Source organism: Pholcus phalangioides, unplaced genomic scaffold, assembly GCF_987345545.1.
Source record: "Pholcus phalangioides strain wild (caught in Gottingen) unplaced genomic scaffold, Ppha-v1.0 ptg000031l_1, whole genome shotgun sequence".
NCBI lineage: Eukaryota > Metazoa > Arthropoda > Arachnida > Araneae > Pholcidae > Pholcus > Pholcus phalangioides.
The window spans coordinates 1,731-73,819 of NW_028301621.1; the positions used below are offsets into that span (position 1 = coordinate 1,731).

The 72,089-nt window shown below is 39.5% G+C and overlaps 1 long non-coding RNA gene across 10 annotated transcripts; it reads right to left on the minus strand.

The window, feature by feature from the left end:
• Window positions 1-24,180: 24,180 nt before the first annotated feature.
• On the minus strand, window positions 24,181-49,390 carry LOC149066955 (uncharacterized). Of its 10 annotated transcripts, XR_016195387.1 has the most exons (19): window positions 48,966-49,390; window positions 38,727-38,790; window positions 38,414-38,480; window positions 38,122-38,188; window positions 37,806-37,872; window positions 37,493-37,556; window positions 37,180-37,246; window positions 36,864-36,930; window positions 36,549-36,615; window positions 36,233-36,299; window positions 35,917-35,983; window positions 35,603-35,669; window positions 35,287-35,353; window positions 34,971-35,037; window positions 34,679-34,745; window positions 34,365-34,431; window positions 34,049-34,115; window positions 33,733-33,799; window positions 24,181-25,564 (listed from the first exon to the last, which is right to left on the minus strand). It is a non-coding gene; the product is annotated as an uncharacterized LOC149066955 (long non-coding RNA). The 10 variants fall into 10 exon arrangements; XR_016195388.1 differs by lacking the exon at window positions 38,122-38,188 and having other exon boundaries at window positions 48,966-49,371; XR_016195389.1 differs by lacking the exon at window positions 37,806-37,872 and having other exon boundaries at window positions 48,966-49,371.
• Between the last annotated feature and the right edge of the window lie 22,699 nt (window positions 49,391-72,089).

Below are 72,089 nucleotides of genomic sequence, written 5' to 3' on the forward strand. Positions count from 1 at the left end.
TCCCGCTAGAGGGCGATGGTATAGAGAAAACGGCTTCAGGACGCCGTTTAATCGATGGTAAATCGATTCCGACCGATGCATCGGTAGTAGTTCGCCTTCCCGCCGATAGGTGGCGCTGCGAACGCTAACGGGACACCTCCTAGTCCCGGCAGAGGCGCTGCTAGTACGGGGAAATGGCTTGGAGACGACGTTAGGCGATGGGGAATGCGTTCGTTACGGGTGTGTGGTGGTTTCTGTTTGCTTTCTGAACGCCATAGAACAAGACCGGTTGCTCCATTGTCCAGGGGAACTAAGGTCCAGTCTTTATAGGCTGTTTTTTCGTTGGAGACCAAGGTCAGTTGCTCCATATGATCCGCCATTAGTGCGCGGAGCAACTAAGACCCAGTCTTTATAGGGTTGGCGAGAGCAGCTCCCCTCAGCCTGGGTTAAGCCTCCTATCATCAGGAGGTGCTTACAAACCCGAATGACGGTCGAGGACGCTCCTATTTATACCTTCCGGAGACCCGATTCCAAAAATTTCCTGGAAAATATTGGAATTTCCCGCTAAATTTTTGGTATTTTCCACGAATTCTTCGTTTCAGACAGCGCATGCGCGATAGCCCGATCTACCGTGGCAACGGCAGTTGTCTCGGACAGCTCAAAGTCCCGCTAGAGGGCGATGGTATAGAGAAAACGGCTTCAGGACGCCGTTTAATCGATGGTAAATCGATTCCGACCGATGCATCGGTAGTAGTTCGCCTTCCCGCCGATAGGTGGCGCTGCGAACGCTAACGGGACACCTCCTAGTCCCGGCAGAGGGCGCTGCTAGTACGGGGAAATGGCTTGGAGACGACGTTAGGCGATGGGGAATGCGTTCGTTACGGGTGTGTGGTGGTTTCTGTTTGCTTTCTGACGCCATAGAACAAGACCGGTTGCTCCATTGTCCAGGGGAACTAAGGTCCAGTCTTTATAGGCTGTTTTTTCGTTGGAGACCAAGGTCAGTTGCTCCATATGATCCGCCATTAGTGCGCGGAGCAACTAAGACCCAGTCTTTATAGGGTTGGCGAGAGCAGCTCCCCTCAGCCTGGGTTAAGCCTCCTATCATCAGGAGGTGCTTACAAACCCGAATGACGGTCGAGGACGCTCCTATTTATACCTTCCGGAGACCCGATTCCAAAAATTTCCTGGAAAATATTGGAATTTCCCGCTAAATTTTTGGTATTTTCCACGAATTCTTCGTTTCAGACAGCGCATGCGCGATAGCCCGATCTACCGTGGCAACGGCAGTTGTCTCGGACAGCTCAAAGTCCCGCTAGAGGGCGATGGTATAGAGAAAACGGCTTCAGGACGCCGTTTAATCGATGGTAAATCGATTCCGACCGATGCATCGGTAGTAGTTCGCCTTCCCGCCGATAGGTGGCGCTGCGAACGCTAACGGGACACCTCCTAGTCCCGGCAGAGGGCGCTGCTAGTACGGGGAAATGGCTTGGAGACGACGTTAGGCGATGGGGAATGCGTTCGTTACGGGTGTGTGGTGGTTTCTGTTTGCTTTCTGACGCCATAGAACAAGACCGGTTGCTCCATTGTCCAGGGGAACTAAGGTCCAGTCTTTATAGGCTGTTTTTTCGTTGGAGACCAAGGTCAGTTGCTCCATATGATCCGCCATTAGTGCGCGGAGCAACTAAGACCCAGTCTTTATAGGGTTGGCGAGAGCAGCTCCCCTCAGCCTGGGTTAAGCCTCCTATCATCAGGAGGTGCTTACAAACCCGAATGACGGTCGAGGACGCTCCTATTTATACCTTCCGGAGACCCGATTCCAAAATTTCCTGGAAAATATTGGAATTTCCCGCTAATTTTTGGTATTTTCCACGAATTCTTCGTTTCAGACAGCGCATGCGCGATAGCCCGATCTACCGTGGCAACGGCAGTTGTCTCGGACAGCTCAAAGTCCCGCTAGAGGCGATGGTATAGAGAAAACGGCTTCAGGACGCCGTTTAATCGATGGTAAATCGATTCCGACCGATGCATCGGTAGTAGTTCGCCTTCCCGCCGATAGGTGGCGCTGCGAACGCTAACGGGACACCTCCTAGTCCCGGCAGAGGGCGCTGCTAGTACGGGGAAATGGCTTGGAGACGACGTTAGGCGATGGGGAATGCGTTCGTTACGGGTGTGTGGTGGTTTCTGTTTGCTTTCTGACGCCATAGAACAAGACCGGTTGCTCCATTGTCCAGGGGAACTAAGGTCCAGTCTTTATAGGCTGTTTTTTCGTTGGAGACCAAGGTCAGTTGCTCCATATGATCCGCCATTAGTGCGCGGAGCAACTAAGACCCAGTCTTTATAGGGTTGGCGAGAGCAGCTCCCCTCAGCCTGGGTTAAGCCTCCTATCATCAGGAGGTGCTTACAAACCCGAATGACGGTCGAGGACGCTCCTATTTATACCTTCCGGAGACCCGATTCCAAAAATTTCCTGGAAAATATTGGAATTTCCCGCTAAATTTTTGGTATTTTCCACGAATTCTTCGTTTCAGACAGCGCATGCGCGATAGCCCGATCTACCGTGGCAACGGCAGTTGTCTCGGACAGCTCAAAGTCCCGCTAGAGGGCGATGGTATAGAGAAAACGGCTTCAGGACGCCGTTTAATCGATGGTAAATCGATTCCGACCGATGCATCGGTAGTAGTTCGCCTTCCCGCCGATAGGTGGCGCTGCGAACGCTAACGGGACACCTCCTAGTCCCGGCAGAGGCGCTGCTAGTACGGGGAAATGGCTTGGAGACGACGTTAGGCGATGGGGAATGCGTTCGTTACGGGTGTGTGGTGGTTTCTGTTTGCTTTCTGACGCCATAGAACAAGGACCGGTTGCTCCATTGTCCAGGGGAACTAAGGTCCAGTCTTTATAGGCTGTTTTTTCGTTGGAGACCAAGGTCAGTTGCTCCATATGATCCGCCATTAGTGCGCGGAGCAACTAAGACCCAGTCTTTATAGGGTTGGCGAGAGCAGCTCCCCTCAGCCTGGGTTAAGCCTCCTATCATCAGGAGGTGCTTACAAACCCGAATGACGGTCGAGGACGCTCCTATTTATACCTTCCGGAGACCCGATTCCAAAAATTTCCTGGAAAATATTGGAATTTCCCGCTAAATTTTTGGTATTTTCCACGAATTCTTCGTTTCAGACAGCGCATGCGCGATAGCCCGATCTACCGTGGCAACGGCAGTTGTCTCGGACAGCTCAAGTCCCGCTAGAGGGCGATGGTATAGAGAAAAACGGCTTCAGGACGCCGTTTAATCGATGGTAAATCGATTCCGACCGATGCATCGGTAGTAGTTCGCCTTCCCGCCGATAGGTGGCGCTGCGAACGCTAACGGGACACCTCCTAGTCCCGGCAGAGGGCGCTGCTAGTACGGGGAAATGGCTTGGAGACGACGTTAGGCGATGGGGAATGCGTTCGTTACGGGTGTGTGGTGGTTTCTGTTTGCTTTCTGACGCCATAGAACAAGACCGGTTGCTCCATTGTCCAGGGGAACTAAGGTCCAGTCTTTATAGGCTGTTTTTTCGTTGGAGACCAAGGTCAGTTGCTCCATATGATCCGCCATTAGTGCGCGGAGCAACTAAGACCCAGTCTTTATAGGGTTGGCGAGAGCAGCTCCCCTCAGCCTGGGTTAAGCCTCCTATCATCAGGAGGTGCTTACAAACCCGAATGACGGTCGAGGACGCTCCTATTTATACCTTCCGGAGACCCGATTCCAAAAATTTCCTGGAAAATATTGGAATTTCCCGCTAAATTTTTGGTATTTTCCACGAATTCTTCGTTTCAGACAGCGCATGCGCGATAGCCCGATCTACCGTGGCAACGGCAGTTGTCTCGGACAGCTCAAAGTCCCGCTAGAGGGCGATGGTATAGAGAAAACGGCTTCAGGACGCCGTTTAATCGATGGTAAATCGATTCCGACCGATGCATCGGTAGTAGTTCGCCTTCCCGCCGATAGGTGGCGCTGCGAACGCTAACGGGACACCTCCTAGTCCCGGCAGAGGGCGCTGCTAGTACGGGGAAATGGCTTGGAGACGACGTTAGGCGATGGGGAATGCGTTCGTTACGGGTGTGTGGTGGTTTCTGTTTGCTTTCTGACGCCATAGAACAAGACCGGTTGCTCCATTGTCCAGGGGAACTAAGGTCCAGTCTTTATAGGCTGTTTTTTCGTTGGAGACCAAGGTCAGTTGCTCCATATGATCCGCCATTAGTGCGCGGAGCAACTAAGACCCAGTCTTTATAGGGTTGGCGAGAGCAGCTCCCCTCAGCCTGGGTTAAGCCTCCTATCATCAGGAGGTGCTTACAAACCCGAATGACGGTCGAGGACGCTCCTATTTATACCTTCCGGAGACCCGATTCCAAAAATTTCCTGGAAAATATTGGAATTTCCCGCTAAATTTTTGGTATTTTCCACGAATTCTTCGTTTCAGACAGCGCATGCGCGATAGCCCGATCTACCGTGGCAACGGCAGTTGTCTCGGACAGCTCAAAGTCCCGCTAGAGGGCGATGGTATAGAGAAAACGGCTTCAGGACGCCGTTTAATCGATGGTAAATCGATTCCGACCGATGCATCGGTAGTAGTTCGCCTTCCCGCCGATAGGTGGCGCTGCGAACGCTAACGGGACACCTCCTAGTCCCGGCAGAGGGCGCTGCTAGTACGGGGAAATGGCTTGGAGACGACGTTAGGCGATGGGGAATGCGTTCGTTACGGGTGTGTGGTGGTTTCTGTTTGCTTTCTGACGCCATAGAACAAGACCGGTTGCTCCATTGTCCAGGGGAACTAAGGTCCAGTCTTTATAGGCTGTTTTTTCGTTGGAGACCAAGGTCAGTTGCTCCATATGATCCGCCATTAGTGCGCGGAGCAACTAAGACCCAGTCTTTATAGGGTTGGCGAGAGCAGCTCCCCTCAGCCTGGGTTAAGCCTCCTATCATCAGGAGGTGCTTACAAACCCGAATGACGGTCGAGGACGCTCCTATTTATACCTTCCGGAGACCCGATTCCAAAAATTTCCTGGAAAATATTGGAATTTCCCGCTAAATTTTTGGTATTTTCCACGAATTCTTCGTTTCAGACAGCGCATGCGCGATAGCCCGATCTACCGTGGCAACGGCAGTTGTCTCGGACAGCTCAAAGTCCCGCTAGAGGGCGATGGTATAGAGAAAACGGCTTCAGGACGCCGTTTAATCGATGGTAAATCGATTCCGACCGATGCATCGGTAGTAGTTCGCCTTCCCGCCGATAGGTGGCGCTGCGAACGCTAACGGGACACCTCCTAGTCCCGGCAGAGGGCGCTGCTAGTACGGGGAAATGGCTTGGAGACGACGTTAGGCGATGGGGAATGCGTTCGTTACGGGTGTGTGGTGGTTTCTGTTTGCTTTCTGACGCCATAGAACAAGACCGGTTGCTCCATTGTCCAGGGGAACTAAGGTCCAGTCTTTATAGGCTGTTTTTTCGTTGGAGACCAAGGTCAGTTGCTCCATATGATCCGCCATTAGTGCGCGGAGCAACTAAGACCCAGTCTTTATAGGGTTGGCGAGAGCAGCTCCCCTCAGCCTGGGTTAAGCCTCCTATCATCAGGAGGTGCTTACAAACCCGAATGACGGTCGAGGACGCTCCTATTTATACCTTCCGGAGACCCGATTCCAAAAATTTCCTGGAAAATATTGGAATTTCCCGCTAAATTTTTGGTATTTTCCACGAATTCTTCGTTTCAGACAGCGCATGCGCGATAGCCCGATCTACCGTGGCAACGGCAGTTGTCTCGGACAGCTCAAAGTCCCGCTAGAGGGCGATGGTATAGAGAAAACGGCTTCAGGACGCCGTTTAATCGATGGTAAATCGATTCCGACCGATGCATCGGTAGTAGTTCGCCTTCCCGCCGATAGGTGGCGCTGCGAACGCTAACGGGACACCTCCTAGTCCCGGCAGAGGGCGCTGCTAGTACGGGGAAATGGCTTGGAGACGACGTTAGGCGATGGGGAATGCGTTCGTTACGGGTGTGTGGTGGTTTCTGTTTGCTTTCTGACGCCATAGAACAAGACCGGTTGCTCCATTGTCCAGGGGAACTAAGGTCCAGTCTTTATAGGCTGTTTTTTCGTTGGAGACCAAGGTCAGTTGCTCCATATGATCCGCCATTAGTGCGCGGAGCAACTAAGACCCAGTCTTTATAGGGTTGGCGAGAGCAGCTCCCCTCAGCCTGGGTTAAGCCTCCTATCATCAGGAGGTGCTTACAAACCCGAATGACGGTCGAGGACGCTCCTATTTATACCTTCCGGAGACCCGATTCCAAAAATTTCCTGGAAAATATTGGAATTTCCCGCTAAATTTTTGGTATTTTCCACGAATTCTTCGTTTCAGACAGCGCATGCGCGATAGCCCGATCTACCGTGGCAACGGCAGTTGTCTCGGACAGCTCAAAGTCCCGCTAGAGGGCGATGGTATAGAGAAAACGGCTTCAGGACGCCGTTTAATCGATGGTAAATCGATTCCGACCGATGCATCGGTAGTAGTTCGCCTTCCCGCCGATAGGTGGCGCTGCGAACGCTAACGGGACACCTCCTAGTCCCGGCAGAGGGCGCTGCTAGTACGGGGAAATGGCTTGGAGACGACGTTAGGCGATGGGGAATGCGTTCGTTACGGGTGTGTGGTGGTTTCTGTTTGCTTTCTGACGCCATAGAACAAGACCGGTTGCTCCATTGTCCAGGGGAACTAAGGTCCAGTCTTTATAGGCTGTTTTTTCGTTGGAGACCAAGGTCAGTTGCTCCATATGATCCGCCATTAGTGCGCGGAGCAACTAAGACCCAGTCTTTATAGGGTTGGCGAGAGCAGCTCCCCTCAGCCTGGGTTAAGCCTCCTATCATCAGGAGGTGCTTACAAACCCGAATGACGGTCGAGGACGCTCCTATTTATACCTTCCGGAGACCCGATTCCAAAAATTTCCTGGAAAATATTGGAATTTCCCGCTAAATTTTTGGTATTTTCCACGAATTCTTCGTTTCAGACAGCGCATGCGCGATAGCCCGATCTACCGTGGCAACGGCAGTTGTCTCGGACAGCTCAAAGTCCCGCTAGAGGGCGATGGTATAGAGAAAACGGCTTCAGGACGCCGTTTAATCGATGGTAAATCGATTCCGACCGATGCATCGGTAGTAGTTCGCCTTCCCGCCGATAGGTGGCGCTGCGAACGCTAACGGGACACCTCCTAGTCCCGGCAGAGGGCGCTGCTAGTACGGGGAAATGGCTTGGAGACGACGTTAGGCGATGGGGAATGCGTTCGTTACGGGTGTGTGGTGGTTTCTGTTTGCTTTCTGACGCCATAGAACAAGACCGGTTGCTCCATTGTCCAGGGGAACTAAGGTCCAGTCTTTATAGGCTGTTTTTTCGTTGGAGACCAAGGTCAGTTGCTCCATATGATCCGCCATTAGTGCGCGGAGCAACTAAGACCCAGTCTTTATAGGGTTGGCGAGAGCAGCTCCCCTCAGCCTGGGTTAAGCCTCCTATCATCAGGAGGTGCTTACAAACCCGAATGACGGTCGAGGACGCTCCTATTTATACCTTCCGGAGACCCGATTCCAAAAATTTCCTGGAAAATATTGGAATTTCCCGCTAAATTTTTGGTATTTTCCACGAATTCTTCGTTTCAGACAGCGCATGCGCGATAGCCCGATCTACCGTGGCAACGGCAGTTGTCTCGGACAGCTCAAAGTCCCGCTAGAGGGCGATGGTATAGAGAAAACGGCTTCAGGACGCCGTTTAATCGATGGTAAATCGATTCCGACCGATGCATCGGTAGTAGTTCGCCTTCCCGCCGATAGGTGGCGCTGCGAACGCTAACGGGACACCTCCTAGTCCCGGCAGAGGGCGCTGCTAGTACGGGGAAATGGCTTGGAGACGACGTTAGGCGATGGGGAATGCGTTCGTTACGGGTGTGTGGTGGTTTCTGTTTGCTTTCTGACGCCATAGAACAAGACCGGTTGCTCCATTGTCCAGGGGAACTAAGGTCCAGTCTTTATAGGCTGTTTTTTCGTTGGAGACCAAGGTCAGTTGCTCCATATGATCCGCCATTAGTGCGCGGAGCAACTAAGACCCAGTCTTTATAGGGTTGGCGAGAGCAGCTCCCCTCAGCCTGGGTTAAGCCTCCTATCATCAGGAGGTGCTTACAAACCCGAATGACGGTCGAGGACGCTCCTATTTATACCTTCCGGAGACCCGATTCCAAAAATTTCCTGGAAAATATTGGAATTTCCCGCTAAATTTTTGGTATTTTCCACGAATTCTTCGTTTCAGACAGCGCATGCGCGATAGCCCGATCTACCGTGGCAACGGCAGTTGTCTCGGACAGCTCAAAGTCCCGCTAGAGGGCGATGGTATAGAGAAAACGGCTTCAGGACGCCGTTTAATCGATGGTAAATCGATTCCGACCGATGCATCGGTAGTAGTTCGCCTTCCCGCCGATAGGTGGCGCTGCGAACGCTAACGGGACACCTCCTAGTCCCGGCAGAGGGCGCTGCTAGTACGGGGAAATGGCTTGGAGACGACGTTAGGCGATGGGGAATGCGTTCGTTACGGGTGTGTGGTGGTTTCTGTTTGCTTTCTGACGCCATAGAACAAGACCGGTTGCTCCATTGTCCAGGGGAACTAAGGTCCAGTCTTTATAGGCTGTTTTTTCGTTGGAGACCAAGGTCAGTTGCTCCATATGATCCGCCATTAGTGCGCGGAGCAACTAAGACCCAGTCTTTATAGGGTTGGCGAGAGCAGCTCCCCTCAGCCTGGGTTAAGCCTCCTATCATCAGGAGGTGCTTACAAACCCGAATGACGGTCGAGGACGCTCCTATTTATACCTTCCGGAGACCCGATTCCAAAAATTTCCTGGAAAATATTGGAATTTCCCGCTAAATTTTTGGTATTTTCCACGAATTCTTCGTTTCAGACAGCGCATGCGCGATAGCCCGATCTACCGTGGCAACGGCAGTTGTCTCGGACAGCTCAAAGTCCCGCTAGAGGGCGATGGTATAGAGAAAACGGCTTCAGGACGCCGTTTAATCGATGGTAAATCGATTCCGACCGATGCATCGGTAGTAGTTCGCCTTCCCGCCGATAGGTGGCGCTGCGAACGCTAACGGGACACCTCCTAGTCCCGGCAGAGGGCGCTGCTAGTACGGGGAAATGGCTTGGAGACGACGTTAGGCGATGGGGAATGCGTTCGTTACGGGTGTGTGGTGGTTTCTGTTTGCTTTCTGACGCCATAGAACAAGACCGGTTGCTCCATTGTCCAGGGGAACTAAGGTCCAGTCTTTATAGGCTGTTTTTTCGTTGGAGACCAAGGTCAGTTGCTCCATATGATCCGCCATTAGTGCGCGGAGCAACTAAGACCCAGTCTTTATAGGGTTGGCGAGAGCAGCTCCCCTCAGCCTGGGTTAAGCCTCCTATCATCAGGAGGTGCTTACAAACCCGAATGACGGTCGAGGACGCTCCTATTTATACCTTCCGGAGACCCGATTCCAAAAATTTCCTGGAAAATATTGGAATTTCCCGCTAAATTTTTGGTATTTTCCACGAATTCTTCGTTTCAGACAGCGCATGCGCGATAGCCCGATCTACCGTGGCAACGGCAGTTGTCTCGGACAGCTCAAAGTCCCGCTAGAGGGCGATGGTATAGAGAAAACGGCTTCAGGACGCCGTTTAATCGATGGTAAATCGATTCCGACCGATGCATCGGTAGTAGTTCGCCTTCCCGCCGATAGGTGGCGCTGCGAACGCTAACGGGACACCTCCTAGTCCCGGCAGAGGGCGCTGCTAGTACGGGGAAATGGCTTGGAGACGACGTTAGGCGATGGGGAATGCGTTCGTTACGGGTGTGTGGTGGTTTCTGTTTGCTTTCTGACGCCATAGAACAAGACCGGTTGCTCCATTGTCCAGGGGAACTAAGGTCCAGTCTTTATAGGCTGTTTTTTCGTTGGAGACCAAGGTCAGTTGCTCCATATGATCCGCCATTAGTGCGCGGAGCAACTAAGACCCAGTCTTTATAGGGTTGGCGAGAGCAGCTCCCCTCAGCCTGGGTTAAGCCTCCTATCATCAGGAGGTGCTTACAAACCCGAATGACGGTCGAGGACGCTCCTATTTATACCTTCCGGAGACCCGATTCCAAAAATTTCCTGGAAAATATTGGAATTTCCCGCTAAATTTTTGGTATTTTCCACGAATTCTTCGTTTCAGACAGCGCATGCGCGATAGCCCGATCTACCGTGGCAACGGCAGTTGTCTCGGACAGCTCAAAGTCCCGCTAGAGGGCGATGGTATAGAGAAAACGGCTTCAGGACGCCGTTTAATCGATGGTAAATCGATTCCGACCGATGCATCGGTAGTAGTTCGCCTTCCCGCCGATAGGTGGCGCTGCGAACGCTAACGGGACACCTCCTAGTCCCGGCAGAGGGCGCTGCTAGTACGGGGAAATGGCTTGGAGACGACGTTAGGCGATGGGGAATGCGTTCGTTACGGGTGTGTGGTGGTTTCTGTTTGCTTTCTGACGCCATAGAACAAGACCGGTTGCTCCATTGTCCAGGGGAACTAAGGTCCAGTCTTTATAGGCTGTTTTTTCGTTGGAGACCAAGGTCAGTTGCTCCATATGATCCGCCATTAGTGCGCGGAGCAACTAAGACCCAGTCTTTATAGGGTTGGCGAGAGCAGCTCCCCTCAGCCTGGGTTAAGCCTCCTATCATCAGGAGGTGCTTACAAACCCGAATGACGGTCGAGGACGCTCCTATTTATACCTTCCGGAGACCCGATTCCAAAAATTTCCTGGAAAATATTGGAATTTCCCGCTAAATTTTTGGTATTTTCCACGAATTCTTCGTTTCAGACAGCGCATGCGCGATAGCCCGATCTACCGTGGCAACGGCAGTTGTCTCGGACAGCTCAAAGTCCCGCTAGAGGGCGATGGTATAGAGAAAACGGCTTCAGGACGCCGTTTAATCGATGGTAAATCGATTCCGACCGATGCATCGGTAGTAGTTCGCCTTCCCGCCGATAGGTGGCGCTGCGAACGCTAACGGGACACCTCCTAGTCCCGGCAGAGGGCGCTGCTAGTACGGGGAAATGGCTTGGAGACGACGTTAGGCGATGGGGAATGCGTTCGTTACGGGTGTGTGGTGGTTTCTGTTTGCTTTCTGACGCCATAGAACAAGACCGGTTGCTCCATTGTCCAGGGGAACTAAGGTCCAGTCTTTATAGGCTGTTTTTTCGTTGGAGACCAAGGTCAGTTGCTCCATATGATCCGCCATTAGTGCGCGGAGCAACTAAGACCCAGTCTTTATAGGGTTGGCGAGAGCAGCTCCCCTCAGCCTGGGTTAAGCCTCCTATCATCAGGAGGTGCTTACAAACCCGAATGACGGTCGAGGACGCTCCTATTTATACCTTCCGGAGACCCGATTCCAAAAATTTCCTGGAAAATATTGGAATTTCCCGCTAAATTTTTGGTATTTTCCACGAATTCTTCGTTTCAGACAGCGCATGCGCGATAGCCCGATCTACCGTGGCAACGGCAGTTGTCTCGGACAGCTCAAAGTCCCGCTAGAGGGCGATGGTATAGAGAAAACGGCTTCAGGACGCCGTTTAATCGATGGTAAATCGATTCCGACCGATGCATCGGTAGTAGTTCGCCTTCCCGCCGATAGGTGGCGCTGCGAACGCTAACGGGACACCTCCTAGTCCCGGCAGAGGGCGCTGCTAGTACGGGGAAATGGCTTGGAGACGACGTTAGGCGATGGGGAATGCGTTCGTTACGGGTGTGTGGTGGTTTCTGTTTGCTTTCTGACGCCATAGAACAAGACCGGTTGCTCCATTGTCCAGGGGAACTAAGGTCCAGTCTTTATAGGCTGTTTTTTCGTTGGAGACCAAGGTCAGTTGCTCCATATGATCCGCCATTAGTGCGCGGAGCAACTAAGACCCAGTCTTTATAGGGTTGGCGAGAGCAGCTCCCCTCAGCCTGGGTTAAGCCTCCTATCATCAGGAGGTGCTTACAAACCCGAATGACGGTCGAGGACGCTCCTATTTATACCTTCCGGAGACCCGATTCCAAAAATTTCCTGGAAAATATTGGAATTTCCCGCTAAATTTTTGGTATTTTCCACGAATTCTTCGTTTCAGACAGCGCATGCGCGATAGCCCGATCTACCGTGGCAACGGCAGTTGTCTCGGACAGCTCAAAGTCCCGCTAGAGGGCGATGGTATAGAGAAAACGGCTTCAGGACGCCGTTTAATCGATGGTAAATCGATTCCGACCGATGCATCGGTAGTAGTTCGCCTTCCCGCCGATAGGTGGCGCTGCGAACGCTAACGGGACACCTCCTAGTCCCGGCAGAGGGCGCTGCTAGTACGGGGAAATGGCTTGGAGACGACGTTAGGCGATGGGGAATGCGTTCGTTACGGGTGTGTGGTGGTTTCTGTTTGCTTTCTGACGCCATAGAACAAGACCGGTTGCTCCATTGTCCAGGGGAACTAAGGTCCAGTCTTTATAGGCTGTTTTTTCGTTGGAGACCAAGGTCAGTTGCTCCATATGATCCGCCATTAGTGCGCGGAGCAACTAAGACCCAGTCTTTATAGGGTTGGCGAGAGCAGCTCCCCTCAGCCTGGGTTAAGCCTCCTATCATCAGGAGGTGCTTACAAACCCGAATGACGGTCGAGGACGCTCCTATTTATACCTTCCGGAGACCCGATTCCAAAAATTTCCTGGAAAATATTGGAATTTCCCGCTAAATTTTTGGTATTTTCCACGAATTCTTCGTTTCAGACAGCGCATGCGCGATAGCCCGATCTACCGTGGCAACGGCAGTTGTCTCGGACAGCTCAAAGTCCCGCTAGAGGGCGATGGTATAGAGAAAACGGCTTCAGGACGCCGTTTAATCGATGGTAAATCGATTCCGACCGATGCATCGGTAGTAGTTCGCCTTCCCGCCGATAGGTGGCGCTGCGAACGCTAACGGGACACCTCCTAGTCCCGGCAGAGGGCGCTGCTAGTACGGGGAAATGGCTTGGAGACGACGTTAGGCGATGGGGAATGCGTTCGTTACGGGTGTGTGGTGGTTTCTGTTTGCTTTCTGACGCCATAGAACAAGACCGGTTGCTCCATTGTCCAGGGGAACTAAGGTCCAGTCTTTATAGGCTGTTTTTTCGTTGGAGACCAAGGTCAGTTGCTCCATATGATCCGCCATTAGTGCGCGGAGCAACTAAGACCCAGTCTTTATAGGGTTGGCGAGAGCAGCTCCCCTCAGCCTGGGTTAAGCCTCCTATCATCAGGAGGTGCTTACAAACCCGAATGACGGTCGAGGACGCTCCTATTTATACCTTCCGGAGACCCGATTCCAAAAATTTCCTGGAAAATATTGGAATTTCCCGCTAAATTTTTGGTATTTTCCACGAATTCTTCGTTTCAGACAGCGCATGCGCGATAGCCCGATCTACCGTGGCAACGGCAGTTGTCTCGGACAGCTCAAAGTCCCGCTAGAGGGCGATGGTATAGAGAAAACGGCTTCAGGACGCCGTTTAATCGATGGTAAATCGATTCCGACCGATGCATCGGTAGTAGTTCGCCTTCCCGCCGATAGGTGGCGCTGCGAACGCTAACGGGACACCTCCTAGTCCCGGCAGAGGGCGCTGCTAGTACGGGGAAATGGCTTGGAGACGACGTTAGGCGATGGGGAATGCGTTCGTTACGGGTGTGTGGTGGTTTCTGTTTGCTTTCTGACGCCATAGAACAAGACCGGTTGCTCCATTGTCCAGGGGAACTAAGGTCCAGTCTTTATAGGCTGTTTTTTCGTTGGAGACCAAGGTCAGTTGCTCCATATGATCCGCCATTAGTGCGCGGAGCAACTAAGACCCAGTCTTTATAGGGTTGGCGAGAGCAGCTCCCCTCAGCCTGGGTTAAGCCTCCTATCATCAGGAGGTGCTTACAAACCCGAATGACGGTCGAGGACGCTCCTATTTATACCTTCCGGAGACCCGATTCCAAAAATTTCCTGGAAAATATTGGAATTTCCCGCTAAATTTTTGGTATTTTCCACGAATTCTTCGTTTCAGACAGCGCATGCGCGATAGCCCGATCTACCGTGGCAACGGCAGTTGTCTCGGACAGCTCAAAGTCCCGCTAGAGGGCGATGGTATAGAGAAAACGGCTTCAGGACGCCGTTTAATCGATGGTAAATCGATTCCGACCGATGCATCGGTAGTAGTTCGCCTTCCCGCCGATAGGTGGCGCTGCGAACGCTAACGGGACACCTCCTAGTCCCGGCAGAGGGCGCTGCTAGTACGGGGAAATGGCTTGGAGACGACGTTAGGCGATGGGGAATGCGTTCGTTACGGGTGTGTGGTGGTTTCTGTTTGCTTTCTGACGCCATAGAACAAGACCGGTTGCTCCATTGTCCAGGGGAACTAAGGTCCAGTCTTTATAGGCTGTTTTTTCGTTGGAGACCAAGGTCAGTTGCTCCATATGATCCGCCATTAGTGCGCGGAGCAACTAAGACCCAGTCTTTATAGGGTTGGCGAGAGCAGCTCCCCTCAGCCTGGGTTAAGCCTCCTATCATCAGGAGGTGCTTACAAACCCGAATGACGGTCGAGGACGCTCCTATTTATACCTTCCGGAGACCCGATTCCAAAAATTTCCTGGAAAATATTGGAATTTCCCGCTAAATTTTTGGTATTTTCCACGAATTCTTCGTTTCAGACAGCGCATGCGCGATAGCCCGATCTACCGTGGCAACGGCAGTTGTCTCGGACAGCTCAAAGTCCCGCTAGAGGGCGATGGTATAGAGAAAACGGCTTCAGGACGCCGTTTAATCGATGGTAAATCGATTCCGACCGATGCATCGGTAGTAGTTCGCCTTCCCGCCGATAGGTGGCGCTGCGAACGCTAACGGGACACCTCCTAGTCCCGGCAGAGGGCGCTGCTAGTACGGGGAAATGGCTTGGAGACGACGTTAGGCGATGGGGAATGCGTTCGTTACGGGTGTGTGGTGGTTTCTGTTTGCTTTCTGACGCCATAGAACAAGACCGGTTGCTCCATTGTCCAGGGGAACTAAGGTCCAGTCTTTATAGGCTGTTTTTTCGTTGGAGACCAAGGTCAGTTGCTCCATATGATCCGCCATTAGTGCGCGGAGCAACTAAGACCCAGTCTTTATAGGGTTGGCGAGAGCAGCTCCCCTCAGCCTGGGTTAAGCCTCCTATCATCAGGAGGTGCTTACAAACCCGAATGACGGTCGAGGACGCTCCTATTTATACCTTCCGGAGACCCGATTCCAAAAATTTCCTGGAAAATATTGGAATTTCCCGCTAAATTTTTGGTATTTTCCACGAATTCTTCGTTTCAGACAGCGCATGCGCGATAGCCCGATCTACCGTGGCAACGGCAGTTGTCTCGGACAGCTCAAAGTCCCGCTAGAGGGCGATGGTATAGAGAAAACGGCTTCAGGACGCCGTTTAATCGATGGTAAATCGATTCCGACCGATGCATCGGTAGTAGTTCGCCTTCCCGCCGATAGGTGGCGCTGCGAACGCTAACGGGACACCTCCTAGTCCCGGCAGAGGGCGCTGCTAGTACGGGGAAATGGCTTGGAGACGACGTTAGGCGATGGGGAATGCGTTCGTTACGGGTGTGTGGTGGTTTCTGTTTGCTTTCTGACGCCATAGAACAAGACCGGTTGCTCCATTGTCCAGGGGAACTAAGGTCCAGTCTTTATAGGCTGTTTTTTCGTTGGAGACCAAGGTCAGTTGCTCCATATGATCCGCCATTAGTGCGCGGAGCAACTAAGACCCAGTCTTTATAGGGTTGGCGAGAGCAGCTCCCCTCAGCCTGGGTTAAGCCTCCTATCATCAGGAGGTGCTTACAAACCCGAATGACGGTCGAGGACGCTCCTATTTATACCTTCCGGAGACCCGATTCCAAAAATTTCCTGGAAAATATTGGAATTTCCCGCTAAATTTTTGGTATTTTCCACGAATTCTTCGTTTCAGACAGCGCATGCGCGATAGCCCGATCTACCGTGGCAACGGCAGTTGTCTCGGACAGCTCAAAGTCCCGCTAGAGGGCGATGGTATAGAGAAAACGGCTTCAGGACGCCGTTTAATCGATGGTAAATCGATTCCGACCGATGCATCGGTAGTAGTTCGCCTTCCCGCCGATAGGTGGCGCTGCGAACGCTAACGGGACACCTCCTAGTCCCGGCAGAGGGCGCTGCTAGTACGGGGAAATGGCTTGGAGACGACGTTAGGCGATGGGGAATGCGTTCGTTACGGGTGTGTGGTGGTTTCTGTTTGCTTTCTGACGCCATAGAACAAGACCGGTTGCTCCATTGTCCAGGGGAACTAAGGTCCAGTCTTTATAGGCTGTTTTTTCGTTGGAGACCAAGGTCAGTTGCTCCATATGATCCGCCATTAGTGCGCGGAGCAACTAAGACCCAGTCTTTATAGGGTTGGCGAGAGCAGCTCCCCTCAGCCTGGGTTAAGCCTCCTATCATCAGGAGGTGCTTACAAACCCGAATGACGGTCGAGGACGCTCCTATTTATACCTTCCGGAGACCCGATTCCAAAAATTTCCTGGAAAATATTGGAATTTCCCGCTAAATTTTTGGTATTTTCCACGAATTCTTCGTTTCAGACAGCGCATGCGCGATAGCCCGATCTACCGTGGCAACGGCAGTTGTCTCGGACAGCTCAAAGTCCCGCTAGAGGGCGATGGTATAGAGAAAACGGCTTCAGGACGCCGTTTAATCGATGGTAAATCGATTCCGACCGATGCATCGGTAGTAGTTCGCCTTCCCGCCGATAGGTGGCGCTGCGAACGCTAACGGGACACCTCCTAGTCCCGGCAGAGGGCGCTGCTAGTACGGGGAAATGGCTTGGAGACGACGTTAGGCGATGGGGAATGCGTTCGTTACGGGTGTGTGGTGGTTTCTGTTTGCTTTCTGACGCCATAGAACAAGACCGGTTGCTCCATTGTCCAGGGGAACTAAGGTCCAGTCTTTATAGGCTGTTTTTTCGTTGGAGACCAAGGTCAGTTGCTCCATATGATCCGCCATTAGTGCGCGGAGCAACTAAGACCCAGTCTTTATAGGGTTGGCGAGAGCAGCTCCCCTCAGCCTGGGTTAAGCCTCCTATCATCAGGAGGTGCTTACAAACCCGAATGACGGTCGAGGACGCTCCTATTTATACCTTCCGGAGACCCGATTCCAAAAATTTCCTGGAAAATATTGGAATTTCCCGCTAAATTTTTGGTATTTTCCACGAATTCTTCGTTTCAGACAGCGCATGCGCGATAGCCCGATCTACCGTGGCAACGGCAGTTGTCTCGGACAGCTCAAAGTCCCGCTAGAGGGCGATGGTATAGAGAAAACGGCTTCAGGACGCCGTTTAATCGATGGTAAATCGATTCCGACCGATGCATCGGTAGTAGTTCGCCTTCCCGCCGATAGGTGGCGCTGCGAACGCTAACGGGACACCTCCTAGTCCCGGCAGAGGGCGCTGCTAGTACGGGGAAATGGCTTGGAGACGACGTTAGGCGATGGGGAATGCGTTCGTTACGGGTGTGTGGTGGTTTCTGTTTGCTTTCTGACGCCATAGAACAAGACCGGTTGCTCCATTGTCCAGGGGAACTAAGGTCCAGTCTTTATAGGCTGTTTTTTCGTTGGAGACCAAGGTCAGTTGCTCCATATGATCCGCCATTAGTGCGCGGAGCAACTAAGACCCAGTCTTTATAGGGTTGGCGAGAGCAGCTCCCCTCAGCCTGGGTTAAGCCTCCTATCATCAGGAGGTGCTTACAAACCCGAATGACGGTCGAGGACGCTCCTATTTATACCTTCCGGAGACCCGATTCCAAAAATTTCCTGGAAAATATTGGAATTTCCCGCTAAATTTTTGGTATTTTCCACGAATTCTTCGTTTCAGACAGCGCATGCGCGATAGCCCGATCTACCGTGGCAACGGCAGTTGTCTCGGACAGCTCAAAGTCCCGCTAGAGGGCGATGGTATAGAGAAAACGGCTTCAGGACGCCGTTTAATCGATGGTAAATCGATTCCGACCGATGCATCGGTAGTAGTTCGCCTTCCCGCCGATAGGTGGCGCTGCGAACGCTAACGGGACACCTCCTAGTCCCGGCAGAGGGCGCTGCTAGTACGGGGAAATGGCTTGGAGACGACGTTAGGCGATGGGGAATGCGTTCGTTACGGGTGTGTGGTGGTTTCTGTTTGCTTTCTGACGCCATAGAACAAGACCGGTTGCTCCATTGTCCAGGGGAACTAAGGTCCAGTCTTTATAGGCTGTTTTTTCGTTGGAGACCAAGGTCAGTTGCTCCATATGATCCGCCATTAGTGCGCGGAGCAACTAAGACCCAGTCTTTATAGGGTTGGCGAGAGCAGCTCCCCTCAGCCTGGGTTAAGCCTCCTATCATCAGGAGGTGCTTACAAACCCGAATGACGGTCGAGGACGCTCCTATTTATACCTTCCGGAGACCCGATTCCAAAAATTTCCTGGAAAATATTGGAATTTCCCGCTAAATTTTTGGTATTTTCCACGAATTCTTCGTTTCAGACAGCGCATGCGCGATAGCCCGATCTACCGTGGCAACGGCAGTTGTCTCGGACAGCTCAAAGTCCCGCTAGAGGGCGATGGTATAGAGAAAACGGCTTCAGGACGCCGTTTAATCGATGGTAAATCGATTCCGACCGATGCATCGGTAGTAGTTCGCCTTCCCGCCGATAGGTGGCGCTGCGAACGCTAACGGGACACCTCCTAGTCCCGGCAGAGGGCGCTGCTAGTACGGGGAAATGGCTTGGAGACGACGTTAGGCGATGGGGAATGCGTTCGTTACGGGTGTGTGGTGGTTTCTGTTTGCTTTCTGACGCCATAGAACAAGACCGGTTGCTCCATTGTCCAGGGGAACTAAGGTCCAGTCTTTATAGGCTGTTTTTTCGTTGGAGACCAAGGTCAGTTGCTCCATATGATCCGCCATTAGTGCGCGGAGCAACTAAGACCCAGTCTTTATAGGGTTGGCGAGAGCAGCTCCCCTCAGCCTGGGTTAAGCCTCCTATCATCAGGAGGTGCTTACAAACCCGAATGACGGTCGAGGACGCTCCTATTTATACCTTCCGGAGACCCGATTCCAAAAATTTCCTGGAAAATATTGGAATTTCCCGCTAAATTTTTGGTATTTTCCACGAATTCTTCGTTTCAGACAGCGCATGCGCGATAGCCCGATCTACCGTGGCAACGGCAGTTGTCTCGGACAGCTCAAAGTCCCGCTAGAGGGCGATGGTATAGAGAAAACGGCTTCAGGACGCCGTTTAATCGATGGTAAATCGATTCCGACCGATGCATCGGTAGTAGTTCGCCTTCCCGCCGATAGGTGGCGCTGCGAACGCTAACGGGACACCTCCTAGTCCCGGCAGAGGGCGCTGCTAGTACGGGGAAATGGCTTGGAGACGACGTTAGGCGATGGGGAATGCGTTCGTTACGGGTGTGTGGTGGTTTCTGTTTGCTTTCTGACGCCATAGAACAAGACCGGTTGCTCCATTGTCCAGGGGAACTAAGGTCCAGTCTTTATAGGCTGTTTTTTCGTTGGAGACCAAGGTCAGTTGCTCCATATGATCCGCCATTAGTGCGCGGAGCAACTAAGACCCAGTCTTTATAGGGTTGGCGAGAGCAGCTCCCCTCAGCCTGGGTTAAGCCTCCTATCATCAGGAGGTGCTTACAAACCCGAATGACGGTCGAGGACGCTCCTATTTATACCTTCCGGAGACCCGATTCCAAAAATTTCCTGGAAAATATTGGAATTTCCCGCTAAATTTTTGGTATTTTCCACGAATTCTTCGTTTCAGACAGCGCATGCGCGATAGCCCGATCTACCGTGGCAACGGCAGTTGTCTCGGACAGCTCAAAGTCCCGCTAGAGGGCGATGGTATAGAGAAAACGGCTTCAGGACGCCGTTTAATCGATGGTAAATCGATTCCGACCGATGCATCGGTAGTAGTTCGCCTTCCCGCCGATAGGTGGCGCTGCGAACGCTAACGGGACACCTCCTAGTCCCGGCAGAGGGCGCTGCTAGTACGGGGAAATGGCTTGGAGACGACGTTAGGCGATGGGGAATGCGTTCGTTACGGGTGTGTGGTGGTTTCTGTTTGCTTTCTGACGCCATAGAACAAGACCGGTTGCTCCATTGTCCAGGGGAACTAAGGTCCAGTCTTTATAGGCTGTTTTTTCGTTGGAGACCAAGGTCAGTTGCTCCATATGATCCGCCATTAGTGCGCGGAGCAACTAAGACCCAGTCTTTATAGGGTTGGCGAGAGCAGCTCCCCTCAGCCTGGGTTAAGCCTCCTATCATCAGGAGGTGCTTACAAACCCGAATGACGGTCGAGGACGCTCCTATTTATACCTTCCGGAGACCCGATTCCAAAAATTTCCTGGAAAATATTGGAATTTCCCGCTAAATTTTTGGTATTTTCCACGAATTCTTCGTTTCAGACAGCGCATGCGCGATAGCCCGATCTACCGTGGCAACGGCAGTTGTCTCGGACAGCTCAAAGTCCCGCTAGAGGGCGATGGTATAGAGAAAACGGCTTCAGGACGCCGTTTAATCGATGGTAAATCGATTCCGACCGATGCATCGGTAGTAGTTCGCCTTCCCGCCGATAGGTGGCGCTGCGAACGCTAACGGGACACCTCCTAGTCCCGGCAGAGGGCGCTGCTAGTACGGGGAAATGGCTTGGAGACGACGTTAGGCGATGGGGAATGCGTTCGTTACGGGTGTGTGGTGGTTTCTGTTTGCTTTCTGACGCCATAGAACAAGACCGGTTGCTCCATTGTCCAGGGGAACTAAGGTCCAGTCTTTATAGGCTGTTTTTTCGTTGGAGACCAAGGTCAGTTGCTCCATATGATCCGCCATTAGTGCGCGGAGCAACTAAGACCCAGTCTTTATAGGGTTGGCGAGAGCAGCTCCCCTCAGCCTGGGTTAAGCCTCCTATCATCAGGAGGTGCTTACAAACCCGAATGACGGTCGAGGACGCTCCTATTTATACCTTCCGGAGACCCGATTCCAAAAATTTCCTGGAAAATATTGGAATTTCCCGCTAAATTTTTGGTATTTTCCACGAATTCTTCGTTTCAGACAGCGCATGCGCGATAGCCCGATCTACCGTGGCAACGGCAGTTGTCTCGGACAGCTCAAAGTCCCGCTAGAGGGCGATGGTATAGAGAAAACGGCTTCAGGACGCCGTTTAATCGATGGTAAATCGATTCCGACCGATGCATCGGTAGTAGTTCGCCTTCCCGCCGATAGGTGGCGCTGCGAACGCTAACGGGACACCTCCTAGTCCCGGCAGAGGGCGCTGCTAGTACGGGGAAATGGCTTGGAGACGACGTTAGGCGATGGGGAATGCGTTCGTTACGGGTGTGTGGTGGTTTCTGTTTGCTTTCTGACGCCATAGAACAAGACCGGTTGCTCCATCCGCCCATCGGGATTGTGGTGGATTATGGTGGTTCCGGTAGAGGGCGTCGGTGCTAGAGACTGCTCTGAGTACGTCATTATATACAAGATACCGGTGTTACAGATAGATGGCGCTGTGGTTTATACGTGAGCAGATTAATAGATTTCTAGTGGAGAAGAAAAAAAATCTGTGAAACCCCCGAATAATCGATACAATGCGGTAGAAGGTAATAGGTTGATGTTGCGGAACCGATTCAAATTGGAGGTATCGATGAGCTTTTACAAGTAATCGATATGAATTTGCGGTGCGGAAGACGAGAAACTCAGGGAACTTCATCGCAAAGTGGGAAATCGATAAAAATGCAGAAGGTAATCGATTGAGCGTATGGGCGGAAACGATGGAAAGTAGAGATATCGATGAGTTAGAAGCAATAATCGATATGAATTTACGCAGGAGGAAAGGTGATAAAATCGGAAAAAATGAATAAAAATCATTGGCGCAAAGGTTAAAAAAAAGGTTAAAAAAAAGGTTAAAAAAAAGGTTAAAAAAAAGGTTAAAAAAAAGGTTAAAAAAAAGGTTAAAAAAAAGGTTAAAAAAAGGTTAAAAAAAAGTCCAGGGTCCCCGGCCCGGGGCACGCGAACCACGGACGTCGGACTCCCAGCCTTGAACTGCTTTTCACAAGGCGGGAGCCCGGGGTCTGCGGTTCGCGTACCCCGGGTCGGTTAAAAAGGGATAAACAACTCTGCGGGTCGGGAGCATACGGGAAAAATAAAGGGCTTCCAACCCGGACAACCTTTCGTCGGAACCTTAACAACCTTTCGTCGGAACCTTAAGATAAAAATTAGGACAGTTCACTGCCAGCGTGATGTATCGAGACCGTACGACTCTTTTGAATATGACGCAATTTTAAAAAAAATTAATGAGCGCTAATCAAATTAAATGATTGCTATAGATAGTATGTGGTCTTGATACATCGCACTAACGAACATAAGTGCTTACATTTGATGGCTTCCTTTTCATCCTATGGTGTTTTATTTCACTGCTGCAGCAGCAAGATGAAACTGAACATATAGAGGAAAATCAGATGCAAACGAACCATTACATAACCAAATACACATACAAACTGATCTCAAATACACAGCAAATAAAATGATTGGAAAAATACTCATTAGGGATCATGCTTGTTTAAAAAAATTTTGATGTTTTATTAAGAATGTATAATTCAACAAATATTTAATTAAAAGTTGTAAACAAATAATAATGGTATCAAAAATTAATCAATCTAAATATTATCCAGGGAGGAAAGAAAGAAAATTTTGTTCGTAATGTTAAGCGATGAATCATGGAAATTGGATTGAAATTAGAAATATTGGATTTAACCAATCTGCTTTATTTTCTTCAACATTTCAGATTAATATATTAAACTCAAATTAAATTGAAATTAAATGTTAAAATAACTAGAATGAAACATTTCATAATTCTAAATAATAAAATGATTAATTTCAACCTTAAAAATCAGAACATTCATGTTTGAACAATTTTATTTTGTTAAAATTAAAATGTGTCCCAGGTCAAAAAATTTTCAAGATCTATAACTGAAATAAAACACTCTACTTTAATTATTTCACACTTTCAAAATTAAAACGTCCATGTTTAAACAGTTTTTACCAACCATTGAATTGATCATTCACATTTTAATTATTTCAAACTTTTAAAATTAAATGTGTGTGCAAATAATATCAATCTCAAACCTTACATAATAAATTCAAGGGATCATTTCAATGCAAAATACTTGCTCAGGTATGGAAGTTCTCCTGCCTTTTTTTTTTCTTCCTTGCATGTATGTACGTACATATTTTTAATATTTATTTGAGGAATTTATTGTTTGTATTATTCTTTGCCTTTCTGTATTATAACAAATATCTGTTTATGTTCTTATTCTCACTCAAGTTTTTAATGCCTATTTTACTTGTTGAACATCAAACTAAGTAAAAGAAAAATTTATAAACAAAATAATCCACACACATAATACATCCGCCCCCCAAATAACCTTAAAAACTATATAATTTCTACTTAAACAGAATTATTACTTGCAATCTACAACATTTATAATATTTGGAAATATATATCAATGATTCCCTCCTCAATAAAAATCAATTACACAAATTTTGGTAAAAAAAAGTAGGATAAAATCTAGAAAGTAGAACATTTCAAAAAAATTAGGCTAACTGGGAGACCTGTATATGATATGGTTCATTTTGTCATAATTGTTTGGAAGCCATTCAGAATTTTTTTCCCCCAATCTCAGAAACAATATGAAAAGAACCTCAAAAAACCAACAAATGATAGATAAGCCAAAAAAAAACACAATTTTCATGATGAAAGGGGAAAAAAAGACGAAACAAAAAGAAACTAATCCTGTGAAAAACACCACAAACTAACTTTATATTTTAAAAAAAAACTCAAAGCATTACTAGAAACTTGGTATGAAACTCATGAAAAAAAACAGCAGCTAGACAACTTTGAAATAATGGACCCTCCACAACTGCATGGAACAAATAGCAAATCAAAAAAAATTCTGAATAGCTACAAACACTCATGTTCAAGTCTAAAAGAATGCACTGCAATTTTTGAAAGGTTTGGTAACTGATATATATATATATATATATATATATTTTTTTTTTTTTTTTTTTTTTTTTTTTGAAAAAGAGTGAATATATATACAATTATGAATTATTGCTTTATGATTATCTTTCGTTAAAATTGATTATATCTAAGTACTTATATTGCATTATGTTATCACTGGAGCTGAAAAAGTAATGAAAAATACATTCATCATATAGGGGATGAGAATGTTTTTGCAATTATGTGAAAAAATGCTACAAAAGAAAAATAATCAATTATGTTCATGAAGCATACCTAACTCATACACAGCAAAATTGGCCAGACAGTTGATTTACAGTCTGTATTCACTTGAAAAAATACAAAATGAAAAAAAAAAACTAAAAAATTTATTTGGGAACAAACCATCAGTTTTCAACCAACAAAGTATTAAGCAAGACTTACCTACCATCACATCTTAGCTAACTATTTGCTGCATTGTTGAGTTCAATTGAATGAGTATTCACTTAATGCAAAGTCTCATAACTTCACAGAAACATAAATCAGAAAAATTCATAGCATAACATACACACTGGAGCCAACTGAGCTGAGCAACTGGAGTAATTGCAGCCAGCTAAGATGGGTAACACACAAATTGCAGAAAACTTATGAAAATCTCACACATTGTAGCCAACTGAGATGAGCAATTCAAGTAACTGCAATCAACTAAGATGGGTAACACACAAATTGCAGAAAACTTAAGATGAAGATCTCACACATTGTAGCCAACTGAGATGAGCAATTCAAGTAACTGCAATCAACTAAGATGGGTAACACACAAATTGCAGAAAACTTAAGATGAAGATCTCACACATTGTAGCCAACTGAGATGAGCAATTCAAGTAACTGCAATCAACTAAGATGGGTAACACACAAATTGCAGAAAACTTAAGATGAAGATCTCACACATTGTAGCAGACTGAGATGAGCAATTCAAGTAACTGCAATCAACTAAGATGGGTAACACACAAATTGCAGAAAACTTAAGATGAAGATCTCACACATTGTAGCCAACTGAGATGAGCAATTCAAGTAACTGCAATCAACTAAGATGGGTAACACACAAATTGCAGAAAACTTAAGATGAAGATCTCACACATTGTAGCCAACTGAGATGAGCAAATTCAAGTAACTGCAATCAACTAAGATGGGTAACACACAAATTGCAGAAAACTTAAGATGAAGATCTCACACATTGTAGCCAACTGAGATGAGCAAATTCAAGTAACTGCAATCAACTAAGATGGGTAACACACAAATTGCAGAAAACTTAGATGAGGAACTCGCACATTGTTGCCAACTTAAACACACTTCAGCCAGCTGAGATTTCAACCTTCATCCTCAGTCCCAATAAGGGTTCTGTTTGAAGTAGCAGAGAAAAAAATTGTAGAAGATAGTAAAACCAAGAGATACGTCCAACACTCTTCTTCCTAAAAAGATGAAAAGAAATTAGTTCATATTAAGATATACTGCACAGAACATTAAATGGCAAAGAGGCGATCACCCCGTTCCAAAAGTTTTATTATTGGCATAGGAAGAACGGTAGAAGTGGACATCCCCCCCCCCCTTTCACCATTTGCTATACATAACCTCTGTGATACCCCCTTTCCTGAAACATCAAAACACAATTGTCAAGTTCGAATAATATTAAAAGTGATGAACACACCGTCATAAAAAAAATAGCTTTCAAATGATACTGTGAAAATTTCAATAACAAATTTCCTTGAAATTTATTCATCACATACACTGGGGACAGTAAAAGTCATTTTGCATTTGCAAACAATAGGAGTGAGCAGAATTAGGTGCCACAATCGATGACATGAAACTGACTAGAGATTGAAAACACAAATTAGAAAATCATTGAGAAGTTCAAACTATTTACCTTCATTCTTTTGGAAGCAAAGCCACTCACAAAAATTTAAAAATGATCACATGCATTACACAGTCTGTAATTACTTCTACAGACCTGAACAGTTAGTTCGTAAAATCAAAATTCATGAATGGCAAAGACATTCAAAGGAATGACATTGTTCAGGACCAAAGGAGAGTTTGTAAAATGTGTGGGTGTACAAAACCAAGGAGCAACTTTAATAGTAAGTTCAATCGCATATCTATACACTTTTATCAATATAATGATCAGTTAATCTCATTCAATCATGCATCTGTTTCAGAGACAAGATAATTTAATTAATCATGGTCAAAATTATTTTGATATTTAAAGAAAAAAAGACTCAGTAATTACTTCAAACTTGTATTAGTAAGGCAATATACTATTAGTCTCTCCCATTCTAACTTATGACAGATTCCATTTCCTTTTTTATTCATGTACAGTATAAATATCTTAAATACCAATTGAATGACTGAGCACACCCTGCACACTCATTCACATCTCATTAGAAATAGGCATATGAAACAAATATATGGATTGGGAGTGGGGCGAATAGTCATTTCGCCGGATATCAATCTTCTTGAAATTCATCATAATTATAAATAAAGTTGCAGAAAATAATTTTATTGGTAATTTGAATTGATATTGAATTTTAATTATTCAATCTATCTAAACAAATATTAAAAAACTGGTAATTGAAATATTTTTATTACCATAATAAAGACAATATTTTATTCATTTATTTTTTCCACATTACTTTTTTTTTACCAAAAGAGTTGACGCCTCTTCCTTTCCCCCATTCCTACAATCTGCCCCTTTCGTGCACAGCATTTTGTGAACATCTGAAAGAAATGCAAGATTTTTCAAGAGCAGATTAGGTGGTCTCTTATTGTTATTCGAAGGAGAGATGTAGAACAGTTATAGGTTAAACTCAGCTTTGTATGAAAATAGATGGAAGCATTTTTTCGGAACTGATCACATTTAGGGCTGTGCCATAGTCGACAAAACTGCCTTTCCTTCAAGAGTGGGGTAAGTTGATAACTATCGCTTTAGAACAAAACAATAGAAAGCCTGATACAGGTATGTTGGTGGTCAGAATCAAAAGTCGATTGTAGTGCCCCATTTTTTATGACTTTAATGAGGGTGGGCTATTGGCCGCTGTTTAAATGCCAAAATAAGTGTTAAGTATCGGTGAGAGAATAATTTCATTACTGTTGATACTTCAAATTCCTAAACGGAAAGTGGGGGTAACACTTTCGAGAGGATATTTTGTGACAGCCCTGCTTTGGATTGGTCAGCCAATGAATGATCTTTCAATCTTTCAAGATGGAAGGTCACAATCACAAATCAACACAGAAAAATTTCTTCATCAAGAATTGGGATTACTTGACAAGACACGCCAACCACCTTTCAGGAAGAGGCCAAAAAATTCAATATGAGTTTGATGGTGAAGAAAATCTGGTGTGATCCTAGTGAAACTTTCAATTTTATTTTCGATACATTATTAGTTTTCAAGTTATAAGATTTTTTCAGTATCTTGAAATTAGTAATTTCTAGCTGTTTTTCTGTTACCTCGATGTGAATCTTAAATAAGAATTAAACAAAACAAACGTATTTTCCTTTGTGTAATCCGCAGATGCTATTTTCACTAGTTTCAGAGAAAAAAAAGGACATTGTATAGGCAGCAGCGATGTATAAATATGATGAGAAAATTTCATCCATTAGTAATGGAATTTTAAGGAATGGGAGGAGGGAGGTTGTTTAAAACGTTTTTGAGGAAAAAATGTTGATTTTCACACTAACGCCTATACCCCTCAAGAAATATTTTTAAAAAATTTGTGTTGATAAATAAATTCCCAAAGTAACTGTAACTAATCAAACTTCGGAGGAGAAAAGAAACTTTAGATAACTTTACTAATTTAGCCAACTTCTCTGATTTGGAGTGAAGATAAATGTTCCCATATTTTAGGAAAAGGTGGTGACTAGAATTAAACAATAAATTGACCATCGGCCGGGCTAAGAAGGACGGGGGAGGGTACCCCTTACACAACATAATCATAGCATAGTAATTTATTTTTATGCTATGCCTATTTATTTTTTATTGTAAAATTAATTTTTTATAGCACTATTCAGTCTCCTGTAAGATTGACTAGAGCCAAAGCAAAATAACAGAAATGACTTGGTTGCAAAAACAATTTTTGGCCAAAACAGTGTACTAGCAACCACAGATAAACCTTTTCTGTCCCTCCTCACAATATAATTTTTTTTTTTTTTTTGGGAGTCTTCCACAGTCCAGTCTGTCAACTTTCTTCAACAATGCACACAGTAAATTATGACGACGTGTAAGTTTTTCAAGAATGATGATCCTTCGAGACCACTTTAAAAAGCACAGTGCAGAATGTGTAAATTACAAGGTCTGGCGTAAATAAGTTAAGGTGAACCGGTTTACTGCATTGTCCATCCTTTTTATAATGGGATTTGTTTACATTTTACTGTTCAATGCCAGTGTAATAGTTTTCGACAAACGAAGACTTTCATTTCTAGCTCTTTGATCATTGGAAACATTGTTTATGCTTCTGCATGCCCGAAAAATACAGAAGACAATTGAATGCTATTGGATATCATCAGAATCACCACATTTAAAAAAAAGGCCTATGTATCCAACTGCTGTGTTAAACTGCTGCTGTTTCACTTATACATAAAATGTGCACCATAATTTTAAATGATGAATGTTAGTTACCATCAAGACCATGAAGTAGTGAAGTAGTAAATACAACATTTTTTTTTTCCACCAAGCAAAATTTTTTAAAGGCTACTCTACTTGTTGAATCCTAAAACTAAGCAAATTAAAGATTAATAAACCTATAAATAGTCCACATACACCCCCAAATAATCTAACGATATAATAATAAAAACGATATAATTTCTGCTTCGGCAGAATCATTAATTGCAATCTACTACATATGTATTATTTGGTATTATATAGATGATTTCCTCCTCAATTAAAATCAATTATATGAATTTTGTCGAGTCTTAGTTGTGTAGTCTATACAATTGGTTTGCTTCAGCAAAAAAAAACAAATAAAACAAGAATTTACCTGTTTCCGACCCGATTCAACAATAAAAATCTCGAGAAGAACTTGGGCTCATCAGCTTCAGATGGTTGGTTGGATTGTTTTTGTGCGCGTCCTGAAGTTGCATTTAAGAAATCGTGCGGTGAATTATGCTGATGACAATGATGAAGTGTGCGAAGAATGGAGTAAAAATTTTAAAAAATTGTGGCAATTTTTGGCAAATAATATATACCAGGGGGAGTCAACAGCTGGTCCATGGGTAGCATGTGGGCAAAGTTAGAAAGAATTGGAAAGCAAAACATAGATTGACCCAGCAAAACATAGATTGAACAGTTTTTCCAAAAGATGTAAATTAAGTATTATATAGACTGTGTAATAGTTCTTTGTAATTTTAATTTTGTATCTTTGTAATAAGTATGTATTTTCATGTTAAAACGCATTTTATATTGTCAGAATTCCGTTTATTTGCAAACAAAGAACAATTTCAGTTATTGACATTACTGTATAATTATGGTTTCAACAGAAACCCCCTCTTATGTGGTCACCCCTCTTTTTGCGGTCGATTTTTTTGTCTCGCGAGTGTCTTCAAAAAAAAGGGTTTTACTGTATTTGTTCCATAAAAATCCTTTGGAAAATTGAATGGATATTTTTACAACAATAAATTTTTTTTTTTTGGTATAAAATTCTGTTCAAAACATTCAAATTGAAAATAAGAAACTTTTATTATCTGCATAATAGCTGGAAGGACAGACATGAATAACTCCTTCAACCATTCACTATACACCTCTGTGATCCCTGCCCGAAACACAATTCTTAAATTAAAATAATATTGAAAGTAATTAACACACCTTCTTCTTTGGAAACAATAGGCATAAGCATCAGAATTAGGTACCACAATCGATGACATGGAACTGACTAGAAATAACATCCTCGACCCAGCTACTCAATTTCAATTATTGAAAACACAAATTATATCATTGAAAAGTTCTAACAATTCGCCTCCATTCTTTTGGAAGCAACTAACAAAAAATTTAAAAAAAAACTTACTCAAAAGTTTAAAAATTATCACATACATTAATGCCCGGTATATATCAATGAACATTTAACTCCTGAGCTGAAGAAGTTGTTTTTCCTTGTACGAAAATTTAAAGTTGAGCATGACTATAAGTTTGGTTGGGTACGCAAAATTTTTTTGCGAAAGAATGAATCATCCAGAGTCATAAGAATAAACTCTGAAAAGGATTTACCTTCGATTTCTTAACTGATATAATAACTGAACCTGATTATGATTGTAAAATTATTACAGGTCTGGATGATGATATAAGTGCATTTTTTACGTCTTTACCCACCAAGTATAGTTTAAATATATTTCATACAAATATTTAGAGTTTGCTAGCTAACTATGATAATTTTTTAGCAGAATTTTCAGGTTGTTTGAACAAAATACCTTTATTAATTTTTTCTAAAATTTGGATTTACAGTAATGAAGTGAACTTGTATAATAAGTTGGATAATTTCAACTCATTTTTCTGTTGCAGAGAAAATAGCAGGTCAGAAGGAATCGCGGTCTTTGTACGGACCGCGTGATTTTTAATTAGATTGATATTCATTTCACTATGGCTGAATGTATCCTATTATTCAGCAGGGAATTTAATATTGCACTCTTATCTATCTATCTATCGTTCTCACCAATTCATAATAGCTGAATTTAATAATGAGCTCCAATCTGTTTAATCCAACCTTAATTTCGATAATATTATAATTATTGGGGATTTAAATATAGACATTTTCACAAACAGTATTGACGTCCTTGATTACCTGAACTGCCTAAGCAAATATGGTTTCAAGTGTCTGATAAATAAGCCTACTAGAGTGAGAGATATATCCACTTGCATCGATCATGTTTTTTTTTTAAATCACAAAATAACCCATCCACTATTTCTTCTGGAATAATTATTAATAATCTAACTGATCATTTTCCCACAGTTATGAAATTTAGCCATGATACAATTCCAAGCTCAAAAATTTCTGTTTGTAGGTATTATACAGTAATCGACAAAAATATGCTTTCTAATTTTCTAAATAGTTATAAATACAATTGGAGGGATAATGTTGATATCGATACACAATATAAAGCTTTTGCATTTGCATTGAATTCTATTAAAAATAATTTCAAATATTGCACTAGGAGAATGCATAAATTTAATAATAACCGGATGACATACGAATTGTTACGTATGGTTCGTAGAAAAGAAAAACTGTATAAAAAATATGTGGAAATATCCATTTGACAGAATCTACAGAACAGCGTATCAATGCACAGCCAATGAGCTTAAAATGTGTATTAAATTTGTTAAAAATTAATATTACAAGCAACAGTTTATGAAATGCGATACAAATAAAAAGAAATGGGAATTCATTAACAGTATTGTGGAAAAACAAAATAAAGCTATTGTGTTGCCAGATTCTGCTGATACTCTAGAACTTGCAAATCAATTCAACACCCACTTTGATCATATAAGCCACAATACGTCTTTATTTGGTAACAATGATGATTTTAAAAAATACCTTGCGCCTACCATAAATTCCTTTGCCTTTCTTAATGTAGTCGATCTTGAGGTACATAGTACTTTAAATTCTTTTTCTAAAACTAATTCGTATGATTACGATGGAATTAATATGTACTTGATTAAAGAGTTTTCTGCAAATAATGTTGCATTTATCAAGTTCATAAATACCTCATTTCAACTTGCTGTATTTCCTGACACTGAAACGAGCCGCGATTACTCCTGTTTTTAAAGCTGGCGATAAAAATTCCCTGCTGAATTATAGGCCTATCTCAATTGTACCGATTTTTTCTAAACTTATTGAAAAAATTCTTTCAATTAGAATATATAATTTTCTGTATTCTGTGAATTTTTTTGCTAAAAACCAATTTGGTTTTCTAAAAGGACGAGGTGCTGAAAATGCCCTTTTGGCCTTTTCGAAATTTATTTATAAATTTGACAAGAACAAATTTACTGTTGCAATATATTTAGATATTTCAAAGACTTTTGACAATGTGAACCATTATATTCTCATTCAAAAACTTAATTTAGCTGGTATTCTGGGTCATATTTTAAATTGATTCACTTCATATTTATATAATAGAGAACAAAGAGTCAAAATACAGGATAATTTCAGTAATTATGTCCATATAAATAGAGGAGTCCCACAAGGATCTATATTGGGTCCTTTACTTTTTCTGATTTTCATTAATGATCTTTTTATTTTAGAATTTGACGGTTCCATGATCACTTATGCAGATGATTCTGTTTTAATGTATTCATGTGATGATCTTGACAGCCTTAAGAATCATATTAACCATGATCTAATATTAATTCAAAAATGGCTCTATGCTAATGATTTAGAATTAAATTTACAGAAGACAAAATACGTTAATTTCAATCTCATGCAATCTGATTTACATCTTAATCTCAAATTTCATATCCTCGCTTGTGATTTTCAACCTCATTGTCATTGCGATGCAATTCAAGAAGAAATAGTATTAAATACTTGGGTTTAAATGTAGACAGCAATTTAAAATGGAAATCTCATGTTCATGATCTACTTAAAAAACTTCGTTTTGTTTTATATAATTTTTATTATATAAGTAAGAAAGTTTCCGTTAATTTCTTAAAAGACCTTTACTATGCTTGGTTTTATTCACTTATAAATTATGGTGCAATTATATGGGGTGATGATTATAAAACTAATTTATTGCCTTTATTTTCAATACAAAAAAAGAGTTTTCAAAATTTTGAATCAGGGTCAGCGTCATTCTTCTACAATTTTTAGAAATCTTAATCTACTTCCTTTACGCCATAATGCTCTTTTTCGTATTATTCTGTTCTTAAACCGTAATAAAGGCTTATGCAGTTTAAAAGATAATGTTTCCAAGCGAAGACCTCATATGATTTACCGTATTCCTACTGAGGAAAGAAATTTTTCATAAACATTTTTATTATTTAGTTCCGAAATTATATAATTCACTACCACTAGAAATACAAAAAATACCCACACACGCGGCATTTGAAAAATCATTATTCAAATTATTAATTTCAATAGACGATGTGGACTCTTATTTTGACCTTTAGGAGGAGCAATAAAATTTTTTCAATTTAGCTTTGCCACTTTAATAATGTGTATTTTTTCAATTAAAAAAAAATTGTCCTTGTTTGTGTTTGTTTATGTATGTGCGAGTTTCATTTTTCTTTCCTCATATAACTTTTAACTATAATGTCTTGTTTTATTTTACATTTCTCACCATGCATTAAGAAATTTGTCTTTTTTGTGTTATGTTTTTTCGTTGATGATTTTTTTCATCTTTACGTATTTTTTTATTTGACAGTGATAATTTTGTCTCTATTATGTTGTATATCTGTCTCTTTTTTTTTGTTTTAGGTTTCTGTTCATGTCATGTTTTATATATGTTATTCATTAATTATCATGTAAATTTTCAATCATCCGTACAGGCATCATAGCCTCTGGATGATAAATATGTTTTGTTTAAACTAATCTAAATCTCTGTATGTTGTAAATGAATACATTGATTTGATGATTTGATTTGAAATAATAAAAAAAGTGATGAACATACCCTCTCCTCTGGAAACAACAGGAATGAGCATTAAAATTAGGTCTCCAAATCGATGACATAGAACTGACTGCAGATTGAAAACACAAATTAGATCATTAAAAAGTTCAAACTATTTACCTCCATTCTTTTGGAAGCAACGAACAAAAATTTAAAAATGATTACATGTATTACACAGCCATTAATCACTTCTACAGACCTGAACAATTAGTTCATAAAATCAAAATTGAAGAATAGCAAAGACATTCAAGGGAATGGCATTGTTTGAGACCAAAGGATGAGTTTGTAATTGAAATAATAAAAAAAGTGATGAACATACCCTCTCCTCTGGAAACAACAAGAATGAGCATTAAAATTAGGTCCCCAAATCGATGACATAGAACTGACTGCAGATTGAAAACACAAATTAGATCATTAAAAAGTTCAAACTATTTACCTCCATTCTTTTGGAAGCAACAAACAAAAATTTAAAAATGATTACATGTATAACACAGCCGTTAATCACTTCTACAGACCTGAACAATTAGTTCATAAAATCAAAATTCAAGAATAACAAAGACATTCAAATGAATGGCATTGTTTGAGACCAAAGGATGAGTTTGTAATTGAAATAATAAAAAAAGTGATGAACATACCCTCTCCTCTGGAAACAACAAGAATGAGCATTAAAATTAGGTCTCCAAATCGATGACATAGAACTGACTGCAGATTGAAACACAAATTAGATCATTAAAATTTCAAACTATTTACCTCCATTCTTTTAGAAGCAACAAACAAAAATTTAAAAATGATTACATGTATAACACAGCCGTTAATCACTTCTACAGACCTGAACAATTAGTTCATAAAATCAAAATTCAAGAATAGCAAAGACATTGAAAGGAATTGCATTGTTTGAGACCAAAGGATGAGTTTGTAATTGAAATAATAAAAAAAGTGATGAACATACCCTCTCCTCTGGAAACAACAAGAATGAGCATTAAAATTAGGTCCCCAAATCGATGACATAGAACTGCCTGCAGATTGAAAACACAAATTAGATCATTAAAAAGTTCAAACTATTTACCTCCATTCTTTCGGAAGCAACAAACAAAAATTTAAAAATGATTACATGTATTACATAGCCGTTAATCACTTCTACAGACCTGAACAATTAATTCATAAAATCAAAATTCAAGAATAGCAAAGACATTCAAAGGATGAGTTTGTAATTGAAATAATAAAAAAAGTGATGAACATACCCTCTCCTCTGGAAATAACAGGAATGAGCATTAGAATTAGGTCCCCCAATCGATCACATAGAACTGACTGCAGATTGAAAACACAAATTAGATCATTAAAAAGTTCAAACTATTTACCTCCATTCTTTGGGAAGCAACAAACAAAAATTTAAAAATGATTACATGTATTACACAGCCGTTAATCACTTCTACAGACCTGAACAATTAGTTCATAAAATCAAAATTCAAGAATAGCAAAGACATTCAAATGAATGGCATTGTTTGAGACCAAAGGATGAGTTTGTAATTGAAATAATAAAAAAAGTGATGAACATACCCTCTCCTCTGGAAACAACAAGAATGAGCATTAAAATTAGGTCTCCAAATCGATGACATAGAACTGACTGCAGATTGAAAACACAAATTAGATCATTAAAAAGTTCAAACTATTTACCTCCATTCTTTTGGAAGCAACAAACAAAAATTTAAAAATGATTACATGTATAACACAGCCGTTAATCACTTCTACAGACCTGAACAATTAGTTCATAAAATCAAAATTCAAGAATAACAAAGACATTCAAATGAATGGCATTGTTTGAGACCAAAGGATGAGTTTGTAATTGAAATAATAAAAAAAGTGATGAACATACCCTCTCCTCTGGAAACAACAAGAATGAGCATTAAAATTAGGTCTCCAAATCGATGACATAGAACTGACTGCAGATTGAAACACAAATTAGATCATTAAAATTTCAAACTATTTACCTCCATTCTTTTAGAAGCAACAAACAAAAATTTAAAAATGATTACATGTATAACACAGCCGTTAATCACTTCTACAGACCTGAACAATTAGTTCATAAAATCAAAATTCAAGAATAGCAAAGACATTGAAAGGAATTGCATTGTTTGAGACCAAAGGATGAGTTTGTAATTGAAATAATAAAAAAAGTGATGAACATACCCTCTCCTCTGGAAACAACAAGAATGAGCATTAAAATTTGGTCCCCAAATCGATGACATAGAACTGCCTGCAGATTGAAAACACAAATTAGATCATTAAAAAGTTCAAACTATTTACCTCCATTCTTTTGGAAGCAACAAACAAAAATTTAAAAATGATTACATGTATAACACAGCCGTTAATCACTTCTACAGACCTGAACAATTAGTTCATAAAATCAAAATTCAAGAATAGCAAAGACATTCAAATGAATGGCATTGTTTGAGACCAAAGGATGAGTTTGTAATTGAAATAATAAAAAAAGTGATGAACATACCCTCTCCTCTGGAAACAACAAGAATGAGCATTAAAATTAGGTCTCCAAATCGATGACATAGAACTGACTGCAGATTGAAAACACAAATTAGATCATTAAAAAGTTCAAACTATTTACCTCCATTCTTTTGGAAGCAACAAACAAAAATTTAAAAATGATTACATGTATAACACAGCCGTTAATCACTTCTACAGACCTGAACAATTAGTTCATAAAATCAAAATTCAAGAATAACAAAGACATTCAAATGAATGGCATTGTTTGAGACCAAAGGATGAGTTTGTAATTGAAATAATAAAAAAAGTGATGAACATACCCTCTCCTCTGGAAACAACAAGAATGAGCATTAAAATTAGGTCTCCAAATCGATGACATAGAACTGACTGCAGATTGAAAACACAAATTAGATCATTAAAATTTCAAACTATTTACCTCCATTCTTTTAGAAGCAACAAACAAAAATTTAAAAATGATTACATGTATAACACAGCCGTTAATCACTTCTACAGACCTGAACAATTAGTTCATAAAATCAAAATTCAAGAATTGCAAAGACATTCAAAGGAATTGCATTGTTTGAGACCAAAGGATGAGTTTGTAATTGAAATAATAAAAAAAGTGATGAACATACCCTCTCCTCTGGAAACAACAGGAATGAGCATTAGAATTAGGTCCCCAAATTGATCACATAGAACTGACTGCAGATTGAAAACACAAATTAGATCATTAAAAAGTTCAAACTATTTACCTCCATTCTTTTGGAAGCAACAAACAAAAATTTAAAAATGATTACATGTATAACACAGCCGTTAATCACTTCTACAGACCTGAACAATTAGTTCATAAAATCAAAATTCAAGAATAGCAAAGACATTCAAAGGAATGGCATTTTTTGAGACCAAAGGATGAGTTTTTAATTGAAATAATAAAAAAAGTGATGAACATACCCTCTCCTCTGGAAACAACAAGAATGAGCATTAAAATTAGGTCCCCAAATCGATGACATAGAACTGACTGCAGATTGAAAACACAAATTAGATCATTAAAAAGTTCAAACTATTTACCTCCATTCTTTTGGAAGCAACAAACAAAAATTTAAAAATGATTACATGTATTACACAGCCATTAATCACTTCTACAGACCTGAACAATTAGTTCATAAAATCAAAATTCAAGAATAGCAAAGACATTCAAAGGAATGGCATTGTTTGAGACCAAAGGATGAGTTTTTAATTGAAATAATAAAAAAAATGAACTTACCTCCTCTGGAAACAACAGGAATGAGCATTAGAATTAGGTCCCCCAATCGATCACATAGAACTGACTGCAGATTGAAAACACAAATTAGATCATTAAAAAGTTCAAACTATTTACCTCCATTCTTTTGGAAGCAACAAACAAAAATTTAAAAATAATTACATGTATTACACAGCCGTTAATCACTTCTACAGACCTGAACAATTAGTTCATAAAATCAAAATTCAAAAATAGCAAAGACATTCAAATGAATGGCATTGTTTGAGACCAAAGGATGAGTTTGTAATTGAAATAATAAAAAAAGTGATGAACATACCCTCTCCTCTGGAAACAACAAGAATGAGCATTAAAATTAGGTCCCCAAATCGATGACATAGAACTGCCTGCAGATTGAAAACACAAATTAGATCATTAAAAAGTTCAAACTATTTACCTCCATTCTTTTGGAAGCAACAAACAAAAATTTAAAAATGATTACATGTATAACACAGCCGTTAATCACTTCTACAGACCTGAACAATTAGTTCATAAAATCAAAATTCAAGAATAGCAAAGACATTCAAAGGAATGGCATTGTTTGAGACCAAAGGATGAGTTTGTAATTGAAATAATAAAAAAAGTGATGAACATACCCTCTCCTCTGGAAACAACAGGAATGAGCATTAGAATTAGGTCCCCCAATCGATCACATAGAACTGACTGCAGATTGAAAACACAAATTAGATCATTAAAAAGTTCAAACTATTTACCTCCATTCTTTTGGAAGCAACAAACAAAAATTTAAAAATGATTACATGTATAACACAGCCGTTAATCACTTCTACAGACCTGAACAATTAGTTCATAAAATCAAAATTCAAGAATAGCAAAGACATTCAAAGGATGAGTTTGTAATTGAAATAATAAAAAAAGTGATGAACATACCCTCTCCTCTGGAAACAACAAGAATGAGCATTAAAATTAGGTCTCCAAATCGATGACATAGAACTGACTGTAGATTGAAAACACAAATTAGATCATTAAAAAGTTCAAACTATTTACCTCCATTCTTTTGGAAGCAACAAACAAAAATTTAAAAATGATTACATGTATAACACAGCCGTTAATCACTTCTACAGACCTGAACAATTAGTTCATAAAATCAAAATTCAAGAATAGCAAAGACATTCAAAGGAATGGCATTGTTTGAGACCAAAGGATGAGTTTTTAATTGAAATAATAAAAAAAATGAACTTACCTCCTCTGGAAACAACAGGAATGAGCATTAGAATTAGGTCCCCCAATCGATCACATAGAACTGACTGCAGATTGAAAACACAAATTAGATCATTAAAAAGTTCAAACTATTTACCTCCATTCTGTTGGAAGCAACAAACAAAAATTTAAAAATAATTACATGTATTACACAGCCGTTAATCACTTCTACAGACCTGAACAATTAGTTCATAAAATCAAAATTCAAAAATAGCAAAGACATTCAAATGAATGGCATTGTTTGAGACCAAAGGATGAGTTTTTAACATGGTTTGCAAAACCAACCAGCAACTTTAATAGTAAATTCAATCATACACATACCTACATACACTTCAATCAATTTAATAATCACATTTGTTTCAGAGACAAGATGATGCAGTTAATCATAGACAAAATTAACTTGATATTTTAAAAATAAAAGACTTGGCAATTGCTTCACAAACGTATCAATAATGCAATATGTGAGCAGTCTTTTCCATTTTAAGATCATTTGTACTTATGACAGATTCCGTTTCCTTATTCACAGGGCCGGATTGATTGATTGATTGTGTAGTTGAAGATATTCGTCAAAAAGATGGTACAAATACAGAAAAATTAATAATATTGCAAACTATAGATCACGTTAAAGCTGAGTTTTTGAAATTAGACTACCTGCATTACCTCTAAAGTTAGCTTTAGCTATTTTAACAGCATCATGGGGGGGGGGGGGGGGATCCTTTGTCATACTGATTTTTCTGAGGGGCCCTCTATACCAGCTAAAAATGAAACCACTGTCCTAAATCGTGTGACACTTTCTGTTGGTATCAGACTCTCACATAAGGGGTCTTGAACTGATGACTGACTCACAGTCACACAACATTGTTGACAGCTCTTGTAGAAAAAGAACAGTTCTTCCCAAGGTTTGCCTGAGCAATTCTTCAAGTGTGCGTATTAGTACTAGCCTTTTCCCACTATGATGCCGTGTGCTGCGCGGGAGGATTGAATTTCCAGCTAATATGTTGTGTGGAAGAGTAGTTACCTATTTTCTCCCAGTCTATAGCACTGAAACTATTGTCAGCACCCCTGAAGTTGGTAGCATTATCGGAATATATTACCCGCGGTCTTCCCCTCCTTGCTATGAATCGTCGCAGTGACAGAAGGAAAGCATCGGTCGATAGAGCAGAAACTTGACTCCAGATGTGCAGCTCTATATATTGCGCATGTAAACAAAAAACTATCCAGGCCTTTTCCCACTTCTTAACATACAAGGGTCCTGCCAAATCTACACCCACAACTTCGAATACTGAAGCATCCTGTACCCTATCCAATGGAAGTGATACGGGATCACTGTTAAGTGATTTAGCCTGAAATCGTTTACATCTAACGCAATCTTTCAAGACACTTCTTATGAACCTAAGACCTCTGAATATCCAGAATTTTTCTCTTAAAATACTTAGAAGAATTTGCGTCTCTGCATGGCAGTTTTCTCTATGGTAATATTCAATTAGCCGACGAGTAAATGGACATTTATCAGGTAATAAGATAGACGATATGAATGAGGGTTTGTCTATGCGTTCAGTTATTCCAGTCCTCACTCGTATGATAACTTCCCCACTATGAATGTATTAAGAACAAGAATATCCTGAGGGACAGGAAAGTATTGTGTCTGTACAATTCTTATTAGTGTTTTTTCTGCCGTTTCAATTTCCTCAACAGAGAGAGTTCTCTTCTCAACTTGGATAAGTTTTCCCTCCTGACATTGAAAATGAAACGCAGGATCCAAACACGGATAATCGATTGATAATTTGAAAATCTCACAGAATACCATGGAACTTCCTTCACTGAAAAATTGAGATTATACAATTTCACCTTCCTTCCCTCTGAGTCCACTTGTGTCATTTGACAAGCTATTTCATTTGCTGGCCAGATCTCGGGCCCTTTCCACCATAATGATCTTTTCAATTGAGTAGGGGAACAACCTCGTGACAACAGATCAGCAGGATTTAACTCTCCTGGAATGTCTCCAACACCATCTCAAAGATGTTCTTTGCCCTTTTAGTAGCTCAATACGTATCTTGTCTAGGTACATCCTTCAGTTAGTGTACTTGTGTACACTATAATTCATGCTCACTCTACCACCTTATTGCAGTAGGATTTTATTTTCAGTTTAATGTTCTCTTATGGTAGAAATTCACCCTCACATAACCTCTTTTATAGAAAAGAATACATACCACAAAATAAAATATAATCAGTAAATTTTTTATTTATGGGAAAAATTCCAATTAATTAATTTTTTTTAATTAGTTTGTAGTGATTAGATATACACAGAAATTTGTCTGAATACCTAAGCATTATTCGGGCCATCTCTAGTTTCATTGTAGATGGAATACTTCAACACTAGAGGAAATGTACCGGGACCAAAGAATTAATATTGTTATAAGGGCAATCATCCATCTTACACAGGATTTTCACTCTATTTACAAATGATGTACATCAAATATAGCAAGAATAATAAATAGACCACGAGAAACCGTTTTTATCAATAGAACTTACCTGTTTCTAGAAAGCAATCTTGATCTGCTTCAAATGAATCTTTATTCCCTCTTTTTTTGAATTGACCAAAGAAACTTTGAGATCATCATCAACATCAACTGAAGATGTATCCAATCCACTTTCAACTCTCTTCATGCAGGGAGCCACGCACAAACTGTCATTACAGCACCAACCCAGAACATGGCCCCCGCTCAGTCCCACACCACTTGTCAGAAAGGGTTGCAAAGATAATGCTTAAACCAAACGTATAAAATAACGTTTGTGGACATAGTACTTCAAAAATAACATGTAAAATAGAGCAACGTTCATGAAGCCACATCTAAATACTGTGTAAATGTGAAGTCATACACATGAAACAAGTTTAGAATCAGAGCAAAAAAACCTCAAATTCAAAAAAAAGATTGTTTCAATTTCATTCTAACAGATTCTAACTGATTTCAGATTCTAAACAGAACAGGTTGAGAGCCGCTGGTTTAACCAAATCTGAATATTATAGACGGATATAGATGCCTTGCTCAGTGGCAAAAAATACATTATTTGCATAAATGGAAGAGCGGAGCTTGACATGTGTCCCCCCTTTCCCCGTTCTGGACATGGATGAAAAAGATGAAATTGGAATAAAATTCAGGTCTACCACTCAAAAAATTAGAAAAAGTAGGATGGGGATGGTACCCCCCCCCCCTAAAATTTTTTTTTTCTTTTTGAATTTTTTTTTTTTTTTCACAGTACCATTTCAGTTTCCTGTAAGATTGACTCAAGCCAAAGCAAAATGACAGAAATGACTTGGTTTCAAAAACAATTTTCGGCCTAAATAGGGTTAGCCAGATTAACACCCACACATAATTCTTTTCTCTCTATATATTATTCTAGAGGACATTTCAACATTATAATTATTGATAAATTATAAAATAAATAAATGAAAAGCCAATTTATCGAAGTTCTAAGAAGTACTGAAACCGTACTTCAGTTCGTAAGGAACTGCTGAAATCACAATTTGGGTGTGATTATTATTTATTTTTTACTTCATTTACTTTTATTTTTATATTGTAATATAATTATATCATCGCATCTATTGTTGTAAAGAGATTATCGTTACATAGAGCAGTTTTACATTAGAGTTAGGCTTGAAAGCTTAACCGGACTTGAAAAAATATAGTTGTAGAGGGATTTATCGTTATATCGAGTATCGTTGTCGCGAGGTTTCACTGTATACTATACTTGATAATGAGTACGTTTTGAATTGATTCCAATCAATCAGAGCATGAAAAAATCACGATTTTTTACAAAAAAAAAGTCGGATTTTTTTAAATAAAATTAACTGACTGCTTATTAATTGAAACAAATCTTGTTAATCATTGAGAATGCATATTTTCATATCACCTACCTATTTTTTTTGACCTAATCTAACAAATTTAATTAAGCATTATAATGAAACTAATACCGAACTAATTCGATTGAAGGTTGATAGTCCAACGGCAATTACGTTGTTGTTATTATTATTAAATCAGCAATTAGGGCATATAATTCAAGACTTTATACAAAACATAACTTCTCTGTTTTTTATTAGGGGAACCCTAGGTTTGGTGCAGTTATATCTAAGTTAGCTCCTCATATTTTTCTGCAATTTCTCCCAAGCACAAAATCTAGAAATAAAACAGCTATCTTTCAATAAAGCCACATTTCAATAAAATGCATACCACACTAGGTTATTCTTTACCTTATCATTGAAGTTAAATAAATAAAAATTGAAATTAAATTTCTCTCTCGTGTTTTAAAATCAATGATTTAAAAAAATCAAATAATTGTAAAATCCCGAAGAAAATGCGTCTTTTTTTTCAAGGAAAAACACTACTTAAGTTAAACCGGTGCCATCGCGAGTAGAAAATGTTATCCGATGTTGAAGAGGAGTGGGTCCCCCCCATCCGTATCTTCCTCCAAATACAGTCAAACCTCGTTAGTGCGTCACCCGGTTAACACGTCACTCCGCTTACCGGGTCACTTTTTGGAAGTCCCAATTGTCCTCAGGCAGGAATTGGCACAGCTATGGCTTACTCCGCTTACTAAGTCATATTTTTGCTCTCCCAAGAGTGACTCATTAACCAGGGTTGTCAAATTTGCTCCCCGGGTAGATACCCATTTTCCCCCCCGGGCTGGGTTTTTTATCCTAAAAAACCCGGGTTTGTTTTCGAAGACAATGTGTTACTTTCAGGTTAAAATTTTAGTTTGATTTGAGCTTAGTTTATGTATTCCAAAAATTGTTGCATAGTGCAGTGTTTAGTATATTTTGAAATATTTTTTAATGATTTTTTAGGAACAAAAATGTGATAATAAATAATTTCTTGAAATCTCAAACACCCTTTTTATAATTCTTCTACCTTTTTTATGTAAGCATTTAGGTATGAGATCCACATATTAAAATATTTTACAAGAAATCACAAACAGAAAATTGTAACCATGGACCTTAGTTTAAAAAATATACCTGATATATGTGGTAAGCATACCTACAGAAATGTATTTATAATACACAATTTTTCACACACACAAATCTTTGTATTAATAAATTGAAGCATCTGTGAAGAAGCGAAACAATGTATGTAAACTGAATTTTCATTCAAAAAATATTTACATGTTTTTGCAATACTTTTTTATAAGTTTTATACAGGTACATCAGACTTTCTTAACTGAAATATCAAGAGACAAAAATAACATTACCTTATAATGAAAAGAAAATAACTGTGGGATTCTTGAATTGAACATTGGCAACGAACATCTTCAATTGAAACAGAACAAAAAGTATAGTTTTTCTTATGTGAAAATAACACCTAAGCAGAAAATAAGCCTTAGCTTGATTTTCCAAGATGCTGGTAATAAGTCAAGATGCTGGTAATAAGTCAAGATGCTGGTAATAAGTCAAGATGCTGCCCGACCCAGAAAATTTGCCTGTTAAAATCGTCAGCCAGATGAAGGCATTCTGTAGGTCTGTTGCTATACATGATAGGCTTCTTGTATAAAGTGAAATTAATATATAATAATGTTATTGACATTTATGTTTAATGATAATTCAAGTTATTCTGTGGTTTTAAATTCCCAAAAATGGCTAATTTGGACAAGTGGAAAACACCTACAGAGTAATGAATCCTCAGAATGACTTATCTCCTCCTCTTAGCCAGATCATTTTTTAATTATCACTGCTCCTTTAAAAATATTTCAGAATTTAAGTAGGGATATTCTTTAACAGTGAGGAATTTAAGAAAAAGAGAAGCATGAGAGAGAGACTTAAGCTCCTGAAAGTTTGGGTTCAATTATAAAAAAAAACTGTGGTTCTGGTTACATAGCTGAAAGATTTTATTTTTGACTTATCAGGACACTTTTGGTTACATTTTCTGCGGGGTCTGAAAAATTTGGACAAAAAAAAAAAATTCAGGCACCATTCTCTGATTTCTCAGAATTTTCATTATCTCCAAATTCATTTATTTTACCACAAACAATTTTCTTGCCGCAGTTCTGCATACAACTGAAGGTTCAGATATAATTACACAGAAGTGGGTGTGTTTGTGTGTGAACAATTATTCCCTTACTTATAATCATGGTTAATTTTATTGATCAAATACATACATAGTTTAACATTCACCAAAAATGTATACTTAGACATAATATAAGATGTACACATAAAGCACATAAAGGATGTGCATTAGGGTGGGTCGAAAAAAAATATTTTATTTGCAAATCCCTATAGTGCGGAAAAGTAGCCTCCTTTAATAAAAAGAAAAATGACGTAAAAAAATTTAAAATCGATTGACATCTTCCGGTCATGCATCGTACTTGAGGTTTATGAAAATTGACAAAATTGAACATTTTTTTTAAATTTTTTTAATATTACTTAAAATTTGATGATCGATGTGCAAAAGTTTCTTATGCTTATTTTATGGTTCAATAAAGTAAAATAAATTAAAACATCATTGATATTGCAATGTTTATCGGTCGCACAATGTGTTCGAAAAACTGGAATTGACCAAATTTTTGCAAGTTTCATTATACAGCTCTTTTCATGCTTTGTCAGAACAAAATGACCCAGAATTTACCATGAAGAGGTGGCTGCACATTGAGTTTCACCTACACTCTATCCAATCAACCATCCAAAGTAGGAGAGCATATGTACTTTACATTATAATTACCAAAATTGACTAGGATTTACTGGTTTACAGTTTCTTCTATTGTTTCTTTTCCAAGTGTTCACGTTTAAAGTCTAACTTTTGAACAATGAAACTTGCAAAAATTTATTCAATTCCAGTTTTTCGAACACATTGCGCGACCGATAAACATTGAAATATCAATGATGTTTCAATTTATTTTACTTTATTGAACCATAAAATAAGCATAACAAATTTTTGCATGTCGATCGTAAAATTTTAAGTAATATTAAAAAATTAAGAAAAATGTTCAGTTTTGTCAATTTTCATAATCTTCAAGTACTATGCGCGACCGGAAGATATCAACTGATCTTAACATTTTTTATGTTGTTTTTCTTCTTATTACAAGAGGCAACTTTTCCGCACTATAGCAATTTGAAAATGAAACTTCATTTTTTTTCAACCCACCCTGTTGTACATACATGTTTAAGTTACATATTTTGAAGTTGTGGAAAAAGAAAATTCAATTTTCCTCCCATTTTGCCCAAAAATTCCGCCTGGGGTGTAAGTGAACAATTATTCTCGTATTTTATTAATCAAATACATAGTTTAACATGCACTAAAAATATATATTTAGGCATAATGTAAGATGTACACATGTTTAAATTAGATATTTTGTGGTTGTGGAAAAAGAAAATTCAATTTTCCCCATTTTGCCCAAAAAAACCCGGGTTTTTTACAACCCTGTCATTAACGAGGTTTGACTGTATTCGGAGGAAAACGATGCATGTTTCGGAGGGGGGGGGGGGGGTCAACATTTTTTGACACTCGGAGCCCTTTCTGGTATGTAATTTCTATGGCGGAGCCCTGTAGACCTATTTTCTATTTTTCATCAAAGTTACTTACTTTTATTAGTCAAAAATATTATTTTTTTTTAAATTTACTGGTTTTTTTAATTTCCTCGAGTGGCCGCGGAGCCCCGAAACAATTGAGAACCAGGGTTGTTAGGATAATTGATTTTTTGGGATAAACGATTATTTACGGGAAAAAATAGCACCAATATATCATAGGCGCAATATATCATTTGGGGGAAAAGCATTTACGGCCGCTAGCGAAACTTCTACAATAGTGCACAAATTGGAATTTCCTGACTGAAACGCTTTCGGTTAGGGGCCGTTGAAGTATTACGTCATCATCAACATTCGATGGGGAGTGGTGGTGGTTTCCGATTTGCTGACTTTTGATGATTTGGGGGGGGGGGGAGTTTTGGATAATGCTTACGTCATCAGCCACCCTTTATGAAAGTATGAGTTGGATTCAGAGCGGCAGAGCTGATGACGAAATTTTGCTGACAGGGGGGGGGGGGTCAAAAATGACTAAAAATTTGCTTACGTAATACTTGAACGGCCCCTTACCCGATGTTTCGGTTGATCAGTATTCGGATAATTGATACTCTACTGTAGTATCAAGATTTCCCTTTTATCCTTATATTGCCATAATCAGTGCGGGATATGAGCTCATATCGCGACAGAGCCAGGGCGTGCTCGGTTCTAAACTAAACTAATCAGTGCGGATACGGATCGGATTCCTGATAAGCATGAGGAAATAGAATGACCTTACCCTACACTAAAAAAAAGGGACAATTCCTCTAAAGTTTATTCCAGAGTCCTTTTTTCGTCTCTCGCCAGGGATCAGCACATGAGGTTTCGCATCTAGGAGGTAGGTGAGCTACAGGCGCCTCTGAAACTAGTTTTCAATGGGGTTATTGAATGAAAATAGAAAAATCCCGGAGTCACAGGATGTAATCACATTAAGCGGCTCTTGCACTGTATATTATCTCTTAAACTGCACGAGCCTTTATTGCAGTTCAAGAAAAGATAATCCGGAAAAAACATTATGATGTACAGAAAGTGGTTTCAAATTTTCAAAACTAGTAGAACTAAGCCGACCTGGACTCAGCATTTAGAAGAATATACAGTCGAATCCCGTTATAACTAACTCTAAGATACCGGAGAAATCACTTCGTTATAACGAAATTTCGTTACATAGGAACTCCAGGTTTTTGTACTGTTCCGATGAAAAGTTATCGGGGGGGGGGGGGAGGATCACAAGTGTTCGTTAAAACGGGATTCGACTACATTTAACCGTAAGTACTCCTGTACAAGGGCGTAGCCAGGGGGGGGGGACTTGGGGGGTCTGGTCCCCCCCCCCTGAAATGTGAGAAAATGACCGAAAAAAGGGAAAAAGATGGCCAAATCTATTGTTCTGTCACTTTGGTTCCCCCCCCCCGAAATGAAAGTGGTCCCCCTCCGAACAAAATTTCTGGCTACGCCCCTGCTCCTGTATACTTCTCAAATAATTCCAATTTCACAAATCATTTATGGAGATCAGAAAAAAACGAATTTTATATAAAACATTAAATACCTGCCAATTTAAGTTTTTGAATGAAGTATATATAATGGTTTACATGCAAAATTCTTCAAAATACTTTAAAGTAAGAGAACAGTAAATTTGCTCATGTCAACACTATAGCAAATGAATTTATCGAAGGTTAGCCCCACATTTTGGAGTAGGGCCCGAAGGCCGGGATCTTTTGCGGGCCCCCATCAGGTTTTTCACGGGCCCTTCTATAGTTAAATTAAATATTGAGAAAAAGCAAAAAAAACTAAGAGAATTGTTCCGAGCCCTGTCAGCCCCACTCTTGTGGGGCCATGAATTTCCTATAACTCGAGCTTTCATAAAATAAAATTTTCGAAAACAAAAAAAAAATTAAACATAAATTATTATCTAGAGAACTTTCTTAGCAACAAGTTCAGAAAAAAGAGAAAATTCAGGCAAATTAACTAAATTACAGACCTATCACCTTGTATAAAACAGCTTGTCTTAAAACAGCAGAAATAACACGTATTAGTGACTCAGGAAACACACACAATTTGCGCTCAACATTCTCGCAACTACAGTGGTTAGCGTTATCAGGAGATGCATTTTTCTCTTGTCTCTACACTACTCGGGAAGAAGAACGTACAATGTGAAACTTTTTTTTCCACACGCAAAGTCACGAAATACACCAGAGGTGGATATGATTCCTTGATTATGAAACTAAACTTAGAAGAACGTTGATAGCAACCACTGGAGTTGAAGGAACAAATCCAATGTACGGAAAAAGTAGCCAAAATTTTTAATTCGACAAATAACGAAATAAGGGCAGCAAAAAATCGAATCAAACAAATTTACTCTTTATATAATTGATCCGCCTACACCCTTCTTCGTACTAATCGTCCCCGTCCGAAAGAAATTCCTGGCGACCGCCCTACAATATATATTATACATATACAACGCCACAACAGGCAAAATGCCTAACGAGGTGGCTGAGAAAAAGATACCCATTAAAACATTGGATGTCATATATTTAAAAATACAGCAACCCAATTAAAAATGAAATTAACAAAAATTATACAATTTTATTATAAAAACAATATATACGCACGATAAAATATTACACAATGCCCATAAAGAAACTTGAAAGAATTGAACTGAGGCACTTAAAAATTGGGACTTACCCATTTCCAAAGTGACTGGAATCTGTTTCTCATCAACGACTTCAGCAGTGTTAAATTCCTTCATAAAGTTGTAGCAAACGCAATTGATGACATCAACTGAATTGCGCACCAAGAGTTTCGACTGCAGGTAAGAATGGCCCCTGGAGACCAGCTAGGACTACTGCGGTTCTTGCACAATGGTGATTAGCTCAGCAAAGCGGTCCGGAACGATGACGCTCTCGCAAGAAGTAGTAGAGATAGGTTGGAATTAACACTGTTCAAAATATTTGAGGTTCAGTCTAAACAAACACGTCTTATCTCGCAATCATTTCCATTGATTACACGAAGTCAAAACTCAAATTACTTTTTCTTTAAGGAAATGATTAACGAAACTGAAGCAGTGAACTTCACGCACAATCACGCTCGACGGCAATCACCTGCGGAATGGCGAATTTTCCCGCGTAAACGGAGGTCACGGGGTTCCAAAAGTTGTCACAAGGTGCTTCCCCGAATGCTATTGGCCAGGCTTCACGAAACCCGCCACATTCCGACGCCCCTTTCTTTGGCGGGGAAAAAACTGTTGTACCTCAAATATGAAAAAAAGACGTATCTCATCGTAGCTGACGCGTTCGTTGGTTTGCGCAAGATTTTCATGGTGAGTTACTTTAAAATGTAATAATTACTGTTGATTTTGTTGCTTTTTGTTTGGTCTTCTCATTCAGATAATATCATCTAATATTGGTCTCGCACATGTGAGAGACTTGAGACTCAACCACACATGAAGAATATTTCGGTCAGCATTAGCGTACGTAAGAGCGGGGGGAGGGGGGGGTTTACCGCTTCCCTTGAGCTAAGATTATAGTGTTATTTATTTTACAGAAAAAAACGCAACCCGCCCTCCCAAGAAGGAAAAAAAATCTGGAAACCCCCCTTAAGAACATTCTGTGTACGCCTATGTCGATCAGTGTCAATCAGTTTTACTTTCTATATTTTTCGCTGGTGCTCACAGAAGCACGGAAGAGTGCTCGATTTCGAACTCGCGAGTTGTTGATCGACTTTCTAGTTCAGAGGCCTCCTACACATGGCCCGAGGGCCACGTGGACCTTCGAAACGTTCAGCAGTGGCCCGCCGACGAAAATGTTTACATAGTTAAACATTTTATAGAGAAATTCTGGAAAAAAAAACCTCAATGAAAAAATGTATTCGAGAATTTGTGAAAGAAGTAATTTCAAATTTTAATTTAGAAACCATTTCAGAACTAATGAGAGAAATAATTACAGAATTAATGAGGGGAATGATTTTATAAGAATTGAAAGAAGTGACTTCAGAATGAATCAAGATTCATGCTTGATGAAAAATTCTGTGTTATTGCCTAAAATATATTTTCAATTTTGAATCTATCGTTTATATACCTACGTATTTAATACTCGTATACTATGATATTATGTCTGAAACAGCAACTTGCTTCTTTCAGAAATATACCGGGTGTATATAGGTAACAGGGCGTATGGTATTTTATTGGTGAACCGTTCAGGCATGTACAATTAGAAAAAGTGTCCAATTAACGTGTAGCACTTCTATGTCATTCATGTTCCAAGGGGTTGTATCGTTTTTAAAATAAAAATGTTGGCTTTCTACACGGACAGCCTGTGCTCAAGAACCCAATTACACAAATATGTTGCCCTGTCTCTCCTGGTGCTAACAATAAAGGTTCTACGCGTTTCTAAGTGCAATATTCGCTAAGATATTCGAATTCAAAGAACGGAGGAAAGTTAGGAAAAAGCGTTAAATATATACACAGGTAAAACCACTACCTCCTAGACATAGAGCATAGTTCGCTTCAAACGTTTTTATTTTCCACCCCGTCCCCTTCAGAAATTTTTTCATCATCGGCCCCAACTCAAGTGAACCCGTAGCTTCTATCGCCCCCGGACCATTCCATCGCCCACCAGGGGGCAAAATTGCCCACTTTGGGGAAACACTGTCCTGGAGGTTCAAGCCACAGAAGGAGTATCTGTGACGTCACTAAGTTAGGAGCTTATTTTCGCGTGTTGAAAAGGTTTCTTCCCTGCAGTACCCAAGAATACATACGTAATCTACCCTTAGACTTTCCCCATTCCCGATCGAATTTTCTCTCAACAATCAAACATAAAATTAAAATTTTAATGGAGTTCATAAAGTATCTAGGAGGTAATGGTAAAACGGTTTTCTCCTGTACTTAACGATGTTTTTTTTTTTCTCAACTTTCATCCGTTTTTCGAATTTGAATATCTCAGTGACTATTGCACTCAAAAACGTGCAAGTTTTTTTTCCCTCTGTCTCTCCTGCAGAGACGGTAAGTTTTTAATTGGGTTCTTGAGCACAGGGTAGTTAAATGTTAAAAAGTTAACATTTTATTTTTAAAAACTATACAACACACCTCTTGCAATATGAGTGACATATCTGAGTAGATACTACACGTTATCTGGATATTTTTTTAAATTTATAGTATGCATCTTGGATCAACGGTTCGCTATTAAAATACCGCACACCCTGTTACCTATGCACCCTGTATATCATGAATATTAAATGCTGCACCAGAAACTGCAAAAATGAAGAGCCCAAAATCAACCAGGGGACCCGAACTTATTGAAAGCGTTCCCCAATTCTGAAATTGTTTCATTTGTAAATTCCTAATTTCAATCAATTCTAGAAATTGATGGGGATTCACTTATGGAATTTTTTCATAAATTCTGAAATTTATTCCTGAAAACATTTCAAATTTGTATCAGTTCCTATAATTTTTTCATCAATTTTAAATTTTCAATTTCTTATTTCTTTCATTTTAAATTTGAATTCCTAATTTCTTTCATTAATTTTAAATTTGAATTCCTAATTTCTTTCATTAATTTTAAATTTGAATTCCTAATTTCTTTCATTAATTTTAAATTTGAATTCCTAATTTCTTTCATTAATTTTAAATTTTCATTGATTGCAAAATTTTCATAGTGCTGGGATTATTTCTCTATTATTTCTTATCATTATTTATATCATTTTCAATTCTAAATTTTCATTAGTTTTGAGAATATTTCTTTAGTTAATTCCGGAAATTTCATTATTTTTGCAATGAGTCTCTTCATTGATTTAATTTTGATTCAGTTCTGAATTTTTGTTGCTTCGAAATTTTCAATAATTTGTGTTAACTTACAATTAAATTGCGTGTAGTTTGATGTTTTATGAATATTTTTCAGCATTTCTCTGTATATTATGTACGAATATATCATGCACGAATTTTTGGATGTCGATTCGCAGCTCAAAACACATAAAATTGGGCTAATATTTGAGGCTCTGAAATTTTAAAAACGACCCTCGGCCCGCTATTATTTTCACACGGGACCAGGCATTTAGTAAAGGCAGCCCTGATTATACATGAAAAACTTTTAGCGCATTCATGTATAAAATACATACTTTGATAATTTGATAATAAGAGTTACAATCACAGACTATAGAATTATTAGTTTGATTTTTAATGTATGTCATATCTATTCTAGAGTAGTGGTTCTCAACCTTTGGAAGCCCGTGGCGCGGTTGATGTATTTTATGTGAATGGAAAGCTCGGTCACACACGCCTAATAGGATACAAATGGGTAAAAATGAATCGGTGAACTATTCACGGCCCGATATCGGGCCGCGACCAGGCGGTTGAGAAACACTGTTGTAGTCTTATACCATAGTTTCCCAACCTTTTTTGTCCCATCGCCCCCTAACGCAATCTATCCCATAGGCTCCTATGTTATACCCGTAGCTTCTACCGCCCCCTGGAACATTCCACCGCCCCCAGGGGGCGTTAACGCCCACGTTGGGAATCACTGTTCTAGACTATGGGTGCGCTGTGTGGAATTCTGACTACTGTACAAAACTATCATACGCATTGATAAAGTAGAAAGTACAAAATAAATTTTTAAAATACATTCTTTTTTCAAACACATAATTTTGATGCGTATTTTTCTTCACCCATTACTCGTTTTACTTGCAATGTTTTTAGGCTAGGATCCTGAAGAAATTTTCATCAAAATTTTATACAATAATATCGATTGCGGTTAATCATTAAATGAAATTACTTGCCATGAACAGAATCTTTGCGCATCGGAAAAATAATCATCTGCTTTCTGTATCTTTTTTTAATTTACAAATATTTCCAACGAACAGTCAGCTGTTAAATTTTCGGAAATGTGCAGCAATATTAACTTGGATATTATTTTGAATGAAACAAATTCGTTCAAAAAACATGTTTTTCTCTAGTTTTTAAGATTTTATTTTTATTTTTTTGCCAGCTATGTTTTAATCTTTGTTTAATTCAGTTTGTGTGGATCTAATTAAGTTATTTATAGTGTGCGTCTTAATTTTGAGTGCATTTTATAAATTTATTATGTGTGTGTATTTTTATGTTGAAGATATTTTTCGCGTTCGGTTTGGTTTATATTTCAAATAATATTTCTTAATAATGTACTATTAGAATTCGCTTCTGAAAATATGTTATTCAAAATAAAATTGCGCCGTTTCTCAGGTGTTAGGTGGGTGCGTTTTGGTATTCAAAAGCCAAGAAGGTATTTTAGCCACTTTTTGAAAATAAGCAATCATGAGAAGGAGTTTGCATCCTCATTTGAAATATTATTCAATATTAGTGTTATTAACATCAATATCAATGTTATCAATTATTTCTTTCGTTAATTCCGGAATTATTTTTATTGGTTTTGAAATTTCATCAGTGGTCTACTGCAATTGTTTCTTTCATTTGTTTCGAATTTTCATAATAAGTTATTTATTTAAAGTTTTACATTTATTTATTATTTATTTATTTAAGTTTTAAATTTATTTATTACTAGGGGGGCTCTGCCCCCCCTGCCGCCTTTGGCGGCCAACCCCCCCCCCCACTTCTCTTCACAACATATCTAATTTATTTCGTCCCACTTCATCAGCGTGCTATGGAAAGGGACACGTGAAAGCACCAGCTTACTGAAGAAGCGAATTTTAATAAAAATAATAATAAACCAAACAAAAACAAATGAGATTCATCAAGTACCCCCAGAAAACTTCCACAGGGACCAGGTTGACAGGGACCACAATGATTCTAATTACTTTTTGATTTTTCACACTATAAATTAACCACAGAGGGGCCCAACCCCCTGAAAAGCAGGTTTGGGGGTTCGCCATCTAAATTCCAGCCTAAGGGCTCTGCTGTAGGATGTAGGAGCCTCTCGGTACATGCACATAACATGGTCCCGATGTGTGCTATAGTTAAATGAATATTTGACCCAAAATCGTAACCGACTTCCGTAACACAAAAACGTAACAGATTTCCGTCACCCATTTCTGTAACATAAAATCGTCACTAATTCCGGTTGCTTAGAAACTGGCCCTTTTCGAGTTTGTGATTTTATATTATAGAGTAGATTTATTTATTTAAGTTTTAAATTTATTTATTATTTATTTATTTAAGTTTTAAATTTATTTATTATTTATTTATTTAAGTTTTAAATTTATTTATTATTTATTTATTTAAGTTTTAAATTTATTTATTATTTATTTATTTAAGTTTTAAATTTATTCAAATAAGCTATAAATTTATTCATATAACTTATAAATTTTCATTGATTCCGTGATTATTTGCCATTAAGGGCATGAGAGGGTGCCAATTGTATCCTTACATCCACTATTAACATACCTGAAAAATTATTTTTGCGTCAGTACCAATGTTATCTACCAGCTTAAATTCAAATTTCTTTTTCCTGTACCTTATCCTTTTCTTCAACGCTCTTCTTTTATCAGTAAACAATGACAAGTCACCTCGTCCACTTTTATACTCTTTGAATGCTCTTTTCCTTTCAAGATAAAGATTACGCACGCTATCCGTGAACCAGAGGGGGCGCGATGTACAAACGTGCTTTTTACGAACCATGGGTATGACGTCGTGCAAAACAGAGGACAGTTTCGTACTTAATTCTTCACAATGGCTTACCACCCCGGAGTAAGTGAAGCACGTTTGTATAAATTATAAGTTATATATTGATTATATAATTTATATAACCTGTATAAATAAAATTCCATAAATTATGTATTATATAATTTATAAATTCTCATCATGTCATGTTCAACATTTTTCAGTGAACTTCATATTGATTCACTGTATTTCCTTTCATTTAACACAATACTCTTCACAACAATAATACCTAACAATAATACAATAATAACACCTCATAAAACACTGTTGAAGAAACATTTTACTTACCTTATCCCAAAATTCTACAATACATTACCACCAGAAATCACTCACAATACTAATTTATCATCCTTTAAAAAGTGTGTCAAGCAATACATATTCTCACTAGATGGTATAGAAAATTTGTTTTAATGTTTTTTTTCACTTGCTCATATAATCCTTAAATAACGTAACAGTTTAATTTAACTACATGCTGCATCTAGTCGTTTTTGCTTTCATTCCAACATCTAAAAAAATTATATTTTTAGTTGCAGCATGTAGAACTGTTTTTAAATTGCACTCCTCTGTTGCCATTAATTTTTATTTTAATTTGAATAATTTTGATTTTTTTTTTTAGTTGACTATTCTGTTCCCGTAATTACTATCGTATTTTTCTCGATGGGATATGAATTCGCTAAGTTATGAAGGTCTAGTTTCCTTATTTGACCTTTATTATATTATTTATATCAATAATTTCCGGATACTTATTCATTCAATTGGAATTAAATCATTAACTCTGCCTGTATACCACTTGTGCCATCATCGTGGGCCATGGGTCGAGAAATACAGTACTGCATTAAAGCAGTGTAAACAGCAGTGCTGAGAGATGATATTCTGCAATGCTGCTTACAAAATCACAGTAGCCTTCATGATGGAGATCCGCATCCTGTTTGTTGGGTGTCCCTCACTCACGAATGTTATTTACCTTGGTTACCGTCAATATCGATCCTTCTGGAATTGGAAATTTTTTTTATTTGACAGAAAGAAGTAGCTTCCCCACAGTCTGTGTGTGATCCTTAATGGTCTCCTAAATTTTATATTGTTTCATACGAAGAACCCCAAAAAAACTGACGCAACCCCATTAGAGAGAACAGCCTAATGGAATGTGTCCTAATATGTAAACAGCGCCAGTGAGGATTAACCATCACAAGCGGCATGTCCACCCCGACCACATTCTAGAAAGAGACCACCCAAGTGTTTTAGTTTCAGTTTTACAGGCATCCCTCGCTTTACCCGGTATATGGATATGTAAGGAACCATTCAAGTGTATTACGTCAGCATCGATGGAGGGGTACAATTTGCTGTACCACACTCCATTAATTAATGCTCAAAACGAAAAGCACAAGCAAAAAATATAGTATGTTCAGTCTGTAATCATGCGAAAAATGATCCCATGCATTCAAGTAAAGTTCATTACAGCAGTGTCAGACTCAGAAGTTTACGCGGATAGGGAGTTCTCAGGGGATTGTAGCAAAAAGTGACCCATAGGACTTTTTGCCATAGAAATTATAGACTAAAAGTTGTTGTGCGAGTTAAAAAAGTTTGAAAACCGCTGCATTAGCTTGTTGATAAGGCCATTTCTGAGTCTATCGAACTCTATTTCGGCCAACTGCTGTTTGTTTACTTTTCTCAAATCGCTGTCAACAAAACGGAAAAGATTGTACTGGACAGTGGATGAAAAAACCCATTTTGAAATAAATTAAAATGTGCCAAAAAAACTCTTACAAAGTACGGGATTAAAAAAGTTACATCGATTTTTTAAATCAAAGTCAGCAAAAGATCGAAAATATTTCACAAAATCGGAATTCGCACAAAATTTTAGCCCACATAAATTCCATGAAATGAAACTATTGACTACATTTCATATTTGTAGCTTCAGCGATTTCAGCTCAGCGTAATTTCTCTTTGTAAACTTTGAACCCCCCCCCTTAGGGTCGAATTTCAAAAAATCCCGTCTTAGTGAGTCTTTACATCAGGAGGTGGCCAACTTCTTTCTGTTCGAGGGCCAAAATAATGGTCACACGCACTATCGCGGGCAGCACCCCAAGGACAAAACTCCGGCATATAAGTCCATAGGCAGAGATACTCTTGAAAGTCTGTGGGGGGGGGGGGGCACGACGATGATGTCAATTCATATATACATTAGATCAGACGACTCCACCTTTAATGCTGGGGGGGGGGGGGTCCCCCCGTATCTCCACCCATGTATAAATCTCATACATAAGGGAAGAGAACTCTGACATATAAGCCGCACCCAGGTGATTCCTTTCTATGGCATCGGAGGCCGCAAACATTTTGACGAGATTTATTAACTAATTAACTTCACTTAATTAAATACTAATTATAAATATATATTAATGAATTATTATCTGAACTCTTTTCATTTTTTGAAACAAGTGTTTATATATTTTTTCTCTCATAGATAGTGAGATAGATCAGCGCAATAGGAACTGCACCGTGAACTACAGTTTCTTACCAAACCAGATTCAAATTTTTGCCCCCATACCCAGCCCATAATGAGATTACACACTAATGGCTGGATTTTGGAATTTGTTTTCTTCATGGTTACGAAACTTTTCCCAAGCACTTCGCGATAGAAATGTGGTGTTGGTGTGATCTTTTTCCCCGATTTTTTTTCAAACGTAGTGAACTTAAATGCTTTCTGAAATTTTTCTGGTTGGGGTTTTTTTTAATTCTCGAGTTGTGATGGTGCTCGTAGTTCAGCCAAATCTTTTTCATGTGCCTCATGCATTTTTTTAGTTTTGTCGACTGCAATTTCTTAGCTGTCGAGAAAACCTATTCATCTTTTTTTCTTTCAGCAAATTATGAATGTTAATGTTGTAACTAGGGTAGAGAATGTTACTTCATAAAACATTTAAAGTTTATCAAACAAAAAAAAATTGATATTTTGAAATTAGTTTTTTGAATTTCGTGCAATGCTTTTCTAGTTTGCTTTTTTCCAGCTAAATAGTTTACTGAATATTTTTACCAATAGACAAACAGTACATTAGTTTTGCATTTTTATGGGAAAACTTAGTTGAAAAAAATTTTGAGGGATATTTTCCTCGTTGAGAAATCACGTCGAGGTAACCACTGACCTCGGATGATTGCGCAAGAAAATCTGCTACTGCTGTTTCCATAACTCTCACGGTAGGTTCCTGAAATCAATCATGTGACCTGTGTATTTAAAGAGGTTTTATATGTTTGGGTGATGAAAATACAAATTGTTTTTGTCAAATCAGAAATAATGTTTTTCTACATTAATCATAATTTCGTCATTCGAAACTAATGTAAAAAATATAATAGTTTTTTATCTTGTTGAGATGCGGCCCGCGGGCCAGCTGTTGGTCACCCCTGCTTTATGTCATGAAATAAAACTACTGGCCACATTTAACATTTGTAAGGGGCCGTTCAAGTATTACGTCATCATCGATGTGGGGGGGGGGGGGTTCCGATTTGCTGACTTTTGATGACAGGGGGGGGGGTTTGGATAATGCTTACGTCATCAACCACCCTTTATGAAAATATGAAATATTTTTAATGGCACCTTATTCGGTGCGCCAAAAACAAGAAAAACCTTTCGATAGTTTGTGGGCACTTTGAAGTAACATGCCTATTGATAAGTGCCCTACAGAGCCACTTTAGTGATCTCTAAATGTTTCGCGGATCCAAGTAATCTGGAAATGTGTCCGGGCCGCTTAAGTGCTATGGAAATGTGTTCGTGCCTCTTAAGTGCTCTGAAACTGTGCCACCCATCACTTAAATAATCTGAGAATGTTCCGCGGGTAACTTGAGTGATGTAGAACCGCACTGGGGGCCACTTAAAATGCTCTAAAACTACGTCACATGTCACTCAAGAGATCTCTAAATGTGTCACGGATCGCTTAAGTGCTCTGGATCTGTGTCCCGGGTCATTTAAGTGATCTGAAAATATGCCACGGACCGCAAAAAAGTTCTGGAATTGTACCGCGGGACACTTAAGGGATCTGTAAATGTGCCGCTTAGTTCATTTTTACAAAATTAGGTTTGAAGAGGGCAAACCGCATCAGATATCGCCATCAAATACAAATACAACTCCACAACAGGCAAAATGCCCAACGAGGTGGCTGATAAAAAGATGCCCATAAAAATATGGATGTCATATATTTCAAAAATACAGCAATCCAATTAAACATGCAATTAACACAAATTATAAACAATATATACACATGATAAAATATTATACAACGCCCATAAAGAATACTTATGGTTGTCTTATTCTAAGAATGGATAGCTTCTCGATTTACCCCAACATGTTTATCGTAACATATGATGCAATCAGATATAATACAGACCGCATCAGATATCGCGAGCCAATCAGGTCCGCGAGACAAGGGCCTTTATGCGATTTATGATTATATGGCTTAAAGGGTGGGTCGCAATGAATTTATTAAAGATAGATTTTGAGGTCATGGCCTTCAAATAACATTAAAATTAACAGAAATTGATTAATTATAATAACATATAAAAGTATTTTCTTCCAAAATTTTAATTTTAAAAAATATTTTTTTTTTCATTGAGAAAATAAATTTTTGATCGTGGGAGGGGAGGGGCACGAGCACCCCTATGCCCCCCCCCCCCGTGTACGTCTCTGATCCCACCAATATGCGTTAGGATTCAGAGGGGCAGAGCTGATGACGAAATTTTGCTGACAAGGGGGGGGGGGGTCAAAAATGGCTAAAAATTTGCTTACGTAATACTTGAACGGCCCCTAAGCTTCGGTGATTTAGTCTCAGCGTAATTTTTCTATGTAACCTTTGAACCCAATTATGAGCCCCTTAGGCCCCTTTCACACGGATCGGATGCTTACGCGGGTCCGGAAGAAGTTAGTTAATAATTACAAAAATTGCGGAAAAAAAGTTTTTATTCACGAATTTCCAACTAAAGAGGCGGGCCGCCCGCAATCTACATAGCTTCAGCGATTTCGGCCTTGCGTGATTTCTCCATGTAGCCTTTGGAACCCCCCAATGACCCCCCCTTAGGGGTCGAATTTCGAAAAACCCCTTCATAGTGAGGCTTTACGTCATGAAGTAAGATCACTGATTAAATTTCGTGTTTATAGCTTCAGCAGTTTCGGCTCTGCGGTGATGAATCAGTCAGTCATGCCATGTTATTTTATATGTGTAGATGTAGACGGTTATGCAGAACCTTGTGCCTCCTAGCTTATAACAATTAAATATCTTTATACCAGTGAGTTTTATCTCCCTGGGTGCTTCCAGGCTGGAATCTGTGGTTGGCCCGAAGCCAGATTTTTCACTGACCCTTCTTTTGTTGATTTATAGCAGTGGCTCTTAACTTTTTTTCAATCTTGCACCCCGAGCGCCAACAGAATTTACCTTCTCACGCCCCCTTGGATAATGTGTTTTCTACTTTGGTTAAAATTAGGTTTTTTGTAATTATATAAATTAATTGCCCGTCAATTAATTATAATTTTATAACTCTTTTATTATCTTTCCAATCCCCTTTTTAGCCGATGGTCAATTCCGTATTTCCCCGAAAATAAGACCCGGTCTTATATTAATTTTTTGCTCAAAATTTTCACTAGTGCCTCGTTGGGCATTTTGCCTGTTGTGATGTTGTTGTATTTGCTTATTTTCGGAGCAGGGCTTATATTAGGAGCATCCTGAAAAATCACGATAAGGCTTATTTTTTGATAGAACAATTCTATATTTTTGAAGAATTTTTTGGAATAATGGTTACACAAAAATCGAAAAAAATTGCGACTTCATAAAACATTTCTTTTGGGATGTCGTCGTTTGAAGTAAACAGGAAGTTCAGTTTAGATTTTCAGGACCAAACGAGCCCATGCCCTCAGCGTCAAACTGTGCCAGTTTACCTTTGGCCGGGATTACAGTATAAAAATTTTATAAAAGACTTTTTATAAAACTTTTATTGTGTAATCCTGGCCTATGACAATGTCATTCATTTAGTGGATAGCCGAATATGTCAGGTTGAGATTACACTATAAAAGTTTTAGAAAATTTCTTTTGTAAAACTTTGAAAACGACCAATAATCCTATTTCATTAAATGTAACCTAATTTCGGTTAAATTTGCTCGAATATAACCAGTACGGTTACTGTTTGCATTTTTTAAGTTTTGTAAAAGAACTTTTCTAAAAATTTTATAGTGTAATACCGGCCATATGTTGTTTTTTTATTCATCATCAGAAACGGTGTGAGTAGAAATTTTCTTTATTTTTTTGATAAAAGTCAGTCTCAAATTTATCTGTTAGGCGTAACCTTTAAGCCAATCAGGCCTGCTTGGTTATTACGAAAATGTAATTTTTGTTTATTTTATAACTTATTTCAGTAGACCTATAGAATTTCAATATGATATCAGTCATTTATATTTTTATCTGATAATAAATAATAATAGAACCATTAAAATTTTATATAGTTCACACACAATATACATCCGTCATGTGTTGCAACGACATGCTAAATGCGTCTTATTGACGATTTTAGCTAGGGCTTATTTTCCGGGTAGGGCATACATTAGGAGCATCCTGAAAAATCATGCTAGGGCTTGTTTTCGGGGAAACACGGTAGTTGGTTTTGGCCTCTTTTTTTCTAAACAGTTCAAAAATTAAATTAAAACAAAATTAAAGAAAACAAACAAAAAAAAAACAAAATTAAAAAAAAAATTAAAGTCGATGGCCGTTATAATGAACCCCATTGTTCCTGAAAATAACATTATATCGGTTGCTAGTTATATCGAAAGGAAAACATAAATAGTTGTTAGATGAAAACATCTGGGACCATTTAGACATTGGGACCTACCGGTCTTTGTAATAGAATGGTCATTATAACTGGCGTTGACTGTATTATTTTTGAACAATTTTCGAAATTTGAAAGAAAAGATCCGATGAATTGTTCTTCACTTAATGATTCTAGCCCAGGAGTCTTCAACCTTTCAGACACAACGGGCCAAATTGAAACTTTGATTGAAAAGCCCGCAGGCCACCAACTAATGTAATTTAAAGACATCTTAATAGAAAGGGGCGATTGGGCCCCAAGTTACACAGGAACAAAAATAATTGAAGACTTGTCTATTCTAAAATTATTTCTTTTATTAATTACGAATTTTTATTGGTTCTGAACGTATTTTTAACACTGATACAGAAAGAGTTTTTAATATAATTACTGATTGAAATAATTAGTTCTCATAATAATTTCAATTTGAAATCATTTCAAATGATTTTTAATTATTTATTTCGGTGATTCTGAAGAAATTATTTTCCTTCTCAATATGTCTCGAAATCATTTCTTTCAATAATTATGCAATAATTCTTTTATTGATTGTGAAATAATTTCTATCAGCAAATACGAAATTATTTCTCTGATTGATATTTATAAGTTATTTTTTTCACCAATTCTGAAATTATTTGTTTTAAAAATTCTGAAATTATTAGTTTCAGAAATTCTAAAATTATTTGTTTTAAAAATTCTGAAATTATTAGTTTCAGAAATTCTGAAATTATTAGTTTCAGAAATTCTAAAATTATTTCTTTCAGTAATTAAGAAATTATTTCTTTCATTAATACTGGAATTATTTCTACCCCATTTTATTCTAGAATTATTATATATTTCATTAATTCCGAAATTATTTCCTCTTTATTCTAGAATTACTCTATTCCGAAATTATTTCCACCATTTATTCTAGAATTATTTCTTTTATTAATTCCATAAATTAATTATTATTCTGTAATTCTTTCAACTGCTGCTTTAAACCATTTTCTGAAAATGGTTGGCGGACAACGACAAAACGCTCCGAGGGCCAAATGTGGCCTGCGGGTCATGCGTTGAAGATCCTTGTTCTAGATAACAATATTTCATATGTTTTTTTCCAGCACTTGATAATGTTTTTTAACAATTTTCCGTTAGTATCAAATTTCATTTCATTCAGTTCAATTTTCCGTTAGTCATGCTTACGTTAGTATCAAATCTAAACGCAGCATGCTAATAACAGGAGGTAAAAATGTAAACAAACCCCAAAGTATTTAATGCGGGAAAGAAACTTTTGCAACGTGAATTTCACATGCCACATTCCTGCAAGTGAAAGTTAAAACATGTGTTAAATACAAGTATGATTCATATTTTTCAAGAAATTGAAAAAATTCAATTCTCTTTTCAATTTTCCTGAAATATCAGTAAACATTAAATTTTTTCCCAATCTCGCACCTCCAAAAAGGCTTTCCCCGCACCTCCAGATGAGAATCACTGATTTACAGCGTGAAAAAAAAAAGCTCCCGGTAATTCTCCTCCGGGAGGGGGTGGCTGTCAACCCCACCTTTGTGTGTGGCAAAGCTGCATTAACTTACAAGCGGCTTTGGTGTGTGGGGTCTCATGTGGGGGAACTGCCACCCAAGTGGCGTCATAAGCGATGATTGCAAAATATCCCACGCTTCCGCTTCCGTGGCCACCATCAAAATAATTTACTGAATTAAGGGGGGGGGGAACCAATACTATCTCTGGGAGAAGGCGTTTGCTACCCTCGATTTTTTTTCCTTGCTCTTTTTTTATTTATTTATTTTCAACTCTCTCTCTCTCTCTCTCTCTGGTTCTCTTCATTTTTTTTTTTTCATTTGTAGTAGTGTGTTGTATCCCAAAGGAGGCTATATTAGGGTAAAGAAGGAATTGCGTAGGCAACACATCTTCACTTTATAGTCACTCACGTCAATAATTGAACCCTCTTTCCGGGCACGTGTTTGCAAAACACCTGCATGTTGGTGATGACAAATTAACGAGCCCTCTATCTCCCCCCCCCCCCCCACTTCCTGTATTTTCTGTTGAGACACGTGGAACGGCCGAATTGAAGTGTAGTTTTGGTTACTACGAGCTGGGGCGGGACTGGAAGAGAAGAAAATAACAGAAAGAAAATAGCAGAAGAAAAAAAAATTTTCTTCCATTAGTTCTGCATTTTATTGTGGAAGTTTTTTCCCCATAAGTTCTGAAATATTTTCCATTAATTCAGAAATTTTTTCTTCAATTGATGTGAATTTTTTTCTTCAAAATGGATGTGATTTTTTTTCTTCTATTAATTCTGAAATTTTTCTTCCATTAGTTCTTTCATTTCCTTGGAATTTTTTTTACATTCGTTCTATTTTTCTCTCATTAGTCACATCAAGTTATGGAAGTTTTTCTTCAATTAGTTCTAAATTTAAATTAGGTCTGGAATTATTTCTTCCTTTTCCTCTAAATTTTAATTTGCTTCCGAAACTTTTTCTTCCATTTGTTTTGACATTTATTAAATTTGGAATTATTTTCTTCCGTTAGTTTTGAATTTTCATTAATTCTGTAAATTTTTATTTTTCAGTTCTAGAAATTTTGTTTTTCATTAGTTTTGAAATTTTTTCTTCCGCTAGTTCTGAATTTTTCATTGTCCCACTTTTCCTACTTGGTAAAATGTCCTACTTTTGATCAATTTCTAGGTTTTGTCCTACTTTTTCTATCTTTTTTTTTTTTTTTTTTTTTTTTTTTTACCAAATATTGTCTACAAACATTCGTGTAACGTTTTTTAAATGGATAGGGAATCATGGAAATGTTGCTAAATAATACAAATATAGTAGATTGATTGCAATTAATGATTCTGCCAAAGTAAATTTTGTGTATAATTTTTTCCGGTTATTAGGAGGTGTATGTGAGACTATATACAGTCAAACCTCGTTAGTGCGTCACCCGGTTTAAACGTCACTCCGCTTACCGGGTCACTTTTTGGAAGCCCTAATTGTCCTCAGGCAGGAATTGACACAGCTATGGCTTACTCCGTTTAACGAGTCATTCCGCCTACTAAGTAATATTTTTGCTCTCCCAAGAGTGACTCATTAACGAGGTTTGACTGTATATGGTTGAGATGGTATTTTTTTTCGGTCCGAAATATACTGAGAAATTGAATTTTCTGGATGTTATGCCGAAACTGCTATGTGGAAAGAAAAGTGGTTTGTCTCTTTCGGGAATCGAACCTGTGTGGGTCCCCTTGCATACCGGCCAAGTGCGCTAACCAATACACCAGAAACACTTTTCAATTCCTTATAACACGCATTAGTAGCGTGAAGCGATGAGTGAAGACAGCAGTCTGCTGTGGTCACCGTCACCACAGTGGTGGTCGGCTGAAGTTGGTTTTCTGTGGTTCCCAACTTCAAGGCGCAAATGCGAGCCGATCTCCCCGTTAGAAAGTCTCGCCACTGAGAGCAACAGTCCTACAAACAGTACAAATATTCAGTCATTACACTTCACTCATTTCACTTCTGAGATATAGATGGCAGCACTAAAAAATCATACACAACACACTAGATACGCACTCAGACTGTTAGGTACACATACTTACACTTCGGGCACAACTCACTAGGTAGTAAATTGCCCATGGCGATAGACCTGAGTTGTGCTCGGCTTCAGAAAAAAAAAAAAAGTCTTCTGTGGTGGTCGAGTGGTCATAGTGACGGACTCGCATCGCGGGGACCCGGGTTCAAGCCTCACCACAGTGGTGGTCAGCTGAAGTTGGTTTTCTGTGGTTCCCAACTCCAAGACGCAAATGCGAGCCGATCTCCCCGTTAAAATGTCTTGCCACAGAGAGCAACAGTCCTACAAACAGTACAAATATTCAGTCATTACACTTCACTCACTTCACGTTTGAGATATAGATGGCGGCACTGAAAATCATACACAACACTAGATACGCACTCAGACTGTTAGGTACACACTTACACTTCCGGCACAACTCACTAGGTAGTAAGTTGCCCATGGCGATAGAGCTGAGTTGTCTGCCCGAGTGGCATGTTGGTAAGTTGCTCGTCTACCGTCGTGAAGGTTGTTGTCAGGGTCCCGGGTTCGAACCCAAGGGAGGAGGATATAGATGAGATATTTTCCTTAACGAACTGGAGGCGACCTCCGATGGACAGCGCCTTCATTTCCAACCCATCTCATTAATGGCAGTAAATAGCGATATGGCCAGAGTTGGTGTTTGGTGAAGTAGACCTGAGTTGTGCTCGGCTTGGGAAAAAAAAGTCTTCCAGAGACACACTTAAGGCAGAAAATTCAATTTCTGAGTATATTTCTTTTGTGCTTAGTTTAATTAAGAGTTCAAAAACTCATTTTGCGGCAATGTTTAAAAACTTCTATCTGTGTGGATGGAAAAAATCATTTTGTATTTACTACTTCATAGGCTTAGACTAGTCATTGTACAATAAAAAATATTCGTAATTCAAAATTATGGTGCATATATTTTGCATAACAAAGCAATTGATAAGCAATTTGATACATAAGCCTATTCTTCTATATTTTTAGGACATGCAGAAGCATAAATAATGTTTACAAAGCTCTCAAAGAGCTAGAAATGAAACTGCTTTCATTTATCGAAAACGATGACTGGCATTGAACAGTAAAATACAAACTGATCCCTTTAAAAAGAATGGACAGCGCAACAATAAAATCATCTGGTTCGCTTTGACTTATTTACTGGACCTTGTAATTTAAAAATTTTGCACTGTACTTTTGGAAGTGGTCTCGTCATTCGAAAAAATTTAGGCTACCTTCATAATGGAGGGAAAAGGTAGGAGTTACAAGAATTATGACTAGGAAGAAAAAAATGCATACCGGATGGAGAAAGAGATGTGCACACACAGTGAAAGAGAAGGAGGGTAGAGAAAATGACCAAAAAAAGGGGGTTCTGAAATGTAAGTGTGTGATCCCACCTCAGAAGAGGGAAAGGAAAAAAATGGAGAAATGGACCAATCAGTAGATAGCGAAAATCAACAGATCGAGGTAAAAACAAACATGCTTGTTCAACTCCCAGACCTAGTTGAGTGGCCTCTTTCTCTTTTTCGCCTCCCTCCTCGGGTATGTGTGGTGTGGAAAAAAACAATACAATTGTTCTCGTCGCTAGTCTATGATATATTATGCACTCTCGTACCTCGTGGTCGCCTCACTATGTGCCCAGTCTTACATATCTGCATAATTTTCTGCGCATCAGGGAAGAGAATGGGTAGACTGGGTTATGAAAGAGTACTCGATTTGTATCTCTCCTAGTTTTGAAATTTTTTCTTCGCTCAGTTTTGGATCAGTTCTGGATTTTTTTTCTCTCATTCGTTCGTAACTAGTTCTGATGTTTGGTCTTCCATTTGTTCAGAATCTGATTTTTTTTAGTACTTATGAAGATTTTTCTTCCATTAGCTGTGAGAATTTTCTTCTGTTAGCTCTCGGTTTTTTTCTTTTATTATGAATTTTGATTAGTTGTGGAATTTTATCTTCCATTAGTCCTGATTTTTTTTTGTCATTAGTTCTCAATGTTTATGAATTCTGTTTTTTTTTCATTCTTCAGATTTGAAATTTTTATTAGTTCTGGAATTTTTTCTTCCATCAGTTCTAAATTTTATTAATTATCGAATTCTTTCCTTAGTTTTGAATTTTTTTTCTCTCACTTTTGAATTTCACTCACAGTTCTGAAATTTTTCTTCTATTTTATGAATTTTTTTTAGTACTGAACTAAATTAACTTTACTAATTGATTAACTTACTGACTTTTAACTTTACTAATTGATTAACTTACTGACTTTTAACTTTACTAATTAATTAACTTACTGACTTTTAACTTTACTAATTGATTAACTTACTGACTTTTAACTTTACTAATTGATTAACTTACTGACTTTTAACTTTACTAATTGATTAACTTACTGACTTTTAACTTTACTAATTAATTAACTTACTGACTTTTAACTTTACTAATTGATTAACTTACTGACTTTTAACTTTACTAATTGATTAACTTACTGACTTTTAACTTTACTAATTGATTAACTTACTGACTTTTAACTTTACTAATTGATTAACTTACTGACTTTTAACTTTACTAATTGATTAACTTACTGACTTTCAACTTTACTAATTGATTAACTTACTGACTTTCAACTTTACTAATTCTGGAATTTTTTCTTTTGTTAATTCTATAATTTTTTTTACTATTTCCGAATTTTATTAATTCTGGAAATTTTTATTCCATTAATTCTGGATTTTTTATTCCACTAATTCTGGGAATTTTTATTCCATTTATTCCGTAAATTTTTATTCCATTAATTCTGGGAATTTTTTATTCCATTAATTCTGGAAATTTTTTTTCCATTTAATTCTGGAAATTTTTATTCTATTAATTTTTATTAATTCTGGAATTTTTCTTTTATTAATTCTAGAATTTTAATAATTCTGGAAATTTTTACTCCATTAATTCTTAATTTCTATCAGTTCTGAATTTTTTTCTTTCATTGGTTCTGAATTTTTTATTAGTTGGAAACAATCCTTAAGACCGCCAGGTCGAGGGACAAAAGGTTGAGGACCCCTGTTACAGACGTTTTAGTCTTTTCAGAAAATATCGTTATAAAAAGATTTATCGTAACAAAAAATATTGTCGTAGAGAGGTTTCATTGCAGGTGAAAGTATAGTAATGGGATGAGACTCACAACACCCCCCCCCCCCCATCGTACCTTCGTCTATGGTTCCCGTAAGAAAAACTATTGTCAGTAACTTCAGCATTATCTTTCAGGATTTTATAAACTGTGGTCAACCACAAAGAAAAAAGACGTCATCGCATGCGCACACGTTTTCCACAATATCTAGCTGGATGTTTTCAACCGTCGTCTATATTTTGTTTATGTTTTTTTATTGGTCAGAAAACGTCTGTATTGTATGGAGGCGAAAAAAAAGTGATACACACATACCGTTCTTTTCTTGGCGGAACCATTAAGGTTACAAAAACACCCTGTTTAAGTTGTTGGCGGTGCACTTTGCGTGCCAATACCCATCACGCAAACAAAATACAGCAGCCACCGCTTATAAGAATCACGTTTTGTTCGTAAGTCGTTGATTCTTATATCCCGAAATTTTTGCTGTTACTCGTCCAGTTACCACTGGAGTACGCAAGGGTTAGGGGGGGGCCCTTCAGGAGATATTATGGTGTTTTTAATTTGAAAATCGAAAAAAACCTAATTAATTTTTTATTGCATATTTTAATGTCTAAAATTTCAAGTCTGTTTCTAATAGCATAATTGTCCTTAGAGAGATGTTCGTTTTCAATGTATACTGACTGAAATATTGTACAGTAATTGAACTACTGTTGTGTAGTACTATTGCCATGCCCCCCCCCCCCTCCCAAGGGTAGAGCTAACAGGGCTGTAGCCCAGCCCTGGGACCCAGAATGTTTTTCATCATTTTTTGTTTTCTCACGCTATATATTCATTATGGGGGGGGGGGGGCTGAAAAGTCTGGTCCGGGGACCCACCAAAGATTCTAACACCTCTTCAACTTTTTTTTTGACACGAGCATTGCTTGTACACATCAAAAGAAGAGCACCCTTAGGGCAAGTTCGACATACGAAAGCATGAGAAATCAGGATTGATTATAATCCTTGAATGCAATTTGTACAAAATATTTAATCAGGACGTTGATCAAGTGTTCGTGAGCACAAAAACGAGCATAGAGCACTATGGGTACTCGCGAGCAACAGGTTGAAAACACCTGCCCTCCCTAGGGGATCTGTTCCAGGATATGGGGAGCCTAAGTGCATAACTCTAGATCAGAGGTTCCCAAACTTTTTGTTCCATTGCCCCCCCCCCCCCCCCTTCAGAATATTTTTCAATCATCGCCCCCAACTCAAGCCAACCCATAGAATCCTATGTTACACCCGTAGCTTCTACCACCCCTTGGAGCTTTCTATCTACCCCTGGGGGAGATATTGGCCACGTTGGGAAGCACTGCTTTAGATAGATCCACTTATCAGTAACTTTGACAAAAAAAACCATTTTTTTAACCATAAACCTCTTGCGGTTCTGCCATTCATGGAAGGTAGCTCACTTCACTGTGAAGCTGTAATCCTTACTCTTTGTAGATGGAGGAAGGGGCCGCAAGAAAAGGCTACAGTCAATATCGGACGGTTTCATTACAGAGGTAAAGTGACAATAAATAGTCTTCCAAATAATCTTTTCACTAATTGAAAATATTCTACAAGTTCCCACTACTGAGAATTAGCGGTGGCAGTTTTTGAAATTTTTTTTTTTTAATTCTTATATATAAGCGCAAATCTGATTCTTATACCCGTTTATTTTCCTGTGTTAAAACAGCGTTTGGTTTTAGTTTTGCCGCTTTGATTCTTATAGCCAGTTGTTTTTATAAGCGGTGGCTATTGCGCAGTATTATTACTGAAAACAAAACGTTATTTGTCTGTAATTCCCTTGCCCAAAAGCAATTCACCCGTGGCTCCATTGCCGAAGAAATCATTTAACAGTGTCTCTTTCACCACAGAAATCATTCTTCCTTGACTTTCTCCTACAGAAATTATTTACTCCTGACTCCTTCGCCCTCAGAAATTGTTACCCATTCGTTTCGTAACCCATTGTTACGAAAAATATCGTAGCGCAATTTTTTAAGAACCCCTCGAGGCAATAATCTCCTGTAGCCAAACCAGAAATGTCGAAGATATGCTCGAAGCTTCTGGATTTAGCTTCTGTCTTCAGACGGTGGTGCCACAAAACCGGAGCTAAAGAAGAATTCTAGAATTTTCGTCGTATCTATAAAAACAGTCAGAGTTGTTGCTTTATCCTGAATGCGAGGTTCATATTTGTAGTTCGTTCTTGTGATTCAAATTTCTTCATTTCCTGTTCTTGCTGAAAATCGAAATTCGCAGATGGCCATAGGTCAAATGTAAACACGAAAATGCCAGAGAGCGGAAAGAGATGAGAGGACCTAGATCCCCATCATCGTCCCTTAGCTGCCCCCGGTCGCAAACACTACTTTTTTCGATACGGTCGCAAACGTCCCGGTCGCAAATAAGACGACACGTCGCGCAGTATCGTCATTTCAATTTTTTCCGGGGGTGGGGGGTGAGCAAAGTACATGTACTCAATATATGTATATTTCATCTTGTTTGTGCATTTCTATTGTATTTTTTTAACATATTTATTTTATGACAGTTAGAGTTGTTTAGTAGCGATTACCAGCCGAACATGGGAACACAGGAAAAGGGAGGTTTTTTTTGTTGTTGTTGGAGGACAGAGGGACATCTGTTGCGTGTGTGTAGGAGGGAGGATGTATGGGAGTCAGACACTGGTGGTGATGAGCGATGTGATGTGGATAAGCTCAAAAACAAGATGGTTGCTGAACCCGGGGGGGGGGGGTCTGCAATGCATTGCAGAGGGTGATCCTCATAGAAATCAGTGTTAAAATTGCCGATTTTAGCGTAGAAATGCGGAAATTTAGTGGGATTTTCTGTCGCATAAATAATTTTAAAAATTGTATTGAGTTCTCGATTTTTGAGATATTGAGTTCGCTTAGAGATATACGAAGCCCAAAAAATTAAATATGAAGTAATTAGCCGGATCTACTTTTGAGTTGGATATTCATACAAAATAACATTGATTTCAACTTTTTATTTATATCTTCTCAAGCTCGAAAATGAAAATGTGTCTGTATTGTCTTTTAATATTGAACGGCATAAATTCATATAGTTTAGGATGTTTTTTAAAATTAATTATGGGCCCGTAAAACACATCGAAGAAATTCCACAACTTTAATTAAGCATTTTTGGAAGCTGAAATAGGCAGAGATGAATAACTTGAAGTCCATGGGAGGGAAGGGAATCGAAATCCTTAGCACCCTAAAAAAAGAGAAAAAATATTAATTTCTACGTTTCTTTAAATCTAAATTTGTTTCTTTCATGAGTCGCGCTGGAAGTCGCCATATTGGTTAACTTTGACACGGTTTGCATGTCCGTCAAAGAATGAGGGAGATATCGCATGATCCAAAAAGCCTCATTGAAGAAAACCCGGGCAACGCCAGGTATTATAGCTAGTAATCTATAAAATTGTTTACAAATCGCCAATTGTGGGAAGTAGGGAACTTCCACAATACTAAATAGGTAAAAATGTATAATTCAAACCAAACAGAACGTATATGGTTGACAAACATGAATATATTTATATTACTACTCCGGTGACGTTGCCCGCCCTGTAAAAAATTTATATACAAATACAGCGAACACGCGACGCAAAGCTGTCCGTGTGAAAAACAGGTCTCAAGTAGGTTGATGCCTACCACTGCTAACGA